We start from the raw sequence: 66096 nt of genomic DNA, 5'->3' as shown, positions 1-66096 counted from the left end.
GTCTGGGGAGCCTGTCCCAGTCCTTCACCACCCTCCTCGTGAGAGTTTTTTTCCTAATATCCAACCTCAACTTTCCTTGCTGCAGCTTAAGCCCATTGCTCCTTGTCATGCCATCTGCCCCCACTGAGACCAGCCCAGCTCCGTCCTCTCTGCAGCCCCCCGGCAGGGACGTGAAGGCTGCTGTTCAATCCACCTCGGTCTTCTCTTCTCCAGACTAAATCAGCCCAGTTCCCTCAGCCTCTCCTCACCAGTCCTGTCCCCCAGCCCCACAACCATTTTCGTTGCTAATTCTCCAACGTGTCCACATCCTTTCTGCAGTGGCGGGCCCACAGCTGGACACAGGACTCCAGATGTGGCCTCCCCAGTGTTGAATAGAGGGGAAGAATCGCTGCCCTCGATCTGCTGGCAGCGCTCCTCCCCACGCAGCCCAGGATGCCAGTGGCCTTCTTGGCACCAAGGGCGTACTGCTGGCTCCTGTTCAGCTTCTTGTCCCTTGCCCCCCCAGGTCCTTTTCTGCAGAGCTGCTGCTCATCCAGTCGGATACAAAGCTCTGGTTAAGTGACCCCTTGACCCCTTTTAGGACCAGTAAAAAATCTGGTTCCAGGCATTTCCAAAAGTTTCAGTAAAACAGATCAGGACTTGTGGTAGAGGTGATATCATTTATGAGACCAACTACATTTTTGCAAAAAAAAAATCTTTAATTGGAAGCTTTTGGCTGCAGACACCCTTCATCAGACATCGGAGAAAAGTTTCTAAAAGTTCTCCTGGGTAGAAATGAAAGTAAAACAAAGAAACTGAATTACAGCCAATCAGGGATCATTTAGTAGAATATCACAGTCAGCCACCCAGCTGTCTGTAAATGCTGGGCACCGACTGAAGGACAGTTTGGACTTTTTCCAAAGCTCAGCAGAAGACTGAGTGGAAGTCCCCAGGGGAACAGAGATGCCTGGCCAGCAGACCTGTCCTCCCTGGATCCCAGGCTGTGTAAGCATCATCTTTATTGGTATAAATACATGTTTGCTATTGTTCATCCTAATAAAGCTTCCGAGTTGTGACTGAAATGGTCTCATTGATTAACTGATTTCACTCCTAAGTGCAAGTAAAACTCTTAGAGGAACAGGAGTTGGAAGCACTCGGGGTGGAAAGGCACAGAGGAGGGGCACACGGACCTGCAAGGGCACTGTGGGGCAGCCCCAGCGACATGACAGGCCTGACAGGTCTGGGCTTAATGCCCCCACCCTCGACATGCAGCTACTTCTGGGGGGAACGCTACAGGGTTCAGTGCTGGGGCAGCCGGGAGAAGTTCCCCATCCTGGACTATCCAGAGGGTCAGGCTAGAGGACTCGTCCCCTCTCTGGCCTGAATGTCCTGGCTTTCCCCAGGTAGGGTTGATAGTGGGAGCTGTTGCGAGGAAAATTCAAGTTAACCAAATTCCCGGAAGTCTTTTTGAGATGATTGAGCTAATGATTGGCAGTGATTGGCCTAACGTTAACCCCAGTAATAAATGCCAGGGAACATCAAGAACAATAGAACCACAAATAAAACCATAACGTGGTGACCACTGGGATTAATTAGCGTGGGAACAGGAAAACGACCGGAAAATAACGGGAAAATATTCCAGGTGTGTAAGGCTGTGTTATTGCAAATTCAGGATCTATAAACCAAATATTATATTGCAAGCTTGGCTAGCATTAGTGATGGTGACGTCACAAAACAGTTAAATAGCAATAAGCAAGTGAGACTTTTGTTCATTTGTTGTTCGCCGTTCGTGCCGTCTGCACGGACCGTGCTGAGAGACAAGATCAAGCCCTCGGCACTGGAGCAGCTCACTGCGCGGCTGACCGAGGAGAGTGACTCCCGACTAACAGCGCTACACGGACTGTGACGCGGTGGGATCCACTCCACCAAGCTCAGTTCTTGTAACTGCCGGCTTATATACTGGCAGACCCAGTAAAGTTGATTGATTGCTTTGTATTTAGTGAATCCTTCTGTTATTTTTGTAATCAATAAAGCTTCTGACTGATATCGGACAAGTGCCGTGGGTTAATCACATAATTCTCCGTGCCCACAGAAAAGTAGGGCTTGAGTTTCAACTCAACAGGAACCTGTGAGGGGGCAGACCTGGTACCAAAAAACCCGGCACCATTTGGTCCTTAGAGAAACAAGACCACAAGCCATCTGTGATCTGGATCCTTTTGTCAGTTTAGACACAAATGAAGGGGACAGTTTCGATCCCCTTAACAATTCCTCTTCTCGTATGCCAAATGACGACACAATCACAGTTCTCCGTCCCCTTTTCGCAGGGGAGGTATCACTACCAGCTGGGTGACCGTTTAGGGTGACTTCTTTATAACCCACGTCAGCAAAATAGTTAAAAGAGGATGTGGTTTAGCTGTCCAAAACAGTGAGGCACAAACAGCAGCTTGACAGCACAACGACTGCGGTGAAAGATGCCGGGTAGATGTTTAGGATGCAACCATACATGGGACATACAGAAGAGAAATGCAGTAAAAATGAGGAAGTAAACTTAAAGTTTGGCAGAGTGAACACAGGAAAAGAAACGATGGCTCAAATCCCGGTGCTGTGATGGATGCCTGGCTGGCTGAACTCACTGCATTCAATGGGAGGTGCACATAAAAATATCTCTATATATCTATATCTATATATATTCTAACTTAGGACTCGCTTAAAAGTTGAGGGTTGTACTTGAAGCCTTACTTAAATATTCGTATTGCTTATGTGTTCAATATATTCAAATTTGAGACTGGAATAGTTTTACTGATCACTGTGATCCTTTCACTCCCCTCCCCTTATGTATATTCAATATAACACCTCCTGATCTATGAAACTTATTTCAATAAGTCTTCTCTGATGAGCATTATTCAAATGTCTTTAATTCACCGAGACTTTGTGGACTGGACAGAGCCAGATTTTCTGTGGCTTGGAAGATGCCAGTTAGCTGAGGTCCGCGTCCTTGTGAAAAGTCGGTCCCGGGAGAGGGGACCTCTTATCCCCTCTCTCTTGTCAGCTCTGTGTTCCTGAGGGAGGCCTGGCACCCAGCTTGCTGGACTTACAAAGGACTTTTTCTATTCCCCACCTACCCACACACACACCTCATCTACCCAGAACTAAGCAGAAGAAAAGTTTACTAGGCATCTCAGGCCATACATTCCCCAGTCCCAGCATGGGAGGCCTATTTAAACTTGATTGATTAAAACTCAGTTGCTGGGTTGGGGCATGCTGAGGCAAGAGACTGAGTCAGAGCGGGTACGGGCGACATTTGAACAATGGCTCAGGGTTCATCACAACATCCAGCCCATGGGAGCCCTGACTGCAAATGCTGTCATACTTTTCGTGGGATGACTGGTGGAAGTCCTCCTCACAACGTTTATGAGCACTCCAAGTAATCAATCCCTTTAAGTAAGATCTGAAAGTCACGCTAAACCGAGGCTTATTCACAACAGGTAAAATACAAAACCCTGATGCTGCAAGCATGGCTAGGTCATCTGAGAAGAAACAATGAGGTATCCCATCCAGTATATCTTCTATGCATAAGAATTTCAAACTGGCTCCTAAGTGTCTGGTTATTCCTTAAAACCTTATGTTTTTCTGGTTGTTAATGAGTTTTTTGAGATGTTCCAAACCAGATAACCCCTTGTCACTAGAAAAGAGAATTATTTACATAATTAAAAGATTGCTTTGAAGAGGCTGGACTAAGGGTATAAAAAGCTGTAAAAGCAACAAACAGTGTGTTTCAAGGGGGAGAAATCTCTCTGACACCATCCGTTGTTCTTCTCGAGAAGCTGGGAGAAACAGATCCTCTCTTTCCGTTGCCTGTTTAACCTTCAAGGATTGTGCTGGGAACTTTACCTGTCAGCAAACAACCCGAGTGCTTTGGAGCGGTGAGATACCAGCTCTCGCGCTCTCTCTTTTTCTTTTTTTCTCTAGCCATAGATTTCTGAACCTGAATTATATTAGTTAAGCTTAAGCTAGGTTTCCCGAATGCTCAATTAAACCAGGGTAATATTGGAATTGTTTTTGTTTGTTTTATCATCATAAATGTCATATACTTAGCAATAAATAACTTTATAGTCAACTGGTGGTAACTGGGTATATTTTTCCTTCTCTGCTTCCCCTTTGTCACTTGCTCTGCAGCAACGCTTCTTTTACCTGAGCCAAAGATCCCTGTGAAGCCCAAAAATACTGTGGGGTCCACTCATCAAGAGGCTACCACTACTAGGACAGTTAGGGCAAAAGATTGGGACGTGCTGAGTTTGAGACACATGCGGGGATCAGCTTGTACAGGCTGATTGACCCAGTTTAGCTCAGACGTGCCCTGATGCACTGAATGCTGGCGCATGAGGGTGTCAGCTGCACACCCAGCCGGATTCAGGGGTATTCTGTTCACCTGTGTGCTTGGGTCTGACTGCAATCTAATGTCACCTTAATGAACGGATTCCTGGCATATGAGGGTGTCAGCCTGTCCATGCTGATCAACCCAGCGAGGTCAGGCATGTCACGTTAAGTTGTGTGCGTGTGTATGTATGTGACTGATTTGGTGGCTGGAGGAACCCAACCCCATTGAACTGAGTCCTGCAAGATTGCTCCCTTGCGGGTGAGGACTTGCAGAAGGGAGAGATGCAGCTCCATATAGAAACACAAGTAACACAAGCAGCACATTGATAGAATTGCAAAGACCCTAGAAACATACCCCTAATAAATGAGCACACCCCAAAATGATGGGCTAATCTGGTAACACAGCCCACTCCAGGCAGCTTGCGGGGGTCTCATCAGGCAAAACAGACATTGTCACTTTAAGCTGCAGCCGCACATTTTCCCCAGAAGTGGTTCTTTGTTCTTGGCCTGCTCCGCCCCCTAACCCCAAACACACATAAATCAGGGCAAAATATTTTTTGGAATAAAATTAAAATATGCATAGTGGATGCTGCCGTGGGAAGTTCCTCCCCTTGGCCCTGCAAGTACTCCTTTTGGGATAAGGAGGGTTTGACATCTTGGAACTGGGAAAAGAACAAATCCTATACTAAAAATCAAACATCTACTATATGTATTTTAATTTTATTTCAAAAATATTTTGTCCTGATTTGTGTGTTTGTGTCATGTATATAGATGGGATTGCACCATAGTTCCAAATAAAGTCTTATTCTTGTCTATTGTGTGTGTGTGTGGCGGGGGGGTGCTTGGAGGTTGAGGGATCTGTGGGGGGGTTGTGAAAGTGTGGGTGTGTGGGGTTAGTGTGGGGGTGTGATAGGGTGTGGGGGCACGTATGCACAGGAGTGGGGGATGGGGGGTTGTGCGGGGTGGGTATGGGAGTGTGTGTGGGTTGGTGTGGGTCCCCAGCAGCAGCAGCAACAGGCCCTGGGGGTGCTCGTGGCTGCAGCAGGTAGAGGCCCCCGACCCGCTGGCACGTGCCTTCGCACCACGCCGGGCTGGCTCTGTGCCGCCACGTGGGGCTGGTGGCATTGCAGACAGGAGCCGTGCACCGTTGGGCTGTGCCAGGCGGGCTCCGTGCCTCCTGCTGCGAGCCTCACGTGGCCTGGCCCGATGGCACGTGGCTCCCGCCTGCAGTGCCACTAGTCCCACGTGCTTTTTGGAGCCAGCATTTTTTGAGGGATACAATGGCTGGGTGGGCTGGATCCAGCCCGCGGGCGGTATTTTGCAAGCAGAATTCCCGTGGCGGGGAAGGGGCTCGAAGGTGGTGGAAGCACGGCTGGCTGGAGGACTGCGCCGCAATCCAGGCGCAGCATCCCACCCTCCTGGCTCCGGCTGAGGCTCTAGGCAGCATCCCGGCTAGAGCAGCAAGGCGTTCGCTTCTGGCCCCACGGGCCGGAGGAGGGGCCCGGGGCTGGTCTCCAAGCCAGATCTGCCCCCACGCCAGGACTGGGCCCTGCACCACCTGTGCCTGGATCTGCACGCCCAGACCGAGCCCTTGCACCGGCCGGCCGTGCCCCCGATGCAGCGCTCAGGACCACGTCGGAGCGGGGCAGCCGGTCCTGAAGCTGGGGGGCGGCCGGGCTGGGGCTGCCAGCACCCCGGGGGCTGCAGAGAGCCAGCCCCAGGCCTGCCCCGCGGAGGAAGGGGAAACCCCAGTCTGAGCAGGGGCAGTCCCTGCCTGCCCCCGTGCAGCGCGGGGCTGAGCCTGAGCCCCAGCCCGGGGCGAGACCCTCCACCGGGCCCCGCGCCGTCGGTGCAGCGGCGCGGTTCCCGGGGCGGGCGGCAGGGGGCGCTGCGCGGTGCTCGGCGCTGCACGTGCCGCAGCTCCCGGGGCCGCAGGAGCCCCCACGCCCGCCGCGGTAGGTCCCTACCCCGCCCGGCATCCCCCGCCTCCAAGGGGGGCTGGTCTGGGGGTGCCTTGCACGGGGGGGCTGGCACTGCCATGCAGCACTGTGGCATGGGGAGCATCTGGGGGCTGGGGCGTTGCAGGGGTGCAGGAGATGGGCTGGGCCTGGCACTGCCATGTAGCGGTGTGGGGGCAGCTGCAGGATTGTTTGCCCCCCCTGGCTGGGGGCTCTTTGTGGGGCTTTGCTGCCGGTGCATTTGCAGCGCCCTTGGCCCTGGCAGACGAGCATGGGGGCTGCAGGCCGGGCGGGGGCCATCGCCAGCCCGGCCCCTGGACCGTGTGCTTGGTACCCACGACCCCCAGGCCCAGCATGCCCGGGCCCCCCCTTGCCCAGCTCTCGCAGACCTCCCCACCCCTCGCTGGGGGTGGGAGACGGCACAGGCCGAAGGGTGACTAGGCTGGGCTGAAGGCTGGGGGGAGAAGAGGAAAGCAGGGTAGGTTTGCACCTTGTAGACTAACCAGAGCGCGTGTGTGCAGATTGACCCTAGCAGTGTAAGTGTTTGTGCCTGGGAGTTTGCAAAGAACAATTTTTCCAACTATTTAGTTACTCTAATAAAACACGGATGGCCAGTCCCAACCCAATGCCCCATGCTCCCGAGCCACTGCCCCCCACTCTCAGGCCTGAGCTCCCCACAGTGTGTGGGGCATGGGGGACCCCAAGCAGCCCCTTGCACACTTGCACTACCAGCCTGAGGGGGAAACCCCACGATTTTCCACGTTTTTTTCCTTTAAAGAAGAATCCATTTTTTAAGTTTGTTTGTAACCCTTCCATATATTCTCATGACCCACAAACGCTGCTCTAGTCCTCCCCCTGCTTCAAGCAGCCCCAGCCCCAACTACATCATCCCAGCCAGGGCTTCGTCCACCCAGCTCTTAAAATGTCCAAGGATGGAGACTGCACCCCTCTCTGGGGAGCCTGCTCCAGTGCTTCACCACCCTCCTCAGGGGAGAGTTTTTCCTCATATCCAACCTCAGCTTCCCTTGCTGCAGCTTGCATGTCCTTTGCTGAACGTGATATATATAATTTCAGCTCACAAAAGCTTGTGTGTGTGTGTGTGTGTGTGTGTGTGAGTATACAGGGACATGTGTGTATGCCTGCATATATATGTGCATATATATGCGTGTATGTGTGCATATATACATGTGTGTGTATGTGTGTACATGCATATATGTGCGTTAGACACATACTGTGTATATACATCTGCTTTGGTTAGTCTGTAAGGTGCAAAACTCCCCTGCCTTCCCCTTGACCTTAGACTCGCAGGAAAAGGAGGACGAGGGGAAGGGGCAGCGCGGAGGTGAGGCAGGGCTTTTACGGCACGAGGAAGGTCATGAGAAGTCGGTCTGGGGCAAGAGGCCACTTCCAGTTCCCGGGGTGGTTTCGGGCCGGGGGGGTCTGATACAAAACCAGGTACGCTTCATCTGGGGATAAAACCGAGACCCGACTGGGAAGGTCTCCGTGGTTTTTAGCTGCAGCTATTGGCAATAGCCAGGTAACAGAGTCAAGCAATTGGGGTGCACTCAGCAGCTCTGCTCCTGAGCAGGTGGACCCGATCGGCGCTGCTTTAGAGCTGAGTGTGAAACCTCGGTGAGACGCCCCCCTGCCCCTGAGACTTTAGGACCTGGAGAATTTAAGTTTTGTTCCTGTCCGGTCTCGCTCAGTTTGCTGTTTCTTTAGACGACGGCACGTGCAGTCGGTGTGGCCGTTGGGGGACGCGCCTGCCCTGGGCCGCTCTGCTCGGTCCTTCATCTCCTCGGTCCTTCATCGTCGCACCTGCTGTCGCAGCCTCTTCCCATTGCTGCCGGTGAGTGTCTGGCTGGGGTGAGACGGGCGCCCGGGCCCTCGCTCGGTGCCTGCAGGTGCTGTGAGAAGCAGGACCGGTGCCTCTGTCCCAGCCGGGCGGGAGGTGGGTGGGTCCTGGAGCAGCGGGCCAGGGCCCAGCGAGGCAGAGTCTCGTCCACAGGCTAGGACTTCCCCCCTGCCCCAGCTGCCTTGTGGGGTTGCCGCGTCCTCCATGGAGGACAGCGGGGCTGGAGCACGGAGACGAGGAGTGTGCACACGCGTGTGCATGTAGGAACCCAGTGTTCCAGCGTGCTTGGGGTGTCAGAGGCTCAGAGACCCCAGGAGCGCCCAGGCCCTGGGCAGGCGAGGGCTGTGCACTGGGGGGTGCCAGCCAGGGATTCCTCCCAAAAACCAAGGCAGACCTGGTGCAACGTCCTCCAGCCTGGACTGATGCCCCAGGTCCAGCAGTGCCCCCGGTCCCCCATCGAGCCTCCTTGCAGGGGGGGAAACTGAGGCACGGAAGGGAAAGGCTGTGCCTGAGGGCTGCCCAGCCCAACCCCCCTCTCTGGGAGGGAGCTGACGTGGGAGTTGCCGCCTGTGCTGGTGCTGGGCCTGGCTCAGGGCTGGGGCCCGGCGTCTCCCTCTCCCCCTGCTCTGCCTTTAAGCGGAGCAGGGACGGGGGCTCGGGGCCCCCCTCGGTCTCCCTGGCGTGCACTGCCCAGGAATAGCAGAGTGCCCTCTGCCCACGCAGTGGTGCAGGTCACGCGGGCATCGCACCGGGGTCCCGAGCCCAGCCAGGCCTGTGGGTGCCCCGGGGTGCTCGGTGCCCTGCGGGTGGGGGAAGGATTTGCTGCCCGGCTCCCTTGTGCAGTGTGTCGGGGGTCGGCCCGGCTGCCCTTGAGCTGTGGATTCGCTTGAGCCGACTTCATCGCCGTCCTCCTCCTCCCCCGTGGTGTCAGGGGCACCAGCGCCTTCCCAGCGCATCAGCCTCCGTGGCCCGGCCCTGACTCCTGGCTGCCTGCCCTCCATCAACCGCCCGCCTGGGTAACCCTTGCAGGGGTGGGGAGGAACCTGCGAGGGGGTGGAGGGAGGAAGGAAGCAGAGGCAAGCAGACCGACAGACCCGGCGCAGAGGGAAGAGGTGAGAGGACCTAGCGGGGGCCTCCAGCCTGCGATGCTGCCCCCGGGTTCCCCGGGCACAGGTGAGGGGGTGCCCGTCCTGCCTGGGGCGTCCGGCCCACCCCTGCCTGGGGCAGGCTGGCAGGGCTTGGCTGCTGTGTCAGGGCGGGTGCCACGTCAGCGCCCAGCTGCGCCCATTTCTCGGCTGCTCCCCTTCGCCGGCGGCGCCCATCGTGGCTGGCGGCGAGCGCAGCTGCTTCCTTGCTGCCCCCTGCGGTCTCGGGGCTGGGCCCCGCTTCCTCCCCTCCAGCCCCCAGGCTCGGGCCTGGGTTGCAGACCTGCTTGGGGGCTCGCTTTGCCGGGATGCGCCCCCAAACCTGCCCTGGGTTTTGTGACGAGCATGCGGGGGTCTGAGCTGCTAGGTGCTGGGCAGAGCGGGGGTCCCTTCCCGGCGGCCCTGTGCCCCCTTCTGCCCCAGCTGGGCCGGTCCCTGCTGCTGCCCCGCGGGCTTGGGCTTGTTTGGGGCCTGCGCCAGGCTGGGCCCGGCTCCGCAGGGTGCAGGTGTCGGGGCGACACGTCAGCGGGGACTGGTGGCGCCACCGGCGCTGCCTTTGCATCCCCGCCGTGGTTTCAAAGCTCCTTCCTGTTCTGGCGGCAAGCGCAGCTGGGCGAAACTCCACGGGCGGGGGGACGCCGGAGCCCGCTGCTGCCTCCACGGAGCCACTTCCTGTCCTGTCGCCCCCCCCGAGCGGCACCTTGGCCGTGGTGCCCCTTTAATTCACGCGCTGGGGACCGCGCGATTGGTCCTTGCAGGGCCCTTGAGGCACAAGCCTGCTTTCCTGTTGGCTCCTGGGCTGGTCTTTAAAGGCTTATAGCTGCCTGGGGGTCTCAAGGGTCCGGTCAAGACCCCTCAGACGGGGCAGGGAGTTGCTGCCCTGGGCCGGATAGCCAGGGTAGCAGCAGCCCCTGGGGGTGGGGGCTGTGTGGGGGTCACTTCTGAGAGAGGGGGCAGTCGGGTGCCCTGGTCACCACCTGCCCCGTTGGTCTGTCCGTTCAGCCCTGCGCCGCGGGGGTCGGGGGATTGCCGCTTCTCCTGCTGGGGCCGTGCACCCGGGTCTCTCTGGGCAGACGACGCCCCGGGACCTGGTCCACGTGGCCGTGCTGCCCCGTTGCTGTCGACGCCCAAGGCCGGGCCGGGGCGCGCAGGAGTCCTGGTCCCTGCTGCTGGGCAGTAGCAGGATGCTGCGGGCCGGCAGCCCGTGGAGACTCGGGAGCGGGATGAGGACCAGGGTTCAGTGCCTCTGAACGCGAACGCAGGTACGGTGTCATAGCAGCTCCAGTGGCGAAGTCCAGCCAGGGTGTCTGCGACCGACCCGTGCTGGGCAGGCAGAGCAGCCGCCTGATGAAACGTCTCTGAAGGGCACACTTATCTGGGTGCAAAACAGCCTTCTGCCGATCGGATTTGTTCTTTTAAGCCTCCCCCAGAGGCCCTGGCACTGCTGCAGCCCGGGCTGGGCTGTGCCCATGCTCCTGCTGCTCCGACCCCGCAGGGTCCTGGTGGAGGGTCTGGCCCCCGCGCTCAGGCTCAGCCCCCCGCTGCACTGGGGCAGGGAGGGATTTCCCCCTGCTCAGGCTGGTTTCCCCTTCCTCTGCAGCAGGGCCAGGGCCTGGGCCCGGGCTCTCTGCAGCGCCCGCGATCGCCCTGCAGCGGCAGGACGTTGGCGGCCGCAGCCCCCTGCTTTCCCGGGGCTGTGTCGGTGTCGGGTGCCTGTTCTGTCGTCGGACACGGAGTTTGGGCTGGTTTGGACAGGGCTGATCCTGCCTCAGGCAGGGCTTGGGTTCAGTGGTCGCTCTGCAGGGCCCTGCCAGCCCCACGGCTCTGGGATTTCTTTGAAAGCAAATGAATCTTAAAACTTTTGAGTCCTAAAGTCTTCCAACACCTCTAGCAGGTGGCCCAGCCCCTTAGGGGAAAGGGCTTCTCACCTGCGTTTCCGGTTACATTTTAAAGGAGCTCCTATCTCAGTTCTCCTGCACGTGGGCTATGTGGCAAGGCCCGTAGTTCAGGGCTGAAGAGCGGAGATTCGACACGAACCCACGATGTTGACCTCTGCGCGTCGGCTGAGCTAGCCCGAAGCTCCCACGGGCGCTTCCTTCCTTTGCACTCACAGGCCTGTTCTTAATCCATCCCGAGGGTAGATCTTGTCTGCGTCAGCCTCGTCTGACCTGGGGACCCATGCATGGTCAGCAGCTCTGCAGAAAAGGACCTGGGGGTGACGGGGGACAAGAAGCTGAACAGGAGCCGGCAGTGCACGCTTGTCACCAAGAAGGGTAACGACCTCCTGGGCTGCATCGGTAGGAGCGCTGCCAGCTGATCGAGGGCCTTGATCTTCCGCTCTGTTTGGTGCTGGGGAGGCCGCATCTGGAGTCCTGTGTCCAGCTGTGGCCCCCACTGCAGAAAGGATGTGGACACATTGGATAGAGTCCAGTGGAGGGCAATGAAAATGGTTGGGGGCTGGGGGACAGGACTGGTGAGGAGGGGCTGAGGGAAATGGGCTAACTGAGTCTGCAGAAGAGAAGACCGAGGAGGATTGAAGAGCAGCCGCCACCTCCCCGCAGGGGGGCTGCAAAGAGGATGGAGCTGGGCTGGTCTTAGTGGGAGTGGGTGACAGGACAAGGAGCCATGGGCTCAAGCTGCAGCAAGGAAGATTTAAGTTGGATATTAGGAAAAACTTTCTCCCGAGGAGGGTGGTGAAGTCCTGGCATGGGCTCCCCAGAGGGGTGGTGCAGTCTCCATCCTTGGAGGTGTTGAAGACCCGGGTAGACAAAGCCTTGGCTGGGAAGATGTAATTGGGGCTGGTAGGGGGCTGGACTCGATGTGACCTCCTGCGGTCCCTTCCAGCCCTCGTTGTCTGTCGTTCTGTGACCACTGAATGTCCCTAAGTGACTTGTAGCAAGACTTTTAACCTAGTTTTTGCCAGTCCGTCTGAAATTTTCTGCCATGTCTCGCACCTTGTGAAGCCGTCACTCCCGTCACCTGTTCTCCTAGCCAAGCCCTGCTCACGGGAATGCCAGCGCATGCTGCGCCCTGTTGCTGTTGAGCAGTCTGGGGTCTGCTGCAGTCTATACGCTCCCGTGGACCCCGCTGCGGGGATGCGCCCTTTGCTTTGCCTGCCTCGGGGACTCTTCCTTATGCAGGGCGTGGGGAGGGTGGAGAGCTGGGGCCAAGGAGTGGCGGGGCTGAGGAGAGACCTCAGGAGCTCGTCCCCACTGCCCGGGGCAGGATCAGTGACCCCCTGGGAGGGGTTTGTTCAGCCTGCTGTAACCCCCACCCCACTGGGGAGGTCCACAGCCACACAAGTGGCGCTGCCCATGGGTCAGGGAAACCCTGTGTCCATGGGTCCTGGGGCTTGTGTCTCACCTAGACGTCATGGTGACGTTCCCCTGTCTTATCCTGGGTCCTGTCCGTGCACCGTGCGGCTCTGACCCCGCTCGTGCTGCTGGCGCTCGGGCCAAGCATGGACCCGACTGCAGTGGTGTCATGGGGCTTAGCCCGGCTGAGCTGCTCCTGGTGGGATCGGGCCACACGACTCCGGTACTTGGGTCTATCTCGGTGTGGCCACGTGGCCCTGGCGTGTGTGTCTGGCAGCATCCCGTGGATACCGTCCTTACGACTGTGTTCCTTGTGCTCGCGCCCTCAGGGACTGGCCGCAGCTGGGCTGCCTGCCAACCCGGCTCCCCCTGTGCCGCGTCTACACTAGGGTTGGCCTAGGGGGCTAACCGGCAGCACTTCAGGAGACGTCGTGCGCGAAGGTCGGGGCACTGGAGTGGGGCTCAGGACGCCTCGCTCGCTCGCGGCCTTGGTTTCCCCCTCGTGAAAGCTGCGTCTCCAGGAGGACTGGTGAAGGGGGTGGGGGGCTTGTTGCTGAGTCAGCGGGGGGAAGGGGATCCTGTATCCCCAAGTGGGGGTCCCGGCAGACAGGGCTCGCTCCTGTGTGTCTGGACCCAGAGCGTCGCTCGCGCGGGCAGGCGCCGGCGCGCAACGCTGGACCCCAACTTCTGAGCTCTCGCTGCTGTTGCTGGTTCCCCTCCTCCGTCCGTGGTTAATGAGATGCGTCGATCTGTGTTCTGACTGGGCGCGTGCTAACGAAAGGGTCAGGAATTGCTGATCTCCCCCATGTCTGGTCTTCCTCCCTGCCTCCCGCTTGTCGGCCCAGGGTCAGACCCGGCCCGTGGCGCTGGAGTGGGGCGCACGTGGAGTCAGCGTGGCTCGTGGCCCTGCACCCCAGTGCCTGTGACTGGGGGGTCCCTGTCGGGGTGGGGCCGGGGTCAGATCCGGGCTTGCAGCTTCCCTGCACGGCAAAGCCCACCCCCTCCCCCAGCCCTGTGCCAGCCCTCCTGAGGCCCGGCTGACTCCTGCTTTCAGAGAGGGGGAGACTTTCCCCGGGCGCCCCAGGACAGCACTCCACCCTCAGCTCACGCCGTCCCCTCTGGGAGCCAACCCCCCGGTGTAGATGAGGCTCTGGGGGTGCCGGGTTCGAGGCAGCCCAGCCCAGACTCGGCCAGCTGCAGGAGGTCCCGGTCGTGCCCTGTGGTCTTGGCAGGCAGCACTGCCCGTTGGCGTGACTCCCCACCACGGACATCCCCTTGGAGCCAGGCCACCTGCTCCAACGCTGGAAGCCAGCTCTCGAGCAGGCGCACTCGGTAGCTGGGTGACCCCTTTAGGACCCGCCTGGACGTTTCCATGGCGTGGAAGTGATTTGTGTGGGTGTCCGGCCAGGGTTTTATTGCACGGTTCATCCGGCAGTGGTGTCATGTTTGTAACGTGTAGCTGGATTTGTACAGCGCCTGGCGCAGGCTGGCCCAGGGGTCCGGAGCTGAGCGGGTGGGACTGCCCCATATACCCCCCAGGCCCTTGTCCTGCTTTTGTTCCACCATAAGCAGCCACACCTGCCCCTCCCCCAGCCCCGCAGGGTCCGGCCCAAGCCTGGTGTTGTGGGCGCAGGGAGCAGGGCAGGGGCTCCGGCCCCTCGTGCGCTCACTAGTGCTGCGCCGTGCGCCGTTCTGCACCGGGGCAGGTGGGGGGCAGGCCGGAGTGGGCGGTGGGGGAGGCTGACAGATGCCTGCTGGGGTTTCCTGTGTCTCTGCTTCCTCCCTCCCATCCTGATAAGGAGCCGCAGGCGTGAGCAGCAGCCTTGGAGCAGAGCTGGCTCCGGAGGGAGCTGGGACCCTGCGGGGGGGAGCCGAGTTGTGGGTTCGAGGGGCCGGAGTGCGTGTTCCCCAGCCCGGCGGTGCTGCCCGGAGCATCGCAGCAGCCTCTGGCACCGAGGAGCAGGTCGGGGCAGTGGGACCGGGCCCAGCTCCCCTGGGTGGGGGCAGAGGGTGCAGCGGGGCAAGTCTGGGCCTGCGGCTGTGGGGGAGTGGGGCTGGAGGGGAGGGGGCGTCGGGCAGTGGGGTCAGACGTTGGGGCTACCCCCTAACCCTAACCTGACCCTGACCCCTGATCCATTTAACCCTACCCCTAACCTGTTTAAGCCTACCCCTAACCTCAGCCCCGACCCATAATTCATTTAACCCTAACCTACTTAACCCTACCCTTAACTCCTAACTTCAACCCCTCACCTGTAACCTGACCCTTAACCCGTTTAAGCATAGCCCCGACCCCTCACCCTAACTCATGTAACTCTGCGCCTGTCTTTCGGGGTCTCCCTTGGGGCCATCCCGGGCCAGGGTGGAAGCGGTAATCAGGCCGCACCAGTCGGGCTGTGTCTCACTGCCCAGCTCCGTGGCCTGTCCTGCACCCTCCCTTGGGATGGGGGGCTGCTGGCCAGCTTTGTGCCCCCCTGCCCCCCTAGGGTGCCTGTGGTCCTGGGACCTGCCTCTCACGGCCTCTTCCCCTGTCGTTCTTGCATAGAGACCGGCGTGGGGGCCACTGGCCATGGCCATGGTCACCTTCCTGTCCAAGGAGGCCCGGCAGCTGCTGCACAACAAGTTCGTGGTGATTCTGGGCGACTCCAGTGAGTCTGAGCCCCTCCTGGGGGGCGGAGAGGGGTGGGGGACAGGACCCCACTGGGGGGATGTCCCAGGCGTTCCCCTGCCCCAGAGATGGGGTGGAACGACACCCCCGCTGCGCGGAGACCAGGCCCTGGGTACCAGCGCTGCAGGGAGCAGGCGACCTCGGCTGCATCCACCTCTGCTTGCTTGCAGTCCAGCGGTCGGTGTACAAGGACCTGGTGCTGCTCCTGCAGAAGGACCTGCCGCTCAGCAGCTCTCAGCTCCGAGACAAGGTACTGGTGCCAGCCGGGGCTCTCCTCGGACTGGGGCGCCGTGTGCTGGGCTTCCCGGAGATGCCTTGGGCACGCGGGTGTGTGGCATGTGGGGGAGAGCTCTGCCTAGCTGCGTGCAGCTCCTGGCACTGCCTCGTGAGGCCCATGGAGAAGTCCGAGGGGGCAGAGGCCGGTGGCGGAAGGGACCGGGGGGGGAAGAATGGGTGTTCGGCTTGGGGGCTATGAGGACAGGCTGCGGGACCTGAACCTGTTCAGCCTCCACAAGAGAAGGCTGAGGGGGATCTTGTGGCCTGTTACAAACTGGTCAGGGGGGACCAGCAGGCACTGGGGGAGTCCCTGTTCCCTCGAGCACCGCCAGGAGTGACCAGGAATACCGGTCACAAGCTGGCAGAGGGCAGGTTCAGGTTAGATATCAGGAGGCGCGACTTCACGGTCAGGGCGGCTAGGGTCTGGAACCAGCTTCCAAGAGAAGTGGTGCTGGCCCCTACCCTGGGGGTGTTTAAAAGGAGGTTAGATGAACATCTTGCTGGGGTCCTTTGACCCCAGTACTCTTTCCTGCCATGGCAGGGGGTCGGACTCGATGATCTGCTCAGGTCCCTTCCGACCCTAGAAACTATGCAACTATGAGAAGGCAGGGCAGGGGCTGTGCTGTGTGCCCCATGGGGGTCCGGCTTGGCCTGGTGCTGTGGCTTCCTCAGAGGAGTCTGAACCCAGCTTGGGGGGCTGGCCAGGAGCAGAGGATGCCACTGGAGCGGGGTGGGATGAGAAGGGGCTTGACCATGGGCTGCAGCAGACGGCCTTTGTGCCTCCACCTGGCTCAAGGGAGGGCTCCAGGCCTGGGTGGGGGGAGCTCCCCAAGCCCCGGGGGTGGGTGCAAGGAAGGGGGAAGGGTGAGGATAAGGTGCCCGGCTGTAGCGGCTAGAGGGCATTGCCCCCCTGGACAGAAGAAGACTGCAGCTCTTGCTGCTCAGGGGTTGTGTGCACATTTGTGTGCACGCATATGTGAGTGCATGCATGTGCATATGAGTGCACATGTGTGTGCTTGTGTGTATATTTGAGTCCATGTGTGCATATGCAAGTGCATGTGTCCATGCCTTCACAGGCGTGTGTGCACATGCACGTGTCTGAGTATGCGTGCACATACTTGTGCATGTACGTGCATGCGCATGGGTGCATATGTGTGCATATATGTGTATGCATGCGTGCACACACATATGCAGGCGTGTGACTGCATCCCTGTGTCCCCCGGCCGCAGGGGGAGCTGAGCTTCGAGCAGGACTGCCTGGTGGAGGGAGGACAGCTGGACAAGCTGCACAACGGCACGCGGTACCGGGAGGTGCGGCAGTACCGCACCGGCCACCACCTCGTGCGCTTCTACTTCCTCACACGCATCTACTCCGACTACCTGGAGAGCGTCCTGGCCGACTTCCAGGCTGGGCCCCAGCCCGACCTCGTCGTCATCAACTCCTGCGTCTGGGATGTCAGCAGGTACCACCCACTGCCCCCGCTGCTGGGGGAGCTGCTGGAGACTCTCCACCTGCAGTACGGGGGGCGGGACACAGATTAGTGGCTCCGGTGCCACCTGGCAAGGGCAGCGCCAGGCCGCTGTGCATGGCCGTGCTAGAGGGCTGCATGCTCTGCTCCGCGGCTTTCCCACTGCCTATCCCAGGGGAGTGGCCCCCAACCTTGCTGGCCCTTTAAGACCCTGCGTGCAGCCCTGGCGCCCCCTGGTGGTTGCCCCAGAGGCAGTGCTGGGAAGCTGGGATGCCAGCAGGGCCCTGCAGGAGGCATGACCTTTGACCCCGCCAGGTACGGCTCCAGCTCCATGAGGGAGTACCGCCTGAACCTGCAGCGCGCCTTCGTCCGCCTCAACCAGGTGCTGCCCCGCAGCTGCCTGCTCATCTGGAACATGGCCCTGCCGCTCGGGGGCCGTGTCTCCGGGGGCTTCCTTGTCCCAGAGGTGGGTGTGGGGCTGCGGGCAGGGCTCCGTCTTCCCACCCTGCTTCGCTCCGGTGCTCGGAGCTGGACATCTGCTGTGCAGCCAGGTGGGGGGCAGATGGTTTTCATGTCTCGCCACCGGGAGCCCGGATTACCCCCCGCCGTCTCCCCCAGGTTCAACACCTGTCCCAGAGGCTGCGGGAAGATGTGATCGAGGGCAACTTCTACAGTGCGATGGCGGCGGGCAGGTGCGGCTTTGACGTGCTGGACCTGCACTATCACTTCCGCTTTGCCACGTGCCACCGCCAGCGTGACGGCATCCACTGGAACAGCAACGTGCACCGGCGGCTCTCCCACCTGCTGCTCAACCACGTGGCTGACGCCTGGGGCGTCCACATCCCCGGCAAGACGCGGCAGCTGGGTGAGTCTGGCTGCGGGACCGCGTTGGGGCTTGGCCAAGCACTGGAGATCCTGGGGGGGTCCCCATCAAGGGCAGCTCCAGCTGCGGCAGACAGGCTGTGCTTGACCCGCCAGACGGGGCTCCGCCAGCTCTGGGAGGGCTGCAGACAGCTCCTGCCCCTTGCTGCAGCGAGCAGGACGCGGAGCAGTGGCTTGAAGTCATAGCCAAGCAGGGTGGAGATGAGGAAACGCTCTGTCCTGTGGGAGAGATACGAGGGGTGGGGGGACTCTCCATCATTGGAGGTGTCAAGGAGAGCCTGGATGGGCACCGGGGGGGATGCTCTAGGCACAGCGATGCCTGCACTCTGTTGTGGGGGTGTCCCGGGCTTCAGGGCTGTGCTGGTGGCCCCCGGATCCCCTTCCTGCTCCAGGCATAAAGGGGTTTATAATCTTCCCCCAGAGGCTGGGGATGGGGCTGGGCTGCTGCAGCCCAGGCTGGGGATGGGGCTGGGCTGGGCCCATGCTCCTGCTGCACCGACCCCGCAGGGTCCTGACTGGAGGGTCTTGCCCCGCTCAGGCTCAGCCCCACTGCACTGGGGCAGGAAGGGATTTCCCCCTGTTCAGACTGGGGGTTTTTGCCTTCCTCTGCAGGGGGGCACGGCTTCGGCCTGGGGTCTCTGCAGTGTCCGTGACCCCCCTGGCAGCAGCAGGATGCTGCCAACCCTCTTCTCCCTGGGTCCATGGGGCAGGTGCGGGGGCTCTGGGTGTCTGTGAGCGACAGGCTGAGTAGCTGCGTACGGGGCTGTTGTGTAGGTTTAGGAACACATCAGGCCAGGGCTGCCCAGCCCCTGTGCAGCCAGTGGCCATGTGCTGCACGGGCGGTAACCGCAGCTCCGGGGGGCCTCCGGGCTCCGCCAGCAAACTGCTGCGGCCACTAGAGTGGAGTGATGCCCTGAGCCCATTTTCCTCGCTCCTGTCTCATTGCCGGCTCCAGGAGCCACAAGGATGGTGGGAGCAGGTAGGGGGCTCGGGCCCAGTGCTGTGTGATCACTGCTGCCACTGGGCCCGGGTGACAGCCGCTGGGTGGAGATGGGGGGCAGGGGCAGCTGTGCGCTAATGGGTTGGCTTCTCCTTCCCTTCAGGTTCCTTCCAGGACAATCACCCAGCACCGGACGCCTGGGCCAGCTCCCCCCGGGAGACCTGGGCAGCTCCCTCCCGTCCCTGGGGTAAGGACTGGGGGCTTGTGGAGGGGGGACACAGGCAAGGGGCACCTCCACGGGGCCAGGGGTGGGGAGGGGGACTATTGCCACCCCTGTGCAGGGCCCTCACCTGTATCTGGATGTTGGCTCCTGGCCTGGCACTGCCTGGGCCCAGATCCGGCCGCACCCCCCAGGGAAGGCAGGGGGGTTGCAAGGCCTTTGTGGTCCCTCTTGGGGGCCGGGACATGGCTCTAATGCCCAGGGCTTTGGTGCCGGCTCCAGCATCCCTCTCCCCATGTCCTATGCAGTGCCTGAGACCCCCCGGTACCCCCTAGACCGCTGGTCGGAGGATGAAGCCCAGGCTCTCTATGGGCTACCAGCAGGTGCCTGCCCGCTGCCCCACCCTGCTGCTGAGAGCACCCACTTTCAAGAGGATGCCCCACTGCTGCCTGGCCCCTCCAGCTCCAGCGCCTTCTGCTCTGGCTACAGCAGCTTCGACCACAGCGGTGCCCCGGGTAGGTGCCTGCCCCAGCCTGTGCCCCTGCCCTGTGCATGCATCTTGTATGCATGCATGCCTGTAAGTGTGTGAGAGTGCATGCGTGTGCTTGTGCATGCCTCTGCATTTACACCTGTGTGTCTGTGTGTGTTTGCATGTGTGTGTGCATGTGCTTGCATGTGTACCTGCATGAGCATGCGAGCGTGTGGAAGTACGTGCGAGGGTAAGTGCACACATGTCTGTGCATCATGTGTATATGCCTGTGTGCATGTGTACATAGAGCAGTGGGGCTGGCACGGAGCTGCAGAGGTCACATTGGGTCCAACCCGCTGCTTGGGGCAGGATCAGCACTGTCCAAAGCATCCCAGACAGACCCAGCATCTGAGCTCTACTCAAGACTGCCCTGAACCCTGACACAGTGTAGACCTTGTACCAAAACCTGCCCCAGGTAAAGCGGGGGAACTGCAGCAGCCGGCATCCTGCTTCTGTGAAAGGTCAGGAAACCCCAGGCCGAGGCCATGCCCCCTCTGCAGAGGAAGGCAAGATCCCCAGCGTGCACCAGTCTGAGCAGGGGGGAAATCCCTTCCTGCCCCGGTAGGAGGAGAGGCTGAAGGAGCTGGGCAGGTTCAGCTGGGGGAGAAGGTGCTGAAGAGGGGATATGGCATCAGCCTGCAACTCCCTGAAGGGCTGCCACAGAGATGAGGGAAAGCTCCTGGTCTCTCCTGCTGCAGAGAGGAGGATGCAGACTCATGGCTTGAAGTTGCAGCGAAAGAGATTTAGGTTGGACATCAGGATACATTTCACTGTCAGAGCAGGGAGATCTTTGGAGAGACGGCAGGGCAGGAAGGACTCTCCATCACTGGAGGGTTCAAGGAGAGGCTGGACGGGCACTGGGGGACTATTTGATGTCTGCTGTATCTCGGCAAAGCCGCTGGGATCTGGGGGTCGCCGGCGGCCGGTGGCCGTGTTGTCTGTGTCCTCCAGGTCCCACGTGGGGGCCTGGAAACGGTCCAATGTTGCGCCTCGACTGGGCAGGTCCCGGCTGGTCGTCCTCGTCGTCGCACGACGGCGTCCGGCGTTGGTGACCAGCACCACGGTGACATCAGCTAAAACAGTCTGGATCGGGGGACGAGCTAGGTGCAGCGATGCCCGTGCTCCGCTCTGGGGAGGTCCTAGGCTTCTGGGCCAGAAAGGAATTTGTCTCCAGCTGTTGCCCCACGTGTCACAGGTTTTTTTTAAAGCCTCCACCAGAGGCGCTGCCCGGGCTGGGGCTGGGGCTGGGCTGTGCCAATGGTCCTGGTGGCATCAGTCCCGATGGGTCCTGGCTGGAGGGTCTTGCCCCTGTGCTCAGGCTCAGCCCAGCCCTCCCCCATTTTCCATCTGCGTGTTTGATTCTTGTGCAGCACTGTGCATTCATCCACAGTGACCTTTATCTCGTTCGCTCCGGCCCGGCTTTCCAGTTTGTTTACATGCTCCTGGATTGTGCTCACATCCTCTGGTGCATTCACAATCCTACCCAGTTTTGTGTCGACTACAGACTGGTTCAGGAAGCTCTATCTCTGTGCCAGCATCCATGTAATTAATAGACTCGTGGAACAGCACTGGGCCCAGGACAGCCCCTGTGGGACCCCACTTGAAACCTGCCATCCTGACGCAGACCTCTTAATGCTCCCCCTTTGCTTGCAGCTATTAGGCCAGTTGTCTGCCCACCTTGTACATGCATATGTATGTGCATAAACATGCTTGTGTATATGTTTGTATGTGGTTCCTACTCTGCACTCCTTGCAGTCCCTCTCTGGGGCTCCCTCTGCCCCCCATCCCCCACCATGAGCCCTCCACCCCCTACCCAAAGCACTTGGTCTGAGGCAGCCCCCAGGGGATGCTCCTTGGGTGGGGACTGGCACTGCCCTGGGGACCCCCTACCCTCAGGGTGGGCTGGGCCCAGCTGTTGACTGTGGACCCTTGTGTTGGGGGAGGAGGAGGCCTGGGTAAGTGCCCCCCCACATGCCCCAGCTCCCTGGGGCCGTGCCCCATTGTAGTGTGGGGAGTTGGGGCTGGCATGGCTGGGAACAGCCAAAAGCACGTGTGTATGTGTGTACATGTACTGTGAGTACGTTTGTACGTGCATGAGTGTACACATACCTGAGTGTGCATGTCTGCATGCACAAGCGTGGGCATGTACATGGAATGTGTACCAGCATGTGTGCATGTACATGCATGAGCCCACGTACCTGCGTGTGTGTGTGTGTATGAGTGTGCCTGTGTACATGCATGTGGGTGTGCGCGTTATACCTTGGCTTTAGCAGTAGGTCACACCTGCTGTACAGGCGGCCAAGGCAGCAACAGTAAACGAGACCTCAGACCACTGCGGTCCGAAGGGATACACGGGTTTATTGAGAGATCAAACACAGCAGAGCTGCAGCACACGTGGGCTGAGCCGTCGTGCTGGCCCGGTGCCGTCAAGCAACGGGGCTTCCGCACACACGCATGGTGCTGGCTTCGCTTCCCCGTGCCCCAATTGCTTTTCAGGTCGCCTCTTCTTTGACCCTTTTCTGTTCCTTTGCTGCTGTCATCTGCTCAGATGCCACCTTTCCCGCTCTGGCTTGTAGCTGGTCTCGTGCATCCATCACTTGTCCATGTTCAGCCTCTGGATTTTTACTGTTTCCTCATGTCTCGTGGCTGCCTCTGTTTCCTCTTTCCCCCCTTGCCCACCTCTCCCACTGCGTAGTCAGCAGCTTGTAGCAGACGCGGGTTATTTGCAGAGCCCAAGGGGCACCCAGGGCTGTTTGTGTTTTACCGGAACAAAAATCTCCCCCCCTGTTCAGCTCAGACTTGTCCTAATTCGGTTATGGATACTTCCCCCCTTGCTGCCCAGCTCAGACCTCCACAGGATCCCTACCCTGACCTGAACTTATGCTAGTTCAAAGGTCATGTTTGTCTCTGCCTAATGCGGATCAAGCTTCACTGTGGTCTTGTAACTCTGTAGTTTTGTTGTATGAAGGAGGTTCGTTACCTCCTCATTATAAAGCAGGTCTCTATAAAGTGGGTTATTACATGTTTGTTTTATTCTACAAAGGATTTTGATATCGTCTCCCACCGCATCCTTGCAGGCAAGCTGAGGAAGTCTGGGTTGGATGAATGGACTGTAAGGTGGATAGAAAGCTGGCTGGAGCATCGGGCACAGAGGGTAGTAATCAATGGCTCGATGTCTAGTTGGCAGCTGGTACCAAGTGGAGTGCCCCAGGGGTCGGTCCTGGGGCCAGTTTTGTTCAATGTCTTCATCAGTGACCTGGAAGATGGGAGGCAGTGCACCCTCTGCAAGTCTGCAGATGACACCAGGCTGGGGGAGCAGTAGATATGCTGGAGGGCCAGGGTAGGATTCACAGTGACCTCAACAAATTGGAGGATTGGGTCAAAAGGAATCTCCTGAGGTTCAACAAGGACAAGTGCAGAGTTCTGCACTGAGGATGGGGCAATCCCCAGCACCGGGGCAGGCGGGGGTGACGGGCTGGGCAGCAGCTCTGCAGAAAAGGACCTGGGGGGACAGGGGACAAGGAGCTGGACAGGAGCCGGCAGTGCGCCCTTGTGCCAAGAAGGCTACTGGCATCCTGGGCTGCATCGGTAGGAGCGGTGCCAGCAGGTCGAGGGCAGTGATTCTTCCCCTCTGTTCAGCCCTGGGGAGGCCACATCTGGAGTCCTGTGTCCAGCTGTGGGCCCCCACTAGAGAAAGGATGTGGACATGTTGGAGAGAGTCCAGCAGAGGGCAACAAAATGGTTGTGGGGCTGGGGGACAGGACTGGTGAGGAGAGGCTGAGGGAACCGGGCTGACTGAGTCTGCAGAAGAGAAGACCGAGGGGGATTGAATAGCAGCCGTCACCTCCCTGCCGGGGGGCTGCAAAGAGGACGGAGCTGGGCTGGTCTCAGTGGGGGCAGATGGCAGGACAAGGAGCAATGGGCTCAAGCTGCAGCAAGGGAAGTTGAGACTGGATATTAAGAAAAACTTTCTCCCAAGGACGGTGGTGAAGCACTGGAACGGGCTCCCCAGAGACATGGTGCAGTCTCCATCCTTGGACCAGCCGCCTGTCCAGGCTGTAGCGGGGTGGCGGGGGGGCAGGTTAGGGGTGCTGGGAGCTGTGAGAAAGGGACTCTGGGCTCCTGTGCCCCATGGTAGGGCTTTTGCCTGGACCCCTGTGCCCTGAGCGCCCACCTTGCTGCTGTGGTGTTGCCCAGGGGCTGGGGGCAGTGGCAGCTGGGCACTAATGGGTTGGCTTCTCCTTCCCTTCAGGTTCCTTCCAGGACAATTACTCAGTGCTGGACGCCTGGGCCAGCTCCCCCCGGGAGACCTGGGCAGCTCCCTCCCGCCCTTGGGGTAAGGACTCGGGGCTTGTGGAGACACAGGCAGGGGGCACCTCCACGGGGCCAGGGGTGGGAAGGGACCCCATCACCGCCCCTGTCCAGGACCCTCCCCTGTATCTGGACATCAGCTCTTGGCCTGGTGCTGCCTGGAGCCGCCTGGGCCCAGATCCGGCCGCACCCCTCAGGGAAGGCAGGGGGGTTGCAAGACCTTTTCCGTCCCTCTTGGGGGCCGGGACATGGCTTTACTGCCCAGGGCTTTGGTGCCGGCTCCAGCATCCCCCTCCCCATGTCCCATGCAGCCCCTCAGACCCCTCTGCACCCCCCAGGCCGCCGGTGGAAGAATGAGGCCCGGGCTCCCTATGGGCTCCCAGAAGGCCCCTGCCCACCTCCCCTGCTTGCTGCCGAGAGCAGCCCCTTCCACGAGGACACCCCGCTGCTGCCTGGCCCCTCCAGCTCCGCTGCCTTCTGCTCCGGCTACATCAGCTTCGACCACAGCAGTGCCCCAGGTAGGTGCCTGCGCCCCCTGCCTTGTGTGTGTACATGTGTGTGCATGTGGGAGTATGAGTACATGTGGATGCACATGCATGTGCACGCGTGCATGCTTGTGTGTTTCTCGGCCCCTGATCTCTCTCTCCTCACAGCCCCTCCCATGTGTAATGTGCATGAGTGCTCATGTGTACATATGTGTGTATGTGCACAAGTGCCAATGTCCATGTGTGCATATGTGTGTATGTGCACAAGTGCCCATGTGTAAGGTCATGCAGATTTGTGTGTATATGCGTGTGTGTTAATGTACATGCGTGTGCACATACATGCACATGCATGGGCAGGGCAGCATCCCCTGGGCCTGTTGCACACTCCTGTGCTGTGTGCAGGGCCTGTTACCTGTCCCAGCCATGCTGATGTGTTTCCCCCCCTCCCCTCTTCTTGTTTCAGGTGCTGCCTGTGCCACCCCCGTGCCCTACCCGCTGGGCCGCCCAGGCCGTGCCCGCCACCTCGTCATGCGCCCCCAGCCCTTGGCCCGGACGCCCTGGGCCCCCTACAGGCGCCCCCTGCCTTCCCGCCCCCGCCGCTACTAGGGGTTCCCGCACCCCTCCAGAGTCTCGGGGCCCCAGCTCTGTGCGGGCCAGGCGTGACCCCGTGTGCACACTACAGGGCCATGTGCAATGCTCCGTGCGGCATGTGGACACCGAGCTGCTTCCCCCTGGGCTGCCTGCATCCCGCAGGGGCCGGGGGCTGTCGGGTCCCACCTGGGCCCATCTGGGTCATGCCATGGCCCTGGGGTCTGCTGCTACGTTCAAGCCGGCTGTGTCCTCTGGATGTGGCTGGCAGCTGCTTTGTCACCGGGTGCCCGGCTGGAGCCGTTTGGGACCGGGGCCCTGGCAGCTGATGGGTTTTTAAGGACTGTATGGGTTGAATAATAAAGCTGTGATCTCATGAGGTTGGCGCCTGCTCCTGTGTGCAGCCATTGCCCTTGGGTAAGGACCTACTGCTGCTGCTTGTACCTCGGCGTGGCTCCCCATGGGCCGTGGGGGTGCAGGACACCTGGGCTTTGCTCCCTGTCTTGTGACCCTCGTAGTGACAGGCTGGAGCTGGAGGCCCTTCAGTGGTGCAGCCAGTCTGGGCTGGAAGCCCCTGGGGGCCGCCTGGGGCAGTGGTGGAGGCCACAGAGCTAGGTGGGGGAGGAGGGAGTCTTCCCTGGGGTGAGAGGAGCATGCACACACCCACACGTGTGCACACACATGCAGTGGAGGTAGCAGGGTTTAAGGCTGCAGGTTTTCCGTGCTCTGTCCATCCCATGGCAGCGTGTCGGGTTGGGAGCCGTGGAGGGGGCCAGAGCCTTTGGGGTCTCGCTGTGCGGCTCTGGGGGGGCTCTGGGGTGCTGGCCCAGACTCTCGCCGGGGCTGGGCTTTGCACTAGCCCATGGAGAGGGGTGGGGGGGCTTTGCAGGTCCCTGGTTGGAGTCTGCTGGTGAACTTGACTCTGCCAGTTGCTGCGGCGTGGGAGGCTGGGTGGTCAGAGGGAGGGGAGCGTGTTGAACGGGGGGGTGGAGACAAGGGTGGGCGGTTGGGGCTGCAGGTTGGGAGTGAGGGGCACTGGCAGGGCCGGGGGGGGGCGCAGGGGTCTTGTGTACGTGTGCATGCGTGTGTGTGCACATGTACATGCACTACGCCCGCCTGGGGGCCCTGCCGGATCCTGGCCCAGGTGATGGATCCAGCCCAAGCCAGAAGCACCTGAGCATGGGGAAGAGACTGGCGCGGGGCCCAGCCGGGCTCCAACATAAACAGGCCGGGCCCGCGCCAGGCAGGACAGCAAACAGCCAGCCTGTGTGCACAACCCCCTGCGCCCAACATGGGCCCCAACAAGCTGCCCCTTGTCCCTGCACGTGGTGGGCCACAGGGTCTGGCTGGGCTGGGCCAGGGCCCTGCTCTCGGGAGCTGGCCTGGTGGGGCAGGAGGCTTCCCATGCAGGGCAGGGGCAGCCCCTGCTGCTGCCTTCCCCTGGGGTGAAGAATCCAGGCTGTGAGCACGTGCGTGTGCATGCATGAATGTGCATGTGCATGTGTGCGTGCATGTGTGCGCTGGCGTGTCCGGGGAAGCCAGGCTGTTTCTGTCTCCCCTGCAAAGGTCAGTGCTGGGGTGGGAAGGGACAGCACAAAAATACCTCGCACCCCTGCTGCCAGCCAGCCAGGCCCTGCCCTGGAGGGCTGCGGGTCCCTCGAGCCCCTGAAGAGCTGCCGGAAAGGAGAGCGGGAGAACTGCCTTTCTCTGGCTGCCAAGAGCAGGATGCGGCTCTGGGGCTTGAAGCTGCAGCCAAGCAGGTTTAGGTTGGAAATTGGGAAACACGTCGTCCCTGGCTGAGCAGCGAGGCTGGGCGAGACGCCCGGGAAGGGGGGACTCTCCATCCCTGGAGGTGTCAGGCAGAGGCTGGACGGGCGCTGCGGGGGATGATCCAGGTGCAGCGATGGCCATGCTCTGCTTTGGGGATGCCCCCGTCTCCCCTTTCTGCTCCATGTGTCGGGGGGTTTTAGGGTGCTGGTGCTGCTGCAGCCCAGGCTGGGGATGGGGATGGGGACGTGGCTGGGCCAATGCTCCTGCTGCACCGACCCCGCAGGTCCTGGCTGGAGGGTCTCGCCCCGGCGCTCAGAGGCCAGGCAGAGCCGCGTGGGACGGCTTCCTGGGAAGATTGTTGATAATCGGCCATTTGCAAGGTGCCCAGGCCAGGCTGCAGGACGGGGAAGGGGAGGCCCCCAAAGCCTGCACCTGACTGATGGTAGCATGACCCCGAGCAGCCGTGACGGCCACGTGGGCAGCGTACGCCAGGAAGCCCCTGGCACACCTCCCCGAACCGGCCACGAGACGCACGTCAGCCCACCCCGGCCTGATAAGAGATGCTCTGAGAGGGGACCCGGCGTTACCTGCTCCAAGTGCACTGTCATCACCGCAGCTTCACGTGGCCTTGATGTCAGTGCGAGAGCTGCGCGACGCGCTGCTTCACTACCATCAATCTCCAGTTTTTGTTCGTAAAACAGCTAAGCCACACCTGTTTATTGGACACCATCAGTTTGCAGGAGGAGGACAAGCAGAGCCTCATCATGGTGAGGGGAGGTGATGAGGGATCCTTCTTTCTGGAGGTCCAGAAACCCCAATGACCCGACACCTTTCATGGCCCCAAGAAGCCAGGCTCGTTCCAGACCCCAAGCCAAGCTGAACCATCGGACCATTAGCATCAGGTGCTCAGCAGTCATTGTGGCGACAAACGTATTTGGAAAGATCCAGTTCAAGCAGACCCGTGTCGCCTGGCGGAGGAGAGTTGCAGAAGCGTTTGATTTCCTGCCTTGAGCTGTGAGCAAGCAAAAGGCCGGGCTGTGGATCTGCTGCCGCCTCTTATCCGTAGCCTCACCTGTGATCCAGGTAAAGCCGCGCAGCAGAGCAGGCAAGGGCGTCTCTGACGTGCTGAGCACCCGGGAGGGACTGCCCTCGAGCCACGGACCCCTTGCTCGGCTCAGGGACCCCCAGGAAACGCCGGCGCTGAGGATTCACACACTTCTCCCCACAATTCCTCGGGGCAATGAACTCAGCCAGTCCCAGCAGGGCAGGGGGTTGTGACCCTCTAAATTTTGACTGGTTTCTCGTGATTTGCGTGCAGACGTGACGGGTCTGTATTGGCACCCCCTTGAAAGGATCTCTTGGCACCCGGGTGGGAATCAATGCTCTAGGCCAGCCGGGTTGGGACAACATCCACTCCTGCCGGTGGGGGGATGGGACCCTGGGCGAGGGGGGCTCCCAGGCTGGCACCAGGGAGACTGAAGGTAAAACTCGGAGGAGCTGGATGGGGTCGGTGGAGACCTTGCAGCCCCCGTGGCTCTGGAAGGAGGTGTCAGCGGGCCGCGGGGAAGTCGTAGCAGTAGTGCAGGATGGAGAACTGCAGCAGGCGGGCGAGGAGCGAGGGGCTCTTGGTCACCACCAGCCGAAAGCCCATTTGCTTGTACAGCTGCTGGGCTGCGTGCTGCACCACGGAGGTCTCCAGCACGACCGCCCGGTACCCGCGCTCCTGGGCGAACTGCAGCACTGTCCTGGACAGCGCCCGGGCGATGCCCCCGCCCCGGTACGCTCGCCGCACCGACAGGCGCTTCAGCTCCAGCGCGGTGCCCCTCTCCGCAGGGTCCTGCGGCTGGACGGCGGCCACCAGCCCCACCACGGCCCCGCCGGCCTCGGCCACCCACAGGCAGGTGTCAGCGGCCCCCAGGTAGGTGCCGCGGATGTCCCACAGGTCGGTGCGCAGAGCCAGCCGCACGTAGTCGGTGACCATGGACTTCATCGACCTCCAGGCCACGACCAGGACGACTGCGACGAGCAGCAGGGCGAGGAGGACGGACCCGGAGGCCGTAAGTCCCACGAGGAACAGGACCAGGAGGAAGAGGTGGGTTTTCAGGGACTTCAGCAGCAGGAAGCACATGGCCGGGGCGATCTCATGGATCCCATCAGCAAAGATGGTGCGCACTGCTTCGTAGTCCCTGTCCTCGTACGGCCGGATGTGGTACTGGGCCATTATGGCCTCGTGTCCCCGTGGGCCTGGAAAACAAGTGCTGTGTTAGGAAGCGCAGGGCACTGAGAAGGGAAGCTAAAGGCTGCCAAGGAAAAGCCCACACCTGCAAAAGTGGACGAAAAGGTGCTTTTGTAAGGCGCAAAGGAGCCACTAGCAGCAATACATCTGTCACCAGATGGAGATAGTAAAACAGGTGCTAAGGAGACAGATTAAGTAGCGAAGTGATAAGGGAAGCTATAGGCCATCAAGCTGACCCCACAGCTGGAAAGGTGGAAGGCAAGGACCTACGCTGTACCCGTCAGGGTTTGGGGATAATTAACTCAAACAGTCATAGAGTCACAGACGAGGGTGGAAGGGAGCTCAGGAGGTCACATCTAGTCCAACCCCCCACTCCAAGCAGGACCAGCCCCGACTCCATCATCCCAGCCAGGGCTTTGTCTACCTGGGTCTTAAACAGCGTCCTTCAGCTACCCCCTTCCTCTTCCTGCTCTCTTCTGCCTCAGTCTCCTCCAGCTCCCTTCCCTAGGAGCCTTTCACCTCCTGCGGCCAACCCGCTATCTGCAGCAGCTGGCCCAGGCCTCCCGGCGGCCCCGTGGTTCGGTGTGTCCGGCTGTGGTCCCCGCAAGCCTGCACGCTCCTCCGCCTGGCGTGCGCAGCCGTTGCCAGCCCAGCGGCTGCAGGCGCAAAGCGCTTCCAGGCGTTACTGGCTGCAGAAGGTAACATACGGATGCAGAAATACCAGGAAGCCAGTGCTGCAGGAGAGGCGACACGGTCAGTGTTTCTGTTCCTTGCTCAGGGAGAAGCAGGGCGGTGAGGCGCTATCCAGGCCCCGGGGACAGCAGGCGACAGGCACCCGGGGGAGTGCTCCTCGCCTCACGCGTCCTCCACGGCTTGTGCCAGAGCAGGTAGTGGAGGGGACAGCCGGCGCTGATGGGAGCCTTGCCACAGCAGGGACAGCTGCTGCATGCCCTGGGGACCCCTGGATGGGCTGGGTATCCCAAAGTCACAGCCAGCCCAGCTCTTGCTGCAGGCGTGTCTGAACCGGCTGGGACGGGTTCCTGTTTGACCGGTTCCTGCAGCTGCGCAGCAGCCTGGCTGCACGTGACCAGGCCCGTTGCGCACAGAGATCTGAGGTTCACCAGCCACAAATGCAAAGTCCTGCGCTGAGGAGGAAGCCTTGTGGGGCTTCTAGCCTCAAATCTGCTGTCCTGAGAAAAGCATCCCGGCTTTTCCACACCTGGGACCAAACACTGCTTAAAAGCTGAGGTCCTAGCTTTCATTCCCAGGTGCGCAGAGGGGGCGGGGGGGCATGCGGCATTCACAGGCCACCCTGGCACAGCTGGTGCGGCTGCAAGGCTGCTCTCATGGCACATGCTAAGATAGTAGGATATTTGGCACAAAACCACCCCAGAGCACGGTGCAAGGTGCCCGGGTAGAGAGCAGGGCCCTGCCCCAGCCACGGTGGGGGCGGCGGCAGGGAACAAGTCACTTCTGCTGAAGGTTTCCCCAGTACCTTCGCCCAGGGTCATCCTCCGCAGCAAGGGGAGCAGCCCACCGCCTCCCTGCACGCACGGCCTGGCCTTGCCGGGAGCTCTGGACAGCAGGGCGGGGGTCCCCCCAGCTCCCCATCTCGGCGGTGCTTCTTTCCGGGTCCATCCCACCACCCACGGGCCTCAGAGCAGCCCCATCCCACTTGCCCCATGTCGGCCTGGCTGGGACCTGGAGGCTGCGTGGCCGTGTCCCACCATGTCCCACCCCAGGGGGGCCCCACGAGCCCCACTGACCTGGCAGGAGTGTGAGGACGGGAACTGCTTCCCCGGGAGACTCCGGGCAGGGGAAAGCAGAGCCCTGGGCAGGGCGCAGGCTGGGTCCTGGACTCTGCCCCTTGTCCCTGGATGCCTGCCTGGGCGGCAGGGAGCTGCCTGGTGCCGCCCTCACACTTCCCTGGCAGCAGCAAGGCAACGGGGCCCCAAACCACAGCAGCAATGGTGGGATGGGTGAGCGGCGTGGATCCTGGGCACAGACGTGGCTCACCATGTGCTGTCCACACTCTGCCCAGACCCTGTTCCAGCCAGTCCTGAGCACGGGGCGCGAGCTGCAATGCAGCCATGGACCGGGGCTGGGAGCTGCGTGCGCACCAATGCTCCTGCCAGCACCAGCCCCGCAGGGTCCTGGCTGGAGGGTCTCGCCCCCGCGCTCCAGCTCACCCCGCGCTGCACTGGGGCAGGAAGGGATTTCCCCCCTGCTCAGACTGGTCACACTGGGGGGTTCCCCTTCCTCTGCAGGGGGCACGGCCTGGGCCTGGGCTCTCCGCAGCGCCCGCAACCCCCCGGCAGCAGCAGGACGTTGGCAGCTGCGGCCCCCCTGCATGGCGGGGGCAGGGGCGGGGGCGATGCCTGGGGCTGCATCGGGGCGACCGTGCTGTGTGGCTCCGAGGTTGGAGCAACGGGGCGCCCCGGGCCGGGTGGGCAGTGCCGGGTCGTGTGCAGGGAGGGAGCTCGGTCCCAGCTGGAGCCGGGTGCTTACACGACATGCTCGGACACCCCCAGCATGGCTGCAGTACCTGTTAATTTCCCAGGGGACACCCTGATGGTGGGGAGACCCGATGCAGGCCCTGGCTGGGGATGTCGTAGTGGTAGCGGACGATGTAGAGCTGGAACAGGCGGGCGAGGAGCGAGGGGCTCTTGGTTGCCACTCGCCGAAAACCCAGGTGCTCGTACAGCTTCTGGGCCTCGTGCTGCACCACGGAGGTGGAGAGAACGACTGCCCGGTACCCGCGGTCCTGGGCGAACTGCAGCACAGTCCTGGAAAGGGTCCGGCCGATGCCCTGGCCTCGGGATGCCCGCCGCACCGACAGGCGCTTCAGCTCCAGCGCGGTGCCCCTCTCCGCCGGGTCCTGCGGCTGGACGGCAGCCACCAGCCCCACCACGGCCCCGCCGGCCTCGGCCACCCACAGGCAGGTGTCAGCGGCCCCCAGGTAGGTGCCGCGGATGTCCCGCAGGTCAGTGCGCAGAGCCAGCCGCACGTAGTTGGTGCCGAAAGACCAGACGTAAACCCAGGCCACGGCCAGGACGACTGCGATGGGCAGCAAGGCGAGGAGGACGGACCCGGAGGCCACAAGCGCGAGGAAGAAAAGGCTCGGAAGGAGCAGGGTGGTCCACAGGGATGTCAGCAGGTGCAGGAACGCGGCAGAGCTCTGCTCCATGATGCCTTCGGCAAAGATATCACGCACGGCTTCATAGTCCCCATCCTTGTATGGCCGGATGCGGACCTGGGCCATTATGGCCTCACGTCCCTGTGGGCCTGAAAGACGAGCGCAGGGTTAGGAAGCGCAGGGCACTGATGAGGGAAGCTAAAGGCCATCAAGGAAAAGCCCACGGGAGCTGCTTGGGGAGCAAAGGGGCTCCCGGCAGCCCTAGACGGAGGCAGTAAAGCTGCGAACATTGACAGAGACGAGGCAGGAGGGTTCAGTGCACCTGCTCCATCACCATGAAGAAAGAAGCTGATGCAGCTCTCTGCATCCAGGGGGATCAAGGGAGATGGTTCAACAATGTTGATTAGGGCCGGAGGTGCTGCTATTAACTCGCCCCGATAGCGAGAGCCCAGCGGCAGTGGTCTGAGGAGACCTGCGTCCCTCTGGGGTTAATTTTGAAGAGCGCTGGACGGGGCAGGGTCCCCAGAACTGCTGTCGTGAGCCCACATGCCCTGGGCAGTACGGGCTGCCCGGAGCCATGGTGGTGGACGTGACTGCCTGGGGCATGTGGCCCAACTCGCTGCACGGGGAGGATCCTAGCCCTGCCAGGCTGGGGGAGCACAGCTAGTCCAGGCCCCATTCCCGGGAGAACCCACCCGCTGTGGCCCAGTGCAGACCCCGTCTAACCTGGTCTAACACCGTGGGGACAGCCAGGGCAGGACACACGGTCCCTGTCCCAGCCCGATGCCATCTGGTCTCTGCCAGGAGCCACTGGAGATGGAGACTCGTGTCTCCAGATGTGACTCCATCCTTCCCAGCCCCTGTGGGCACCTGGTGCCTGCATTTCCTGACCCCACAGCCCCCCACGGCAGGGCTGCAACCCAAAGCAACACGGCACAGCAGCTGCTGCGGGCCGGAGATAACACCTTCAAGAGACATTTGTTTATCTTGCTGGGATCCTATGCTCCCTGCTGACTTCCTGCCTCGAGCTGGACTCAAAGATCTTCAGACGTCCGTGCCAGCCCCAATGTCTAGGAAAAAAAAATCTAAGAGAAACCCAGGTCACAGCATCTCCTACACTATACACCAGGCTTGGGCGGCCGGAGCAATTTCCCCCCGCAAAAGAAACCAGCACAACCGGTCAGTCCCCTGGACCAGCGCGTGAGGGAGCTGGTGCTTTATGGGATGATAAGCCTGCCGGTTCCAACACCTCTACTGTTGCAGACGGCCAAAATATCCAGGCAGAACACTGCCCCCCGCCCCAACACTGGGAGCCAGAAAAGGAGGAAACCTTTGAAAGACACAGGGTTTCTATGTGGCCAGAAACACCCAAACTGACCCAGGTCCTGGTGAGCAAAAGGAACAGGGGGAGCTCTGATTTTCCATGATAAAAAATCCAAAATCAAATGCCAAAATAGATAGGTATTTAGGAAGTATTTTATTATAATGATTGAGGCATTGGTAGGCTTCCCAATTGCTTGAAAAATGTCAATATATCAGTAAAACATGGTGTTCCACTGATACCTCTATATACAGTGGTGTTTCATTTTAATCATGGAAAAACATGGATTTGGGGTTTTTTAAATCAGATAATTTGCAACAGAAGTTGTGGCTTTTAAATCAGGATCCCTGCTAGCTAGGGGTCAGGTTTTTCCTGGCACTGCGGCTGCTGTGCTACAAGGCTGTGGAGCGAGGCAGATGTGGCTCTAGAAACGACCGTGCAGAAGTGCAGGGGCGGCCCTGGCTGTGGGGTGAAGGCCCCAAGAGGCGCTGTCCGTACCGCAGGCCAGAGAGCAGCTGACCCAGAGAAGGGCAGAACTGTCCATTGGCAAGGAGCATGCTAATGGGGAGAGGGCAAAGGGGCCGGCGGGCACCTGGTGGGGAAGGCAACGTGGCCCCGGCACCGTGCTGCTTTTGGAAAGCTCTGGTTTACCTGGAGCAAGAGGGAACCTTTGGCCGGGCACCGCGGATCTCACACCTCAGACCTCCAGGCCCTGCAGCGGTGAGCGTCCCAGCACATTAACACGGCGATGGCAAAATCCAGCGGTGTTGATGCCGGGGAAGCGCAAGGAGCAGAAGTGAGTCACGGTGCAAAACCCATCCCAGCGACCAAGGAAATCAGCCTCAAGGAACGACCCCCATGCTGTGTGCAGATGCACAGCTGCCACATGTGCAAGTCAGTCAGATCCCACGGTGAGGACTTGGGTCTATTAGGCCTTGGAGGCAAAGGTTCTCTCCAAAATCAACTGCGATGGATACTTCTTTTGTTGGAGAAGTGAAACCTTCACAAAGACTTGCAGAGTGTTACAAAAGAGCTGCGGAAATGGTGAAAAAGGAAACTAAGCAGTAACGCCTGATGCCAGAATGAAGTGCTAGTAATCTCACCCCTGCAGATGGGCGTAATGTTGTTACACCCACACTCACGTGTGCTGCGTGTGACAGAGCGTGCGCCTTTGGTTGTTGTGTGTTGGGTGGGTTTTTCTGTATTTACCTTTTTCTTTGCCCCCCTTCTCCTCTGGCCTGTTGCTTTAAGGAGAAAGCCTGTGGTCTTGCCATGGGGCAGGATGGCCCCTGCTGTTCTGGCCCTGTGCTCTGCTTTGTATCTGCTGTGATATATCAAATCCTCTGGCCTGGTGCAAGTGCTGGAGAGACCAACTAGGGACCGTGCTCTTCTTGACCTGGCGCTCACAAACAGGGCAGAGCTGGTGGGGAATGCAGTCACGGACGGCACCTCGGGCAGCACCGACCACAGGACGATTGAGTTCAGGATCCTGAGGACAGGAAGGATGGCGAGCAGCAGAGTAAGGACCCTGGACTTGAGAAAAGCAGACTTTGACTCCCTCGGGGAACTCGTGGGCAGGGGGTCGGACTCGATTATCTGCTCAGGTCCCTTCCAACCCTAGAAACTATGAAACTATGAATTGTAGAGACGCGGGGCTGGCAGGGGGTCACATCCAGCCCACCCCCTGCCTGCAGCAGGATCAGCCCCATCCAAACCAGCCCAGACAAACCCCGTGTCCAACCTCTGAGCAAAACTACAATCACCCCTGACACAGCCCCAGACATTGCCCCCGGCCCTGCCCCCGGGGATGCAGGGGGGGCTGCGGCCACCAACATCTTGCTGCTGCCAGGGGGGTCGTGGGTGCTGCAGAGAGCCCAGGTCGAGCCATGCCCCCGCTGCAGAGAAAGGGGAAACGCCCCAGTCTAGACCAGTCTGAGCAGGGGGCAAATCCCTTCCTGGTCCCAGTGCAGGCTGGGGCCAGGGCAACCTGGGCACAGGCACCAGCCAGAGGTCATCACCACCTGCCCTGCCTGGCACTCGCATCTGTGGGCGCGTGGGGGGGGGGGGCCTGGGGCTCCCTGTGGGGACTGGGCCACCTGAGGGAGAGAAAAGCCCCCGTGCAGTCCAGAGCTCCCAGGAACCGCCCAGGCCTGGGGCAGATCCCGGGCCCAACGCTCCCCAGTGCCAAAACAACGCGGTTCTCGCTCCCAGCATGTCCCTGCTGCTCTCTCACGCGAGCCCCAGCTGGGCCCGGAGCAGCAGCACCAAGGACCCGGGCCCCAGCCCCAGCCCCAGCCCCAGCCCCAGCCCAGCTCACCCGCAGGCCAGGCTGCCCATTCAGCTCCTGGCACAAGCCGGGGCCCTGCGCTGACAGCCAAGAGCGCGAGGCCTTGAGTCGCTCCCTGCAGTGGCCCCCAGCCCTCGGCGCCAGGCCAGCAAGCACGGCAGGGCCCACGCAGCTTAAAGGGGAAGCTGCACCGGTGCCGGCTGCAGCCAGCACTCGCCGCGGGGGCTCCATGGCAGCGCCGGTCTGTGGCCCAGGCCTGGCAGGCAGCCCGTGCTCCCCGATCCCCCTCTCCCAGATCCATGCTGCACCCTGAGCCAGCTGCTGGCAGTGATGCCTGTGCCTTCTAGCAGGGCTGACTTGGCAGCCCAGCTCCTGCTGGGCTCTGGCCTAGCACCTTTGCCCTCGTGCACTTGTGCAGCACCCGGCGCACCAGGGCCCAGTGCCAGGCAGCTCAAACCCCTCGACTTCATGGGGGAATTGGGGGTGGCGGGGGGCTTCTTGGCATGGGAACTGAGCAACCAGGATCCACAGACCCCTGTGCCCAGACCCCAGAGCAGCCAGGAAGGCCTGGGCCTGGGGCTGTCATGGAGCTTGGGGACACTCACAGCCCGTCAGCAGCACAGTTGGGCACTGCAGACCCTGAGCAGGGGCACAGCAGGGCACGGAGGCCAGCCTGGCCTCGGGTCTGAGCCCAGCACCCCTCTCCCTGGCAGTCCCTGAGTTTGGCTGGGAGCTGTGGCTTTGCCTGAAGAGGCAGGAGCTGGGCATGCAACAGGGGGCTGGAGGTGACCATCTTTCTACCTGGGTGTCTGGGAAACCCCCAGCCTCATCTGCACGGCACAAGGAGACTCGAGCATGCCAGAGCAATGGGGCTGCCCACTGCACTCCCACTCCAAGGGCAGTGCTCGGGGCCCAAGCACAGCTGGGCATGCCCAGCTCTGGGGAAGAACAGGCCCCAAACAAGTCACACTGAGAAATGGGCCCTTCCTGCCCAGGTGTGAGCACTCATGTCAGCACGAGGAGGGCACAGAGATGCGGTAGACACACTGGGACCAAGGCAGCATCTCTTTATTTGTTGCAGCCCCCGGTGCCCTTGGGAGGCCAGAGCTGGGCAGGCCCAGATGCACCCAACCGGCATCCACATCTGGGGACCTAGCTCTGCTTACCCGTATGCATGGGGGGTAGGGGCGGCAGGCTGTAGCTGTGGCCTGGAGGAGCTGACATGGCCCCCCCTAATCCCAGGGATAAGGCAAGGACCTGCCCCGAGTGTCTACAGGAGGAGGACCCCTCCCATGCCCACCCTGCCCTCCCTGGAGACCACGTCCCCCAAGTGCCAGCCTCCGCCACCCTGTACACATTGTCCAGGGGGGCCGGGGCAGCCTACCCCCCCCGCCCCTGAGCTGTCGCTGCTGCCTGCGTCTGACCCCGAGGGGTCCTGCTGTCCCTGAGCAAACCGACACGGGCGCTTTCATCTGCTGGCATCACCCTGAGAAGACCCTGAGCCGTGGCAGCATCACACCTGCCCCTCTGGGCACCACAGCTCCGGCCACGTCAGGCCCGCCATGCACTCAGAGTCCTGCTCATCATGCACAAGAGCTGGGCGCTACGTGAGACAGACCCGCCCGCCTGCAGCGCGGTGCAGGGGCCAGGACCCGCGCTCAGTCGGCAGCGGGCAGGTCGTAGCGGTAGGTGGTGATGACGCAGCCGGCCAAGCGCCCGTACAGGGTGGGCAGCAGGTAGCGGTGGTCGGGCTGGAAGCCGAGGCGCTGGTAGAGCCTGCGGGCCTCGCGCTGCACCATGAGGGTGTTGAGCACCACGGCGCGGCAGCCCCGGCGCTGTGCAAAGCCCAGCACAGTGCGGCCCAGCGCTGTGGCCACGCCGCGGCCCCGGAAGTCCCGGCGCACCGCCATGCGCTTCAACATCAGCGTTCCGTTACTGGCGTCAGCCGGCCGTGCCGCCACGGTGCCCACCACGCCCTCGGCTGCCTCCGCCACCCAGAAGCAGGAGCCGGCGGGCTCCACGTAGCTGGCGCGGATGTCCCGCAGGTCGTCCCCCAGGCAGCGCTCGATGTAGAGGCCCCAGGCGTAGCTCAGCAGCTGCCGGCCCAGCGCCAGCAGCAGGGTCACGGCCAGCACGGGCAGCAGCACTGAGCGGGAGCTGGCAAGCAGGAGGGTGAAGGTGCAGGCGAGGACCAGCAGGACCCAGGGCTGGTGCAGTACATGCATGCACAGGCCAGGTGCGTGCTCACTCATGGCAGCCGCGAACAGGTCGCGTGCGGCTTCGTAGTCCTCGTCACGGTACTCCCGGATGCGGTACTCTGCCATGGCACGCTGCGGGGACAGGGACAGATGGGTTCAGCGCCTGGGAGGCCAAGGCTGCGAGACTGAACCCAACGTTACGGAGCTGAGAGCCTGGGGAATGTGCCTCAGTTTCCCCACGCAGAACAGAGGCCAGGGCAGGGGGGAGCTTCCATCCCCGGAGGTGCAAGCAGAGGCTGGACGGGCACTGCGGGGGATGACCGAGGTGCAGCGATGCCTGTTCTCTGCTCTGGGGATGTCCCAGGCATCCAGGCCGTGCTGGTTGCCCCCTTCTCCCCTTCCTGCTCCATGTGTTGGGGGCTTGAATCCTCCCCGCCGAAGCGCTGGGCACTGGCTGCAGCCCGGGCTGAGGATGGGCTGGGCTGGGCCAATGCTCCTGCTGCACCGCCCCCGCAGGGCCCTGGCTGGAGGGTCTGGCCCCCGCGCTCAGGCTCAGCCCCACTGCGCTGGGGCAGGAAGGGATTTCCCCCTGCTCAGACTGGTCGGCACAGGGGGCTTTGCCTCCCTCTGCAGCGGGGCACGGCCTGCGCCTGGGCTCTCTGCAGCGTCCACAACGCCCACGGCAGGAGCAGGACACTGGTGGCCGCGGCCCCCTTGTATCCCGAGGACGGTGGCGATGCCTGGGCTGCGTTGTGCGGCCCCGAGGTCAGACACGGGGTTTGTGCAGGCCTGACCCTGCCTCGGGCAGGGCTGGGTTGGACGTGACCCCGCAGCGCCGGGATTTCCGCACGCAAGGAGGGACTTGCAGTCCTCAGGGCAGGAGCGAGCGTATCCGGTCTAACCCGCTGGCGCCTGCTGCGCCGGGCGCTGGACGTACACAGCGACAGAGGCAGCCCCCCACAGCTGCAGTCTCGGGAGCGGTGACGGGGGTCCGGCCGAGGGGCAGAGCTGGGGGGAGCCCGACCCCCCCTGCCCGCGGGGGCAGGAGCAGGCAGGAGACCCACGGGCACGGGGCAGTAGAGCCGTGGGAGCAGGGGCAGGGCCTGGCACGTGGCGCTGTGGCGGGAGTCTCCGTGGGGCCGGCCCGGGCATCGGGTCAGTGCAGGCACACGGGGGGGGGGCAGGCTGGGGCAAGCCCGGGGCACCGGGGAGGCAGAATCCCAGCCCAGCGGGGAGGGGCTTGCCCAGCTCCTGCCCCCGCCCCTCCCGGGGCTGCCCCCGCCCCCACTCACTCACCGCACCGCACCGCACCGCACGCGGCCTCCGCCGCGCCCTGCCACTTCCGGGCGCCGCCCCTCCCGCCGTGACGTCACCTGCGGCGCCCCTCATTGGCCCCGCGGCGCCTCCCTGGGCTCGCCCACCTGCCCGCGCCAGCCAATCGGCAGCACGCGAGGGAGAGCGGGGGGGGCGCGGGGGCGAGGCTCGCCCTTCTGTGGGCGGGGCCTGGGAACTGCTGCGTCTTGGTGAGGGGCGCGGACTAACCATGCGGGGCGTGGCCTAACGCGGGGAGGCGGGGCCTCCTCCTGTCTCATGGCTTCCGGTGTCAATCAACCAAAGAGGCGGGGCTTGCTCCGCCTGCCTCCGTCTCCCCATCCGCAGCCTGGGTACAACGGCTGTGGCAACCCGCCCTTCTCCCTCCCTCCCCCGCGCTGCCCTCTTTTCTTTCTTTTTTCCTCCTTTCCCGCTTCCTCGCTTTTTCCTCTCCTTTCTGTCCCGGGCGCGTCCCTGCCGGCCCCTGCCGCGGAGCGGGAAACCGAGTGGGGATTTGACCACAGGCTGCGGGGCGATGCAGAGGGGCTGGAGACGGGCTCTTCTCTGTGGCTGCCTGTTCCGCCTCGACGTCATCCGCCACCGCTATGACACCCCCGCGGCGCCCTGACGCGGGTCTCCCCGCCGCGGGGGCCCCGGCCCCGGTCTTGTCCCACTCGTGGCCTGGGTGGCTTCGTGCAGCTCCTTCAGGGGGTCTTTGTGCTGGGAACAACGTCTCCTCCAAGGCAGAGTGACCGGTGAGCGCGCCGCTTCGGTCCGTTCCTTTCGGCACACTGAACAAATTATTTTCACAACGTTATTTGGGAGAAAAAGGAGTCCTGAAATACTAAACTACATATACATATATAAATATATATGTGTATAATTATATATATATATAACTATATATAACAATTAACATTATTTATGCCTCTGATCTAAGCAGCTCTCTTCCATCTGTGTAGTTTTAAGGTTTTTTTGTGTGCATGCCTCTCTTGGTTTGCAGTAGTTGTTCTCCGATAGCTACAACGCGTACAGTTAAAAAGTTAAAATATAAAACCATACCAAAACAGAAAAGTGGATATGTATAATTCTCCACCTGAGGAGACCGTGCAAAAGTGAACGGATTGCATGTGACGGGCATACATCACATCATGCAATGTGCTCTGTAGAGCTCTCCGATACTGTGACCCGCGACGGTATATATATATATATATAAGAACAGAGCGGAATAAGGGGAAGAATACGAACGAAATGAGCGGGTCCCACGGCCGCGCCGAGCGTGTCCGAGCGTGAGGTCTTGGCGACGTGTTGTTGCTCCCTCTCACGTAAGCACCCGGCTCCGGCTGCGACCGAGCTCCGGCTCTAGACGTGACCCCACTGGCATCGGGTCCCCTCACCCAGCCCTGTCCCGGCACAGGGAGCCGCGGCAGGCTCTGCCCCGGGCTACAGGGCATGTTTCTGCTTGCGTGTGTGGAGGGCATCGGGCGAGTCCCTCAGCCCAGGGCTCATTGTGGGGTCTTGTGCTCGGGCTGATGCCTCCCAGCCCACCCGGACCCTCCCTGCAAGAGGCCAACCCAGGCGGCTGCACTCTGGGCAGGGACAAGGGGCCAGGGCTCGGGCTGGGGGGCTCTAAGCTTCCTTGCGACCCTAACCCTGTAGGCCTCGCTGGGTCATTGATCGTCCATGCTGCTCGCACAAAAGTTGAGCTAAAGCTTTGGCCGGATTTGGCCGGACCAGCCAACCTGGCTGGCGCCTGCACTCCCCACGCAAACAAAACCTGGCACGTTGGCCAGGTGAGCACCCCTGCCAGGAGGTGGGAGGGGGACACGATGGCACGAGGCAGGATAGTCCGGCCGCAGGATGATAAGGCTGAAACGGGAACGCCCAGGTCAGGATGTGAAACAAGCCCACGGTGCAGGACGGTGCGAGACGTCCAAGATGCGGAGGGAATGCAACACCTCATTTGTTTTGATCCCTGCATAAAAGGAGAACTGGAAAGCAGGGGGATTTGGTCGTGGCCTGGGCAGCCTGCGTGGTGTTGCACTGACGACCTCGCCACACCTGAGCTCCTGGTATGATGTGCATGTTTGGCCCAGACACGCCAAGGCCACGCTTGTAGACTTTGCCACCGAACCGAGCCTTAACCTCAGTGGTCGTTCTGGAGTCTGGTGCCAGCAGCGCCGCGCCTGAGACCTCAGCACTGACGAGACATGGATAACACCGACGAGGACGCAGCGACGACACCGGCGGCCCGTGACGACCAGCGCCCTGCGTCACCGGACTCGCAGAGGAATCAGGCTGGCAGAGACCCGCAGTCACGTCTCCGCCACATCGAGCGCATGGCACATGCCTCAGGATGTGCATGTGAAGTCTGTGCACAGGTCTGGGCCCCACAGCTCCCCTGTCCGCCCCACGCCACCGCGCTGTCCCCTGCTGCACCATCCCGGAGGACCCAGGCTCGTGGGGGTCCGAGCCCCTGACCCCCCGTGCCCGCCTGCTCTTGGATCTGCAGCCAAGGCAAGGACCCCCAGCACGGGCCTCATCTGGGTGCCCTGGCGTGAAAGGGAGATAAGTCAGCGTGGAGCCGCGGGGCAGGAAACGTGCCTGCGCCTGTGTCGGCACGTGTGTGGCTGCGTGTTGGGGGGCTTGGGGGGCTGCCTGGTTTTCCAAGGGGGTCTCCAGGGTGTAGCCTGAAGACGACTGGGAGGAACGAGGCACCCGCCCCATGGCCAATCAGGGCCACCCACCCAGGGGCCTCCCAAGCCAGCTCCAGGATCAGGCCCTCAGGGAGGACATGGGTCTGCCTGGGGGATGCTCCTGGGGCAGGGAAAGGAGCCTCTGGCCTGCACAGAGACGTACCGGTGCAGCCTGCTTGGCTGGGGGTGGAGGGGCAGGAACCGGGACGGGCCCGCGGCTCTGTGCAGGGCCCCGCCGCGCCTCCGGCCTGGGGGGCCCCAGCCCCGGTGCTGCCGGGGGAGGACGGCGGGCAGCACTGGGACAGCTCAGGGTGACGGGCTGGGGGAAGGACGCAGGCTGCACTGGAGCTGGGCAGGGTGGGGGGAGCTCCCCGCCACGGCAGGCAACACCCCCCCCAGGGGGGCCCCGGGTGGGTGGAAGGAAAAGGTGCTTAAGAGGGGCCGTGGCAGCAGTCTGCAAATGCCTGGTCCGAGGTCGCACACGGGGTTTGTCTGGGCTGGTCTGGACGAGGCTCATCCTGCCTTGGGCAGGGCGCTGGCTGGGCGTGACCCCGCGGCTCCGGGACTCCAGGACGGGCGCAGGCAGTGCCGGGTGCCCAGGGGAACGGGAGCGAGGCCAGGCCACGCGCCGCGAGGTGCCAGCCAAGGTTTATTGGTGTACGGCCCCTCGGGCACCCCCGTCTCGCGAGGGCGCAGATGCCAGCATCAGCGAGTGCTGCCGCGAAGCTCCCCGCGGCGAGGCCCAGCCCCCGGGCTGCGGGTCAGCGTCCCGCCGGGGCCGCGGCTGCCCCGCCACCTCTGCCGGGGGCCGGCGGGCATGGGCCGGCTGGGGGGCGCCCGGCGGCACCGCAAGGAGGAAGAAGCTGCTAGACTAGAAGCCCCCGGCGCCGCCCCGGTCCGGCCGGTCTCAGTCCTCGCGCGCCTGGCGCTGCTCCCGCAGCTTGCGGAGCCGCAGCTGGCGCAGGCGCAGCTGCAGGTCCTTGGGGATCTTGCCGCCCTTGGCCAGGATCTCGCGCAGCCGCTGCTTGGGCGTCTTGGTGAGGCGGAAGTCGCACGGCGTGGGCCGGTCCTCGTAGGTGACGCGGCACGACCGGGTGGCCGCGTGGTAGCCCTCGGCCGCGGCCGTCACCTCGTACTCCCCCGGGTTCAGCAGGCGCCAGTAGTCCCCGTCGAAGGCTGTGGGGGCCGGGCGTCAGGGCGAACGGGGGGCTCCCGGGGGGCAGCAGGCTGGTCCCTGCCCCTTCTCGGGGCGCGCGGCCCAGCCACCCCGTGCCCCCGGCCCGGCTGCCCAGACCCGACCCGGGGCTGCTTCTCTGCCTGTCTGCCCCGTGCCCTCGGGGCCGTGGCAGCGCCGGCCACGGGGGCTGAGCCGGGCCCGGCTCTCCCAGGCACCACGAAACGTGGCCCCGGGTTCCTGCCGCACCTGTTCTGATGTCGTGGTTGATGCCATCCACGGAAATGATGGCGTCGGCAATGCCGTCCTCCGTGTCCTTGTCTCGGACGACCCCCTTAATGCCCCGGTGCACCTGTGGAAGCCCCATGCGAGAGGGCCCGTTACGGGGGGAGTCGCTGCTCTGGGCTCATGCACCCCACGGCCCCACACGCACCCTGTGCCCCATGCTGTGCTCACAGTCGGCAGCTGGCACAGACAAGGCACCCCACGTGGGCAGCAGATGAATGGTGGGCACGTGCAACATGTGACACGCCACACGGACAGCAAGCATGCAGCCCACGCATGCCCAGTGCATGCAGCAGGGTTGTAGCCAACAGGCAGCAGCATGTGCACGCAATGCATACACACACATGCCAGCCACACACACGTGTGCACATGCATGCCCCCAGGCCGTGTGTCTGAAGCCCAGAAGTGAGGGGGAGGCTGAGTGGGGTCAGAGAGCAGCTTGGGGACCTGGAGAGGCTGGGGACAACCCCAGCTGCAGCCACGGGCCCCTGCATCCTGTCGTGCCCTTGCTGCGTGGCACCGGGACTCCCGGGATCCCTGCCCTAGGGGCATCCTCCAGGCCTCCTGCTTCACGGGAGCGTTAAACCCTCCCCTGCTTCTGGATGCCCCAGCCCCTGCCCGGGTCTCACCTGCTCCATGTAGAGCAGCAGCGACTCCTTGTTGTTGTCCCACTCGGCCGGCAGCTCCGACGCGTGCGGGAACTTGTCGCACGACAGCTCCACCGTGATCTCAAAGCAGTTCGTGTGCAAGTAGCTGAAGTCATTCATGCCTGGGGGGAAGGGGCCGGCTCAGGGCTGCGGTTGGGGCTGGCGAGGGCACGGGGCCAGGAGAGCGATGCTCTGCCCCCAGAGTCCTGTGGGACTCAGACACCCCAGAGCCGTGGGGCTGGTGGGGGCCTGCGGGGTCACATCCAGTCCAAGCTCTGCCCGAGGCAGGATCAACCCCGTGCAAACCAGCCCGGACAAACCCTGTGTCCGGCCCCAGGCATCGCCCCTGCCCCCGGGATGCAGGGGGGCCGCGGCCGCCAACGTCCTGCTGCCGCCGGGGGGTCGCGGGCGCTGCAGACAGCCCTGGCTGGGGCCGTGCCCCCGCTGCAGAGGAAGGCAAGCCCCCCCAGTCTGGACCAGTCTGAGCCGGGGGGAAACCCCTTCCTGCCCCAGTGCAGCGTGGGGTGACCCCGAGCACAGGGGCCAGACCCTCCAGCCGGGGCCCCGCGGGGTCGGAGCAGCAGGCAGCAAAGACCCCAGAGCTGCCCTAGCACGTCCCGCCCGAGCACGGCGGGGCAGGGACACAGCTCTTCACCGTCCCCTCCTAGCTGCCCCAGCGCCTCCCCACCCCGGCGCGCGGCCCGCGGCGGCTGCGGCACGTACTGCCGGGCACGGTGTGCCAGTCGGCGCCGTTGATGATGTTGCCGGCGCGGGCGAAGTCGTCGTAGTGGCAGATGCGGCGCTCGTCCTGCGCCATGACCAGGTTGGAGCTGGCGTAGACGGTGGCCAGCCAGCGGAAGACGGGGTCGTCGGCCGTGGGCGTCAGCTCTTGCGCCTTCCAGTAGGTTCGGGTCATGTCGAAGGGGTAGGTCACCACCAGCTCGCCGCCGTGCAGGTTGGCGCTCAGCACGAAGGCGTAGCGCTGCATCCACTCGATCACCGCCCGCGTCTCCGGCGCCACCTGCGCGGCATGGGCCGGGCGTCGGTGCAGGGCGGGCAGCTGCGGGACCCGGCTCTCCCTGCCGGGTCCCGCTGGGCTCCGGCCTCCCCCCGGCGCCGCCCTCGACGCTCGGGGCACGTGAGCCCCACCACGAGCTCCGTGCCAGGCTGGAGGGCACGGCCCTGGGCGCTGGGGGGCTCACCGTGGCGTTGGGGAGGGTGTAGTACTCCGGGATAGGGATGTAGTGGTTGGGGAACTTGTGCGGCACCAGCTCGTTGTCCTCGGCGTCCCACAGCGCCGTGTTGAGGTCGGCGAAGTTGTGGTTGAGGTCGATCCCCTCGTAGGTCCAGCGGCCCATGGCCCAGCCCGACAGCTCCGAGCCCTGCGCCAGCGCCGGCGTCACGGCCCAGCCCGCGGCATCGTCCCCGGCCCACGACACCTCCCCGGGGTTGACGTGGCGCCGAGCCCCTCACCGCCCAGCCACGGTCCCCCGTGGTGCTGGCGGCGCTGGCCACGGCACGGGGGCTGAGAGCCGTGGCGCCGCGCCGGGCCCCGTACTTTGCCCTACCAGCTTGTAGGCGGTCTCGTAGCCGTCGGGGTTCATGGAGGGCAGCAGGTGGATGCGGGTCTCGGTCACCAGGCGCACGATGCGGGGGTTGCCCAGCGAGAACTCGCGGCACAGGTACTCCATGAGGTTGAGCAGCAGCTCGCGGCCCAGCACCTCATTCCCGTGCATGCCGGCCACGTAGCGAAACTCCGGCTCCCCTGCGCGGCACCACCGCCAGCTGCTGCAGCCCGCCGCGCCCCAGGCCGGAGCCCTGGGACCGGGCGTTGCAAGGCCGGGGGGGAGCCCACTGCCCTGGGCCCCTGCTCCATCCCACCCCGCCCCGCTCCCCATCACTGGCCACCACGTCAGTCTTGCTGGAAACCGGGTCCTGGGTGGGACGTGGGTCTTGGGGGAGCCCATAACAGACCCCTCCCATTTCAGCTTCCCCAGACCAGACCCCAGGACACAGCCCAGAGCACGGCCAACACGTGCACCGGGTGCCTCTGACCCCGCTGCCCGGCTCGGGGGGCACCCATCGGGCACTCACCCACTTCGTGCTGCCCGGGGTTGTCCGAGATCTCCATGACGCACAGCTTCAGGCCCAGGTAGCTCTTCCCGATGCTGTAGATCCGGGTGATGTTGGGACAAGCATCGTGCACCTTCTTCATCAGCTGCGCAGGGTGACGGGCAGCGCTGGAGCCCCCCGGGATGCCTGGGCTGCTTTCCCAGTACCCGCCTCCCTCCACCCTCCTGCCACGCGGGGGCCGGGGAGAGCCCCCCTCTGCCGCGGCTGCCCCCCGCTTCCCGCGCGCGCCGGCGGGGCACGCACCTTCCTCATCTCCTTGTAGTTGTGGTGCCGGAAGTCCAGCGGGTCGGTGGGCACGGGGGGGCTCTCCCAGTAGATGTTATTGGGGTCTGCAGGGGTAGAGGGTCAGGGCTGGCCGTGGGCTCCAGCACGGGGGGGGTAGGGCAGCGCGAGCCCCCTGCGCCGAGCCCGAGGTGCTGCGGATGCCGGAGCCGTGGCTGTTGCCCGCAGGATGCGGGAGCTGAGGGTGGGCCGGCGCCAGGCCCGGGGGTCGGGAGGGGGGTCCCTGGAGGGTGCCAGCCCTCTGTGGGGACGGGTCTGGGGGTCACACCTGGCAGGGGGCAGCCCAGGACCTCGGCGCGCAGGCAGACGGTGCCGTTGGGGAACCAGCTCTGGGGGTTGATGCGCACGTAGCGCGCCGCCGTGGGGCAGGGCAGCACGTTCAGCACCGGCGTCTCCGGGTCCTTGTTGGCCGTGAACACCTGGGCTCGAGGGAAAACAGGGCTCGGGAGCCACAGGCCTTTCCCCTGGGCTACGCGCTTCTTGCACTCAGAGCCCCCAGGGCCACGGAGGCACCCGGCCTCCTGGCACCCATGCTCCCGTGACACGCCACGCCACGCCACACCGCGTGGGGCGGCGTGTGCCTGGGACCCAAAGGGTTACACCCGCTCGGCCTCCCCCTCCGGCCCTGGCTCCCGCACAGCTCTAATGAGAACCAGGCCAGGAGCCGGGTGCGAGGCAGGGCTGGGGGGGCAGGCCTGGCGGGGGGGCCTGGATCACGGCCTGGTGTTGGGGCCAGGGGAGCTCCCAGGGGATGGGGTGGGATGGGAGCACGGCCTGGCCTCCCCCCATGGGCCTGGCCCCCTTCCCCCTTCCAGCTGATGCGGAGTTTGCTTCCAAAAAGATTAGGCAGGGAAGTGGAGAGAGGGGGCAGGGCAGAGCCAAGAGCTCGGCACACGCCTATGCAAATGCACATGCATGCGCACATGTGTATACTCTGAGTGCATGCATGCCACATGCCCCTGCACATGTAGGGGCTCTAAGAGCTCATGGGCAATGCATACAAACATGCTGTACACACACTCAGAGCACGCCATGGCCCCCTGTGGCAGGTCTCCCTGCCTTTGGGGTGTCCCTGGCCCCGGTGTTGTGCGTGCACGGGCACTGCACACACATGCACGGGCACACACACACACTACATGAACCCTTCTGCACATGCACACACACGTGCACATACACAGTGTGCACCCTACTGCATGTGTGGACAGTCTGCACGCGCACATGCCTGCACACACATTCAAGGCACCATCCACTCTGGCACATGTGTGCACACGCAGAGCACATCCACCCACATGCATGCACATGCACGTACTTGCAGAGCAGATGTGTGCATGCATGAGCACCGCATATGCATGCAGAATGAGCACTGGGCAATGTCCATCCATTTGCACACTGTATGTACATATGTGCAACTGTGGGTACAAACACACCTGCAATGAACTGCACACCAACACGGACATGCATGGGCCAGCTCTCCTTGTCCCCTGAGCTGTGTGCACTTGTGTCACGCTGCTGGGGCTGCAAGGTTTCACACACACACGTGTCCGTGAGGCCACCTCCACGTCCCCCGCCCAGCTTGTGCATGCCTCTACACACACTTCCAGCCAGGAGCCTGCAAGCACAGCCCATGTCACACACATGCATGCACTGCCTCTGTGCACATTACACATGCACACCCATGCAGGCAGATGCTCACATACATGGGCAACCCCCTCTTCATTGCAGGCAGACGTGTGTAATGTCTGACATGAACATGCACACGCGTGTGCTCCTGCCGCGTGTGGCGTGGAGGAGGCCATGTGAGATGCTGAACTGGCCTCTGGCTCCCCTCCCTGGCTCCGCGGCCCGGGAAGGGGGTGGGGGCAAGGACAAGTGGTCTTTGTCAGGCCCCAGGCCCAGCTGATGCCAAAAGCAACAGGGGAGGGGACTGGAGGGGGAGCACACACTCCATTAACCCTGCGGAGACCAGCCCAGGAGCCCGGCAAAGCCTGAGCACTGCCCCAGCTCCGAGCGAGCTGCTGTCCCAGCCCCGCTCCCTTGTGCCTCAGTTTCCCCATCCAGCCCGGGCCCCCAGTGCCCCCACTCACCACTTCCTCGGTGCCGTTGCGGCACGGCTTCCACGTGTGTGTGTCGTTGCTGAACTGGACCTTGTAGGAGGTCACCCAGTCGTACCTAAGGGGGGTTAGGGGGGAGGTCTCCAGTACTGGGGGGGGTATGACCCTGGTCAGGCTGCCCCGTGGGAGCTGCTACAGCCGGGTGAGAGCCCGGAGGCCCCAGTGCCAACCCTGGTGCCCACTTACGTCCAGATGGAGTTGAGGCCCTGGGTGATGACGCCGGTGAAGAGGGTGAGCCGCCGTGCGTCCACCTCCAGCCACTGGCTTGTGTCCTCCTGCCCCGCGCACCAGCCCCCGTCGTAGAAGTCCCCGTCGTAGAGCCCCGACTGCGCGGCACAGAGGCACGTCAGAGCCGTGGGCTCCCCGCACCCCCCCGGGACCCGGCCCCCGGCCAGGCGCATGGCAGGGGGCAGCCCCAGGCCCCCTGCCCTGGACCCTGCGCCCGCACCTGGATGTTGAGGCGCCCACGATGGGCTGCCAGGCCGTAGCGCTTGTCGCTGGAGGCACGCAGCTGGGAGTCCCGCACCCGCAGTGACTCCAGCCCCAGCGGCGGGCACTCTGTGGGGCAGAGATGGCATCAGCCCCTGCTCCCTGCCGGACTGGGGGCGACACCCTCCCTCCTGCCCCTGAGTCCTGCAGCTCTCAGCCCCAGGACCTGTCCCTGTGAACTTGGCCCCGGAGATGCCCCAGGGATGATGTTTCTCAACCCCCAAGGTAGCGCCGATGGGACTGGCCGCAGCAGCTTGAGCTGGAGCGAGGCTCTAGGGCTCCAATTCCCCATCCCGGCGCCCATTCCCTGCGGGATACTTGCTGGCCCGGGCTCTCGTGATGGAGCCACATCCCCGCATGCCGCAGCCCCGGGGCCAAAGCGAGGGCAGCACCACAGCCAGGTTCAAAGGTGCCCGGGGGAAAGGCTGAGGGCTGGCCATGGACCCTCCGGCCCCGATGCCCGGGGCTCATGTCCCGTGCGGCTGAGGGGGCGTCTGGCTAGAGCCCAGGGCAGGGCAAGCAGGCACCCATCTGCAGGACGAGCCCGCGGCTCCAATGCCTGCGCCCATCTCCCTCCCTGCCCGGGAGGCAGCAACTCAGAGCGGGCTCTGCGTGGCATCTAGCCAGACCCCGGTGCCCCGGGGCGAGGGCAGCGCGTGCCAGCATCCAGAGCGCGTGGTGCAGACACGAGGCACCTGGGACCTGCCGCGGGGGCCGCAGAGACCGCAGCCGCAGCCACGTCCTGTGGGCAGTGATGCCAGGAGCCTTCGCCTGGCTCGGTGCCCGCTGGCGCTGCCTCCTGCACCCCACAACCCCCCCAGCCCTGCCTGCACCACGGTCGGGGGCTCTGCCCTGTGCCCTCCACCCCGTGCCGCTGGGTGGGTGAGGGCAGGCCCCCCCACCAGCCCCGCGGCCCCGGCCGACATTCCAGCCGGCGCTGGAGCAGGGCAGGAAACGCAGCAGCTTCGAAAGCCCCAGAAGAAATAACAGTGCGGCCGTCCAAAAGCAGCCCGCAGAGGCGGGGGCTGGCACAGCCGGGGTCTTTGTGGGGAGGCAGCAGAGGCGGCGTACAGCCGGGGCGTGTGCACGGGCTGCGTGCAAGGCCGGCACGCAGGGAGGTATGGGGGGAAGTATCAGGGCTTGGGTATGTGTGGGGAGTGTGCACACATCAGGGCACAGGGGCATGTCGTGTACCTTGGGGGGCACATGGGTGTGAAGTCTGTGCATGCGCCACGGGCTGTGAGGGTGTGTGCATGTGACTATGCGCATGGGGCCACGTGAGCATGCCAGTGCTGTGCCCAGGCACGGGGGGTGACTGTGGGCACATGTGCTGGTCTGTGCTGGGTGGCGAGCAGGGTGTGCTGGGGCAGGGGGATATCTATCCATGCACGTGGGTGCGAGGGTATGCGTGAGTGAGTATGCGTGTGTGCGGATATAGAAATAAATGCATGTATGTAGGTGTGCTTGCATGGATGCATATGCACACGCATGTATACACACAGGCATGTATACAGAGATAGACATAGGTGTGCATTGGGAGCACATATGTATACCCGTACACAACTATGAGTGTGTATGCATGGGCGTGCATATACATACACGCCTGCATGTGAAATGTGGCTGTATGTGTGCGTTGCGCACAGGCATGTGGGTGTGCGCTGGTAGATGTGTATGTGCACGTGGCCATGCGTGTGCCAATGCCCGTGTACACGGGCGCATGCCATGCGTGAGCTGAGGTACGTACGTGGCTCCTGGCTGGAGGCCTCCTCCTTGGCGCTGGCCTTGGGCTTCTTCTTCAGGACCTTCTTCTCGACGACCTTCACCCGCACGCCCTTCCTCGCGCCATCCCCGGCTGCGGGGGCACAGCGGGCGCCGTCACCCCCGCCCGGGCAGGGGCCTGGCATGGAGCCGCGGTGCTGGCCGGGCGCGGGGACCCGCTGGCACGCGGCTGCAGACCCCGCGGCCTGGGGCAGCGCGACCTCCCGCACCGGAGACTCCCCCCGGGCGTGTCGATACAGGGGCCGGGACGGCTGCAGGGGCAGACCCCCGCCCCCAAGCCCGGGGCTGTCCCGGCCCGGCTCGTACCTGTGTCCTGCCGGGGCAGCTGCAGGCGGGGGCCGGGCGCGGCGGTGCTCGGCGCTGCGCTCGGGGCCGCCGGCGCCGCGGGGGTCTCGGGTGAGCGGGGCGGGGGCGCGGCGGCGGCCAGGGCCAGGGCCAGGGCCAGCACCGGGGCCGGCCGCACCATGGCCGGGGCTGGAGCCGGAGCGCGGCGCCGTCTGCGAGCGCTGGAGGCGGCTGAAGCCGGCGTCGGAGCCGCAGCACCCCGCCCCCGCCCCCGCCCCCGCCCCCGCCGGGCCCTCCCGCATTCCTGAGCCGGGGGCCGCGTCCGGCGCGGGGGCGGGGGCGGGGGCGGGGGGGCGCGCGGGCTGGGGGCCGCGGCCGAGGCGGCGCGGGGCGGCGGTGGCAGAGCGCAGGCGGCGCCGCTCTCCGCTGCGGGGGCGCGCCGGGCTCCTTCCCTGCCCGGGGGGCGGCCCGGGGAGCCCCGCGCCGAGGCGCTCCGGGAGGCCCCCGCTCAGCCCAGCACCTGCCGGCCCCGCGGTGCCGGCCTCGGGCCCCGGGGGTGATGGGGGCCGGCCGGGTGAGGAGATGGGGAAAGGGGCACGGCCCAGTGCCAGGCTGTGTGTCCTGTGCCCCGCACGGCGGGCGCGGAGGGAGACTCTCCGCCCGCTGCCGGAGCCAGGCCCCAGCCCCGGCGCCGGGCTCGCCGCGCGCCCGCCGTGCCCGGCTCTGGCCCGTGCTGGGGCCGAAGCCGGGGCGCGGAGGACGGGGCCGTGGGAGCGGGCCCTCCCCCGGCTCCCACGCTGGCAGCCGGCGGCCGCGGCGCTGAGTCACGGCCCGCGCCTGCCAAGAGCCGGGGGGGCCGGGGGCCGCGGGGCTGGGGGTGGGCGCCGGGCGCAGCCTGCGCCGCCTCGCCCGGGCCCCCACCCCTCCTGAGCCGCCCCGAGCCCCTAGGCAGGGCCGGGACCAGAGACTCTCCCTTGGCAGTAGCGGGGCCAGGACACAGCCGGCAGAAGGCCGCCGGGCAGGACTGGGCAGCTCAGGGTGCCGAGGGCCCCGGCTCCCCCGGGCCTGGCGCTGGGCGTTGCAGCGGGGCGGGCGGTGGGGCACGGAGGGAGCTCCCAGCGCCGCCAGGACCAGCCCCCATAGCCCCCAGCCCCGGTGCTTGAGCCGGAGGAGACTCACTCGCCCGCAGCTTTGGGCAGTACGCGGCCTCTGACACACGACCAACCGGCTCACCCCTCACCCCGCTTGCCCCACTTCAGCGCGGGTGGTGCCCCGCACTCCCAGCCCCCAGCCCCGCCGGTGTCTCGCAGCCCCCTGTGAGTCCAGCCCCCGCTGCCCCCCTCCAGCTGTCCCCCCGGCGCCGGGGAATGGGCCGGGGGCGCGGGGGAGGGTTCCCCTGCCCTGGGCCTGGGGGCTGTGGGAGGCAGATGCGGGGCCTGAGGGGTTGCTTTGCTTCCCCCAGCCGGGACAGACTCTTCCGGCCCTGCTGGGCCCCCCCTGGGGGCAGTTCCCAGCCTGATGCCCCCAGCAGCAGCTGCCCTGGTCAGGCTGCAAGCTCTGCCCGCCGCCCTGTGCCTGTGCGTGTGGGCAGGGGGCACCGGCACAGCGCCGGCCCCCATGCCTGCAGCGGGGCTCCTGGCACAGGGCTGGGGCGGGCGGCCTGGGGGTCCAGCCAGGAGGCCACGTGGCTTCCACCTGCATGTGCATGAGTGGGCGGGGCCTGCTGTGACATCAGAGGCAGCCCTGGACTCCCAGCGGACCCTGGTGGCCTGGGTGTGGGGGATGGGCTGCTGTCTTGGGGGGGCTGGGTCGGCTCAGAGCGGGGTCTGTGTCAGGGATCAGGGACCAGGGGCCTGACCCAGCCTCACCTGTGCCCATGCTAGGACCCAGGGATGCCAGCTGGGGAGGGCGCTTGGGGCCGGGGCGCGGGTGAGAGCCCCCCTAACGGGCAGCTGCCCGCGGGCGCAGGGCAGGTGCTGGACGCGCTGGTGCTGCTGGCTGCGCTGCTGGGCCTGGCCCAGGCGGCCGCCCGCCTCTCCTGCCTCTTCCTCCTGCTGCCCCTCGCCTTCGCCTGCTCCCACCTGGCTGGCAGGTAGGGGCGGGCACAGGGCAGGCAGCTCTGGGGCCAGCTCCCTGGCTCGTGCATGTCAGCCATTGGCTATTGGCTTGCTGCCTCGGTGCCCGGCAGATGCCCATCGCTGCGGGGCAGGCGCACGCCCCCTGCCCCTCCCCCTGCTGCCACACTCGGGGCAAGTTCCCACTCGACTGGCTGGGAACACACTGTCCTGGGCGGTGGGAGGGAGGGGAGCGCCTCCTGGGTGCAGCTGGCGGCAGGACCTCTGGGTCCTCACCCCCGCATGCGGCCCGTGGAAGCTCCCGGCGCCCCTGAGCCACAACCGCGTGTGCCCGCGTGCTCCCACATGCCCTTGTTCCCTGCAGGGGATGCCCGGCGACGCGGCTGCAGCTGGAGCGCGGGGCGGGAGAGCGGCCCCAGGGCCGGGCACCACGGCTGCTAGGCATGGTCCCCGACGTGCTGCTGCCTCTGGCGGGTGCCTACGCCCTGGCACGCCTGGGGGGCCCTGTCCTCCTCGCCCTGCCCCTGCTCTGTTTCCTGGTGGCCCCTCGCGGCTGAGCGGCCAGGGCAACAACAGAGACTGCCATGAGCGTGGCCTGGAGCGTGGCTTCCTCCCGCATGGCTTCCTCCTGTGTGGCATCAGGGGCTTGGAGGTACGGGGGGGTCGCAGCCTCCCCTCCAGCTCCTGGCATGTCCCCAAATCCCCCCAGCTCCTGCATGCCCCACTGGCCTGCCCCAGAGCCCAGGCCCCATCTCCATTCAGCTGGGTCTGCTACCCAGGTCCTGGCAAGGCCCCAGGGACCCCTCCACTCACCCCAGACATCGTGGGCAAATTTGGGACTGCTGCCCCCGGAGCCCAGACCTGTCTTGTGACAGCACAGGTGAATGCACATGGAAATACCACCATGCATGCACAAGTGAATGCACATGCAAACATCATACATGCACACATGAGGGCCCGTGCAAATGCCCCGCTGCACAGCCCAGTCAGGGGGAGGAGCGCTGGCATCACCTCCCCCTTGGCTCAGCGGTGTGGTGGCCATGTTGACTGAGGGCCGTCTGGCTCCAGCCCCCCTCCAAGTAATGGCAGAGGGTGGCCCCTGCCAAGAAGGGGGCAAGTCCTGCAGCCTGGGTGGTTGCTGTGGGGTGCTGGGTCCCTGCTCAGTGGGGGACTGAGCCCATGACCCAGCACAGCATAGGAGCATGGGGGGCTGCGGACCCCTACCGCAGTGCCCCCCCGGGCAGCTCTGACACTGGGATGGGCCGCGTACCACCGCCTCCATCACAATGGGTCGGAGCTTAGGGGGGCTCAGGTCCGAGGCTTCCCTGGGGGGCCTGTTGCCAGAGAAGGGGTGGCTGGGGGCGGGGGGGTCCAGCGCCCAGCAGCTCCCGCCAGCGCCATCCAGGTAGATGGGTCCCATCCTGCATCTGTCCCCACACCCCCGTGTGATCCCTGTTCCCTGCTCCCTCTTTCTCCCCCCCGCCCGGGCGGCCCCCGGAGGCCCTGCCCAGGTCGGTGGGCACAGGTTGGGGAGAGGGGCACAGGGTCCGTCCCCATCTCTGTCCCCTGCAGGGTGAGCGCCCGGCCATGCCCGCGGCCCGCGCCCAGCTCCGAACGCCGGACACCGGCACCGCTCTCCCCTGGCTGGCGCTGGCCGCGCTCTTCCTGGCGCTGTGTCAGGGCTTGTCCCGCACGCGGCTCTGGGATGCCCCGCTGCAGCCGCCCGCTGCGGCCCTGCTCTTCGGCCCCCTGGCACCGCAGCTGGCCGCGGCTCTGGCCACCTTCGCCCGCCTGCTGCCAGCCTTGCTGGCCGCCTCCGCCTGCCTGCTGGCCTCCACCCTGCTCCGTGCCGGCCCCCGGTGCCTCGAGACCCTGCTCTTCGCCGGCCTCTGCCCGCTCCTGTGACCCAACGTGACCCGTGGCAGCGATGTGGCGGCTCCGTGGCTTCCTGGGCTGCGGGAGGGGGTCCCGCTTCCCCGGTCCCCCCATGCTGGGCGGTGCTGGGTCTTGTGCCGCTGGCCACGTGCGCTGCAGCCTGGCCCCTGCATCGTCGCGTCTCCAAGCTACCTGGGCTGAGGTCCAGGAGCCCAGGGGGTCAGGGATCGGGGACGAGGGCACGGAAGGGGCTGCCCATAGATTTCTCCTCGCTGTCTGGGGGCAGGTGAGGGCAGCACCCCCTTTGCACTGGACCGGCGGTGCTGAGGCCAGGAGCGGGAGCGGGCCCCGGGCTGGCTCAGTCCCAGCCAAGGAGGGGTGGGGATGCCGGGCGATGGACGGCCGGGCAGGCGCTGCAACGCCTGGGTTCGGCTCCTGCCAGCGTACCCCACGAATACCCCATCCTGTCACAGCCCGGCAGGCGCAGGCCCTTGCTGCACGGACAACCCTGCCACGGATGGACGGACGGACGGACGGACGGGCAGGGCGCAGCAGCACTGTCGGTGCCTTCTCCACAGCTACCGAGTCAGTGCCAGGGCGGCCAAGGCAGGGCAGAGTTTCTCCCCAGTCCCCCCACCCCAGGGCAGGTCGGATCCAGCTGTGCCAGGCGGTCAGACACCCTTGGCTCTAGGGCCCAGACCGCCCAGGGCCTCCTAGTCCGACACCAGCCCCTTGAGCTGCACCTGGAAAGCGGCCCCCCCACCCCGCCCCAGCAAAAGCAAAGTCCCACACCGGTGATGGGTCCAGCCCCTGCAGCAGTGCCCGTGGGTGCTGGCCGTGTCCGGATTGGGTCCGAGCAGGGTCTCCACCAGTGGCCGGGGTGCCTGCTTCAGCGGGAGCGCGCTGACAGGACCTCTCAAGTGACCCGCCCCAGTCCAGCACCGTCCCTGGCATCCCACATTATGGGGTGAGAGATTTCATAGATTTCACAGACATCAGGGCTGGAAGGGACCTCGGGAGATCATCGAGTCCAGCCCCCCGCCCGAAGGGGAGGAAGTCAGCTGGGGTCACAGGATCCCAGCAAGATAAGCATCCACTTTGCTCTTGAAGGTGTTCAATGTTGGTGCTTGAACCACCTCCGCTGGCAGACTGTTCCAGACCTTGGGGGCTTGGACAGTAAAGAAATTCTTCCTTATGTCCAGCCTGAAACGGTCTTGCAGGAGTTTGTGACCGTTCGACCTCGTCATCCCTTGGGGCGCTCTGGTGAACAGACGTTCCCCCAGATCCTGGCGGTTACCCCGATAAACTTATAGGTGGCCGTCAGATCACCCCTGAGCCTGTGCTTTTCCAGGCTAAGGAGCCCCATGGCTCTCAGCCTGTCGTCGTAAGATCTGTTTTCCTGACCTCTGATCATGCGCGTGGCTCTCCTCTGCACTCTCTCCAGCTTCTCCACATCCTTCTTGAATTGTGGAGCCCAAAACCGGACGCAGTACTCCAGCTGTGGCCTCACCAAGGCCAAGTACAAGGGGAGAATGACGTCCCGGGATTTGCTCGAGAAGCATCTATGGATGCAAGCCAGTGTTTTGGTCGCTTTACTAGCCGCAGCATCGCACTGCAGGCTCATGTTCATCTTGTGGTCAATCATGACCCCCAAGTCTCTTTCTTCCGTAGTGCTAACCAACGTAGCACTGCCGGAGGAAACATCTCCGCCTGTTCTGCTCCACAGCCACGAGCAAATGCATCCTCCAGCCATGTGCCCCTTGCTGTCCCGGCTGTGCTCTCTGCCCCCCCCCCCGGGGTAATGCAGTCGCTGCGCCTTGCATAGAAAAGTCCCGTCCCTTGTTGCTTTAAAACCTGTCTCCTGCTCACTTCAGCGGTGCCCCTGGTTCGGGTGCCCTGGGACCCGGGGAACAACAGGCCCCTGTATAGACATTTGTCCTATCCCCTCTCGGTCTTCTCCTTCCCCAGCTGAAGGCTCCTGACCTTTTCAGTCTCTCCTGCTCTGGCAGCTGCCCCAGGCCCCTGGTCCTTCGGGGGCTGCTCGGGACCACTGCTAACGCTACCACAGATCAGAGGTCCTCAACCGGGACAGGTCTCCGGGCAGCAGCCGTGAGCAATGCACCAGCAAGGCCTGGCTGTGGGGGGATGGGACAGGGAGTGGACTCTGACTATGAACAGGACATGTGCGTGCCCTCGGCACGACGGCCGTGTGATCGCATCAGAGGACCCCATGCTCAGTGTGCACAAATCCCCTACTCCAGCCCCATGCGACCCCAGGGCTGCGTGATGCACTCTTGGGTCATAGAGACCCCAGGGATGTCTCGGGGTTGCCAGGCGACGCCGCCCTTACACGGCCAAGCGGCTGTGACCCGGGTGGGGGTCCCCGGCCCTGCCTGCCCCCACCCCAGACAGGGCAGGAGCAGCCCGAGGCGGCACCGCGGGGCAGGCGCGGCGCACGATGGCGAGACGCTGCCAGCCGCGGGCCAGCCGGACGCGCCGCAGGAGGAGCCGGGGCCACCGCAGGAGCCGGGGCCACCGCAGGAGGCGCGCGCGGGGCCGGCGAGGCGGCCGCTGGGGTGAGGGGTGCCCGGGGCAGGGCAGGGGGCTCGGGGGGGGGGCGGGGCGCAGGCCCCACGTGTGGCCGGGCAGGACAGACCGAGGGTCCGACCCAGCACACGGCGGCTCTGACCCTCGCGCTGCCCCCGCTCCCCGCAGGTGTCGTGGCGCACACGGTGTACTACTACTGCCGGCGGAGATGAAGCTGCCCGGCCTCCGCGCCCCCCACGGGCACCGCGCCCCCCAGACCAGGACGGAGGAGCCGCCGCGGCCCAGAGCCCCCGCCCGGCGCCCAGTGCCCCACCAGGCCACCCCACATTAAACCCACTGCTGCAGCCCCCTCTCCCAGTGGCTCGCTCTGCGTCGTGTCCGGTGCCCTGCCTCCTCCATTACACAGGGTCACTGTGCCCCCCCACAACCCATCACCCCTCACTGCCCGGGGCGGTGTGTGCAATGGGTGCAACCCCCGGGGTCCCTGCCCCACGGCACCGGGAGGGAGAGGCTGCTGCCCCGGGCTGGGGGGCACATGAGGGCAGAGCACCCAGAAGTGGGCCCCCCACCCGGACCCCAATGTCTCGGTCTGTCCCAGCCAGCGTGGGAGCCACTCTCCTGATCTGTGAGCCCAGGCTTCCCCCACCTCAGCCCAGCCGGGTCCCGTCCCAGCACGGAGATAGGTGGGACCGGGCACCAGCTGGGCTGTTTTCCCCTTGGACCCTGCATGGACGCAGCCCCGGGGGGGCAAGGACGGTCACAGCCGACTGCGCAGAGCTGGTTTATTGCCAGGGCGGCTCCCGGGCTGGTCTCGGCTGGGCGGTCTTCGCTGGAGGGTCTCGGCGGCGCGGCGTCAGCGCTGGGGTCTCGGTGGCAGCTTCAGAAGATCACGCTGCGCCGGTAGTGGGAGCAGCGCCGGGCTGGGGGAGAGCGGGGCAGTGAGTGCAGGGCGACCGGCTGTCCCGTGTGCCCACGACAGGTCCCACGGGCCATACACACCCCACGACTCCCCCCTTTCCCTGGCACACGCACCCCAGGACACCCCCCGCCCTAGCACACACCGTCCCTTCCCCCCACCCCCATGATGCACCAGGCTGCACTCAAGCTGGCACTCACCCGCCCGTGGGCACCGCCGCCTCTGCCCCGGTGGCGCCGCCCCATCCGGCCGCACCGTGCTCCGCGCCGTGCCCGCTGGCGCCGGTAGCGGCGCAGGTAGTGGATGTAGCGCACCATGATGCTGCCGTGGCAGGTGTGAAGGGCGGGGCCACCTGGGCTCTACCCCCTGGCCCATCACAATGGCCTGCCCATATCTGGGGGCCTTGCCTGATGCACCTAGGCTGGGAGTCCCTGGGCGGCCGCAGGCTGGAGCGCCAGGCCCCAGCACCACGGGCCGCAGCAGCTGGGGGCAGCGGGGGCCTCTGCAGGCCTGGCTCCGCGCAGGGCCCCGGGTGCACCTGGCGGCCCAGGGCTGTGCAGCTGGGTCTGGGGAGCCGCCAGGGTGCGATTGCACTGTTTCTCCAGGGTCCCGGCCCTGCTGGCCCCACGCACAGCCCCCAGCTGCCTCCTCTCCCCAGCCTCAGTTTCCCCCACTGCAGCTGGAGGCCGTTGTTCTTCATCTTGCCCCCTGCGGCCCAGAGCAAAGCCCATCTCCAGCCTCTGCCATCACTCTGCAGGGGATCACCCCATCCCCCTCAGGGAAATACCCTGGAGCCGTGGGGCGGGAGAAGCAGGCCTGGAAGTGGGTTTGCGCTCATACCCCAGCGGTCACCCCCGCCCCAGCCCAGAGCTCGCATCCCGTCCAGCCTCCCGCCGGAGGCAGGATCAGCCCCGTCCAAACCAGTCCAGACAAACCAAACCCGTCATCTAAACCCTTCGTGAAGCTACCATCAACGCTGCCACGGCCCCAGGCATTGCCCCCACCCTGGGAAAGCAGTGGGGCCAACATCCTGCTGCTGCCAGGGGGGTCATGGGCGCTGCAGAGAATTGCTCCCCGTCCCCTCCGGTCCCCGGCATCTCTCACACGACCCCCGCGCTGCCAGGGATGGAGCGTGTCCTGGCCCTGCAGAGGCTCCCGTACGGTGTCAGTAGCCAGATGACCCGGTACCTGCTGAGGACATGGAGCCCCCTCCCCAGCTGAGACCCTCAGACGGACCCCAGTGAGCCGGGGCAGTGGCTCTAGGCCCGGGGCCTTGTCTCCAGGTCCAGGTGACGATGGGGCAATGCAAGGGCGGACACTGGTGTCCGATCCTGGTTCTTCGTGGGCACGTGGCAGCGCTGGGCAGGAAGCAGCCGGGGCACCTGGCACCCCCAGCGGCCCGGGGGCTCAGACCAGCGTCGCCAGGCGGGGGCCCCAGCACGGACGCACACAGCGGGGCCGGTCGGGGTGAGCTGTATTGTGGTTCAGGCCGGGTCGGGCAGGCCGAGGAGCCAGGCCAAGGTCTCCCCCAGCCACTGCAGGCAGCAGAGCAGGAGCAGGGCGGAGAGCAGGAGCTGCGCCAGGAGCAGGAGCGCGGGCAGCAGACGGGACAGCAGGACGTGGGCAGCGGCCGCCAGGAGGGCCGCACACAGCACGGCCAGGTAGCTGCCCAGGGCGCCCAGCCCCAGCGCCAGCGCCAGGCTCAGCAGCATGCGGGCACCCTCCAGCAGGTCGCCCAGGGCCCGGCTCGCGGGGTGCGCGCCCCGCATCGCGCGGTGGCAGTGCCGTGGTGCCGGCGGCTTCGTGGGAGACATGGCGCTGGCCCTGCGGAGGAAGGGAGGTGCCGTTGGACGGGCTGCTCCTGCGGGCTCCAAGCACCGAGGCAGGGATGGCGGCACGTCCCCCCGCACCCCTGGCCTCGGTGCTCCCTCTGCCCTGGCAGCGGTGACGGGCCCCAGTCGGCCTTTGCCGCCTGCCCACTGAGCTGGGAGGCACCTGGCAGCCACACGTGTCCCCCAACCGCACCGCAGTGCTCACACACACATGCATATGCACATGCGTGCACACATAGGCACACACACGTGCACCAACCCACATGCATTCATGCACATGCACACACATTTGCGCATCTACACGGGCAGGCGTGCACACGTGCATGTGTGCACACATGCACACATATGTACTGGCATATATGCACGCACACATGCCAAGTCATACACAGACATGCACACCCATACATGTACACTTGCACACCCACGTACGCACATGTGCACAGACATGCTCACACATGCATGCACATGCAGACCCACATGCGTGCACTGCTAAAGGCCACGCACTCTCTGCTCTTACAGGCGGGCCCTGGCAGTGCCTGACCTCAGAGGGTGCTGCCAAGCTGCAACCCACCCCCCAAGCTGCCCCAGACTCGCCCCCCAACACCCCCGCTAGTCCCAGCAGGCTGAAGAGGAGGGGGCTGGGGCCATCCGGGTGCTGCCGTAGCCCACGCCCTGGGAGGCAGACGCCGGCGAGAGCTTCTCCATCACCTCTCCCCAGCCAGGCCGCGTGCCCCCCAGGAGGTCTCACTGCTGCCCCAGGGTGCCGGTGGTGCGGGGGACCCAGTGGGGCAGGAGCACCCCAGTGCCCAGTTGGGACCCACTTGCTGCAGCCCAGCTCCCTGGGCCTGCCCCCCCCACCTCCAGGAAGGCCCTGACCCCCCAGCCAGGATTCCCGGTGGCTCCAGGGGGGTGGGCAGGATTTGCCTCCGCTCTGGTGCGATGCCCCCAGGCTGCGGTGTCACGCGTGCACTGGCCGCACACTGGTGACCCTTGTGCGGCCTCTGCCCTGGCCGTGCCGGCGGGGCACGGGGCAGGGGCACTGGGCAGCACTGGGGCGGCTCTGATGTCACAAAACCGGTGGCCTGGGTCACTTCATGCTAGTAACCCCCCCTCGCTGCACCCACGGTGGTGCGGTCCTGGGGGCAGCAGAGGGGAGATGGGGTCGAGGGCAGCTGTGGGCAGTGCTGGGAGTGGGTCCAGCCCTGCTTCGGGGGACCTGGCGTGTCCCCCCCGCACCCGGAGACCGCAGAGGCTCAACCCAGTGGTTAAACGCATCCCAGGTGCTTTTGTCGTCTCCCAGCCAGGCCGGTGGGGACCTCTGCTTTGTTCTGCGGCTGCTGAGCACGGCCCCCCAGCACCCACCAGCCCCCGGCTGCGCTGCCCTGCTGCTGGCCCACTGCCCGTCCGGTCTCTCTGCCAGCCCCCCGTGCTGAAGCGTCCCCCGGCCCGGGCAACTCTCCCACGGCCCCCCTGCTTGGCCACGGAAGATGTGTCCTGGCCCCCAATGAAACCTGCTTCACCGCAGCTTCAGGCCACATGTCCTGCCCTCCACGGGAAGGGGAACCGTGCTGGCTGCCCAGGACGTGGGGGTGGGGGGGCACTGCTTGGCCCCCGGGCTTCCCCAGGCCGCCGGGCTTTGCTGGTGGTACCTGGGGCCGAGGGGTGCTTCCCCCTCCTGTTGCTGCACGGCCGTGGCCCCCCTGTTTTCCGGGGGGCAGGGGCAGGAGTGATGCCCAGGGAGAGTTGGAATGACGGGTCTGGTTCGTCTGGGCTGGCTGGGACGGGACTGATCCTGCCTCAGGCAGGAGGCTGGACAGGATGTGACCTCTGGGCTGGGGCAGGGGTGACGGCTGGGGATCGAGGGCAAGCCCACTTCCAGCCCCTGCAGGGCGACAGCAGAGGCTGGAAGCAGGCTTTGCTCTGTGGCCCCGGGGGCAGGACGAGGAACAATGGCCTCCAGCTGCAGCAGGGGAAACTGAGGCTGGGGTGAGGGGGCAGCAGGGCCTGGGCACAGCTGGCTGCGCAGCCCCTGGCCGCGGGGTGCACCGGGGGCCCCGCGCGGAGCTGGCCCTGGCCAGGTCCCCGCTGTGCCCCGGCTGCCGGGTGCTCGGTCCCAGGCGTGCCGGGCGGGGCCCCCACGTATGGGCAGGCGATTGTGATGCACGGGGTGGGTGGGGCCTGGGTAGCCCCGCCCTTCACACCTGCAGTGGCCTGGCAGGGGCAGTGCTGGCAACACCATGGTGCGCTACATCCACTACCTGCGCCGCTACCGGCGCCGGCGGGCACGGCGCGGGGCACGGTGCGGCCGGCGCCGCCGGGGGCAGGGACGGCGACGGCGCCCGCGGGCAGGTGGGTCCCAGCTTGGCCGCAGCCTGGTGCATCTTGGGGGGAAGGGCCGCATATGCTGGGGGGTGCCCTGGGGTGCGTGTGTGGGGGTCTTTGGCCCATGGGGGGGACAAGTCGTGGGCGCACGGGACACCCGGTCGCCCTGCACTCACTGCCCCGCTCTCCCCCAGCCCGGCGCTGCTCCCACTACCGGCGCAGCGTGATCTTCTGAAGCTGCCACCGAGACCCCAGCGCTGACGCCGCGCCGCCGAGACCCTCCAGCGAAGACCCCCCAGCCGAGACCAGCCCGGGAGCCGCCCTGGCAATAAACCAGCTCCGCGCAGTCAGCTGTGACCGTCCTTGCCCCCCCGGGGCTGCGTCTCCAGAGGGTCCACGGGGGGAAACTGCAGAGGCCGCGGGGCCCAGGCTGGGAGGAGCGGGGGTCGCGGGGCCCAGGCGGGACAGGCAGGATGGCCCCACACATCGCCCCCCGCCCCGTGGCTCTGAGACCCGGCGCCGGAGGGCGCAGCCCGGGCAGGGCAGGGTCCGCCAAGCGTCCCGCGGAGCCCCGCTGGGGCCTGGTCCCCACCCGTCTCCATGCTGGGGTGGGGCGGCCTGGGGTCTGCGGCTTGGGCTCTTGTTTGGGGGGGGCCTTGGGGCCCCTCGTGGCCTCTCCTGGGTGGCTCCCGCACTAGCCGGGGCAGGACAGGCTGTGGGGGTACGGGGGTCCCCACTTCTGTTCCCCCCAGCCCGGGGCAGCAGCCTCCCCCTCCCGGTGCCGCGGGGCAGGGACCCCGGGGGCTGCGCCCATTGCACGCGCCGTCCCCGGGCGGTGAGGGGCGGGGGGTTGCGGGGGGCGCAGTAGCCCCGAGGCGGCGGGGGAGGCAGGGCCCCAGGCACGCGTGGAGCGAGCAGGCGGGAGACGGGGCTGCGGCGGTGGACTTCATGCAGGCGGCCTGGCGAGGTGCTGGGCCGCGGCGGGGTGCCCGTGGGGGCGCGGAGGCCGGGCAGCTTCATCTCCGCCGGCGGTAGTAGTACACCGCGTGCGCCACGACGCCTGCGGGGAGCGGGGGCAGCGCAAGGGTCAGAGCTGCCGTGTGCCGGGTCGCACCTCGGTCCGTGCCCGGCCACACGTGGGGCCTGCGCCCCGCTCCCGCCCCGAGCCCCCGGCCCTGCCCCGGCACCCCTCACCCCGGCGGCCGCCTCGCCGGCCCCGGCTCCCCCTGCGGCGCGTCCGGCTGGCCCGCGGCTGGCAGCGTCTCGCCATCGTGCGCCGCGCCTGCCCCGCGGTGCCGCCTCGGGCTGCCCCTGCCCCGTCTGGGGTGGGGGCAGGCAGGGCCGGGGACCCCCACCCGGGTCACAGCCGCGCGGCCGTGTAAGGGCGGCGTCGCCTGGCAACCCCGGGACATCCCTGGGGCTCTGTGAGCACCCGCAGCCCTGGGGTCGCATGGGGGCTGGAGTAGGGGATTTGTGCACACTGAGCATGGGGTCCCCCCTCTTTCCGCCTCCACTGGTGGCTTGAGCCTTTCCCTGGGGGTTTCCTCCCCTTTCGCTGTTCTCGGCAGCCGTGATCCATCACCTTCCCCAGGTCCCATTGTGCGTCCTGGCTCGGTGTTGGGATCCTGGCGCTGTCCTGATCCATCCCCCACAGTCCCAGACGTGAGCCCCCATGGTTGCGCTTTGTTTGCACCCCCCCGCACACACACCTGGGAGTGCCCCCTGCCCTGGGCTTTGCAGCTGCACCTCGCCAGGTCAGACTCCCCTCTGCGACCCCGAGCCCCCGGGGACCCTGCCAGGAGCCAGGTGCCAGGAGCAGGGCAGGAAGGAGCCTGGGTGTCCCCCCTGCCCGGCCAGGGGTCCTGAGCCAGGGGCCTGGTGGTTTCAGCAAGGCCCTGCCCTGCCCCTCCCCCCGACCTGCTGGGCACAGGGGCAACCCCATGCCCAGCCCGGCCTGCAGCAGCCCCCGGACCCTCTGGGGGAGGCTTAAACCCCCCCAACACATGGAGCAGAAAGAGGGAGTCATGCATCCCCGCCCTCGCAGGTGTGTTGCACACGTGTGCGGGGCCCTGCCTACTGGTCTCACGCCGAGGGCACACGCATCGCCTGTTCTGCAGTCAGTCGGCTCCCTGCTCCCTCTGCCCTCCAGCCAGGCCTTGCTGGTGCACTGCCCACGGCTGCTGCCCGGAGACCTGTCCCGGCTGAGGACCACTGATCTGCGGTAGCGTTAGCAGTGGTCCCGAGCAGCCCCCGAAGGACCAGGGGCCTGGGGCAGCTGCCAGAGCAGGAGAGACTGAAAAGGTCAGGAGCCTTCAGCTGGGGAAGGAGAAGACCGAGAGGGGATAGGACGAGCATCCATACAGTCCTGACAGGTGTGGACCGGGGAACAGGGGCCTGTTGTTCCCCAGGTCCCAGGACAGGGGCACCGCTGAAATGAGCAGGTGACAGGTTTAAAGCCAACGAGAGATGGGAGTTTTCTATGCAAGGTGCAGGGACTGTGTTGCCCCAGGCGGGGCGGGGGCAGGGAGCACAGCCAGGGGCAGCAAGGGGCTGGACACATGGCTGCAGGATGCATCTCTTCATGGCGGTGGAGCAGAACAGGCGGAGACGTTTCCTCCGGCATCTCTCACCCCATAATGTGGGATGCCAGGGAGGGCGCTGAATGGGGGTGGGTCACTTGAGAGATCCGGTTCAGCGCTCTCCCGCTATAGCAGCCACCCCTGCTGCAGTCAGAGACAGGCCATGGGGCCAGCGGGACCATTAGTCAGACCCAGTCTGGCCTGGTGGCTGCTCTTATAAGACACAAAACCCTTCTCGTTAACCTCTGCCCCCCCACCTCCCTTCTTCCTCCCTTCCGAGGGTTGCTGTGAGCCATTTCTGGGCACTACGGGTTAATGATAACACTTCTGATCCTTCCCACCCCAAAAGATGCCCCCAGGTGTTGCAGTGCCTGGCAGGTCCTGGAAGCAGAGCAGCGTCTGGGCTGTGGCAGGTGCAAAGCAAATTGCTCCCTGACAGAACAGGCAAGAACGTGCTCCCAGAGGGCGCGTTCTTGGGCAAGCCCAGCCTCTGCCCGGCTGCCTGCAGGGACCTCTGCGTGCATACAGGACAAGCTGAGAGCTGCTGGCCGCAGCGAGACATTTGGGGCGCGGGGCAGGTGCCGGATGTCTTGTGCAACCAGCTGGGAATCCTCCAGCTGTGCCGATCGCGGGGGCCGGGCCGGCTGGGGTTGGACCCCCGGGTGACAGCCCGCGGGAGCAGAGCCCTGAGACAGGGGAGTGGGAGCAGGCGGGTCAGGGGGCTGAGGTCTGTTAGCACCCGTCAGCCTGAATAGGGCCATGAGCCACGGTGGAGCCACGGTGGAGTCAGGACCCAGCATTTCCCAAGCAAAGGGTTT

The 66096-nt window shown here is 64.5% G+C and overlaps 6 protein-coding genes across 7 annotated transcripts; 2 read left to right on the top strand and 4 right to left on the bottom strand.

Moving 5' to 3' along the window:
- Positions 1 to 8089: 8089 nt before the first annotated feature.
- On the top strand, positions 8090 to 27356 carry PCED1A (PC-esterase domain containing 1A). The gene is made up of 11 exons (XM_090035275.1): positions 8090 to 8163; positions 15171 to 15273; positions 15464 to 15543; positions 16799 to 17031; positions 17353 to 17503; positions 17656 to 17902; positions 19023 to 19106; positions 19388 to 19594; positions 23861 to 23944; positions 24258 to 24437; positions 24868 to 27356. The coding sequence occupies exons 2-11, from the start codon at positions 15195 to 15197 to the stop codon at positions 25008 to 25010; spliced, it is 1488 nt and encodes a 495-aa protein (XP_089891401.1). The 5' UTR covers positions 8090 to 8163; positions 15171 to 15194; the 3' UTR covers positions 25011 to 27356.
- An 89-nt stretch (positions 27357 to 27445) lies between these two features.
- On the bottom strand, positions 27446 to 36654 carry LOC149869914 (N-acetyltransferase 8B-like). Of its 2 annotated transcripts, none has more exons than XM_090035284.1 (2): positions 35773 to 36654; positions 27446 to 29006 (listed from the first exon to the last, which is right to left on the bottom strand). In XM_090035284.1, exons 1-2 carry the CDS (start codon positions 36041 to 36043, stop codon positions 28312 to 28314), a joined length of 966 nt encoding a protein of 321 aa, XP_089891410.1. In that variant the 5' UTR covers positions 36044 to 36654; the 3' UTR covers positions 27446 to 28311. The 2 variants fall into 2 exon arrangements, with proteins under 2 accessions (XP_089891410.1, XP_089891409.1); XM_090035283.1 differs by lacking the exon at positions 35773 to 36654 and adding an exon at positions 30765 to 31535.
- On the bottom strand, positions 31547 to 34245 carry LOC149869915 (N-acetyltransferase 8-like). Its single transcript, XM_090035309.1, has 2 exons — positions 34107 to 34245; positions 31547 to 32283 (listed from the first exon to the last, which is right to left on the bottom strand). Exon 2 carries the CDS (start codon positions 32258 to 32260, stop codon positions 31547 to 31549), a length of 714 nt encoding a protein of 237 aa, XP_089891435.1. The 5' UTR covers positions 32261 to 32283; positions 34107 to 34245.
- Positions 36655 to 36793: 139 nt separating the features above from the next.
- Positions 36794 to 42436, bottom strand: LOC149869913 (putative N-acetyltransferase camello). The gene is made up of 3 exons (XM_090035299.1): positions 40500 to 42436; positions 39237 to 40042; positions 36794 to 38072 (listed from the first exon to the last, which is right to left on the bottom strand). Exons 2-3 carry the CDS (start codon positions 39483 to 39485, stop codon positions 37401 to 37403), a joined length of 921 nt encoding a protein of 306 aa, XP_089891425.1. The 5' UTR covers positions 39486 to 40042; positions 40500 to 42436; the 3' UTR covers positions 36794 to 37400.
- Positions 42437 to 42579: 143 nt separating this feature from the next.
- Positions 42580 to 51391, bottom strand: CPXM1 (carboxypeptidase X, M14 family member 1). The gene is made up of 14 exons (XM_090035239.1): positions 51154 to 51391; positions 50813 to 50920; positions 49028 to 49137; positions 48766 to 48905; positions 48553 to 48637; positions 46737 to 46887; positions 46430 to 46515; positions 46148 to 46271; positions 45622 to 45818; positions 45256 to 45435; positions 44777 to 45074; positions 44036 to 44175; positions 43371 to 43473; positions 42580 to 43123 (listed from the first exon to the last, which is right to left on the bottom strand). Exons 1-14 carry the CDS (start codon positions 51311 to 51313, stop codon positions 42855 to 42857), a joined length of 2151 nt encoding a protein of 716 aa, XP_089891365.1. The 5' UTR covers positions 51314 to 51391; the 3' UTR covers positions 42580 to 42854.
- A 1692-nt stretch (positions 51392 to 53083) lies between these two features.
- Positions 53084 to 57740, top strand: LOC149869911 (uncharacterized). The gene is made up of 3 exons (XM_090035316.1): positions 53084 to 53224; positions 53572 to 54087; positions 54780 to 57740. Exons 2-3 carry the CDS (start codon positions 53575 to 53577, stop codon positions 55110 to 55112), a joined length of 846 nt encoding a protein of 281 aa, XP_089891442.1. The 5' UTR covers positions 53084 to 53224; positions 53572 to 53574; the 3' UTR covers positions 55113 to 57740.
- The last annotated feature ends 8356 nt before the right edge of the window (positions 57741 to 66096 follow it).

Source organism: Crocodylus siamensis, chromosome 2, assembly GCF_052110815.1.
Source record: "Crocodylus siamensis isolate JL-2025a chromosome 2, ASM5211081v1, whole genome shotgun sequence".
Lineage (NCBI taxonomy): Eukaryota > Metazoa > Chordata > Crocodylia > Crocodylidae > Crocodylus > Crocodylus siamensis.
This window is presented reverse-complemented; position numbering and strand designations above follow the sequence as displayed.

Excerpts from the sequence above, each read along its gene's own strand:
- PCED1A (XM_090035275.1), top strand. The coding sequence starts at position 15,195 with ATGGCCATGGTCACCTTCCTGTCCAAGGAGGCCCGGCAGCTGCTGCAC. Across the intron at positions 17,032-17,352 it reads TGCGTCTGGGATGTCAGCAG|GTACGGCTCCAGCTCCATGA; the intron begins GTACCACCCACT and ends TGACCCCGCCAG. Across the intron at positions 19,595-23,860 it reads CGACCACAGCGGTGCCCCGG|GTTCCTTCCAGGACAATTAC; the intron begins GTAGGTGCCTGC and ends CCTTCCCTTCAG.
- LOC149869914 (XM_090035283.1), bottom strand. The coding sequence starts at position 31,350 with ATGCAGGGGGGCCGCAGCTGCCAACGTCCTGCTGCTGCCGGGGGGTTG. Across the intron at positions 29,007-30,764 it reads CGTCCTCACACTCCTGCCAG|GCCCACGGGGACACGAGGCC; the intron begins GTCAGTGGGGCT and ends CTTGTTTTCCAG.
- LOC149869915 (XM_090035309.1), bottom strand. The coding sequence starts at position 32,260 with ATGGCCCAGGTCCGCATCCGGCCATACAAGGATGGGGACTATGAAGCC.
- LOC149869913 (XM_090035299.1), bottom strand. The coding sequence starts at position 39,485 with ATGGTTAGTCCGCGCCCCTCACCAAGACGCAGCAGTTCCCAGGCCCCG. Across the intron at positions 38,073-39,236 it reads GTGCGGTGCGGTGCGGTGCG|CGTGCCATGGCAGAGTACCG; the intron begins GTGAGTGAGTGG and ends CTGTCCCCGCAG.
- CPXM1 (XM_090035239.1), bottom strand. The coding sequence starts at position 51,313 with ATGGTGCGGCCGGCCCCGGTGCTGGCCCTGGCCCTGGCCCTGGCCGCC. Across the intron at positions 43,474-44,035 it reads TGCTGCTCTACATGGAGCAG|GTGCACCGGGGCATTAAGGG; the intron begins GTGAGACCCGGG and ends GGGCTTCCACAG. Across the intron at positions 43,124-43,370 it reads CAACCACGACATCAGAACAG|CCTTCGACGGGGACTACTGG; the intron begins GTGCGGCAGGAA and ends CGGCCCCCACAG.
- LOC149869911 (XM_090035316.1), top strand. The coding sequence starts at position 53,575 with ATGCCCGGCGACGCGGCTGCAGCTGGAGCGCGGGGCGGGAGAGCGGCC. Across the intron at positions 54,088-54,779 it reads CCTGTCTTGTGACAGCACAG|GGTGAGCGCCCGGCCATGCC; the intron begins GTGAATGCACAT and ends TGTCCCCTGCAG.